This window comes from Protomyctophum bolini (genome assembly GCF_963924005.1).
Source record: "Protomyctophum bolini genome assembly, chromosome: 22".
Classification (NCBI taxonomy): domain Eukaryota; kingdom Metazoa; phylum Chordata; class Actinopteri; order Myctophiformes; family Myctophidae; genus Protomyctophum; species Protomyctophum bolini.
Window position 1 is genome coordinate 34,317,797 of NC_137883.1, and position 72,089 is coordinate 34,389,885.

A 72,089-nucleotide genomic window follows, 5' to 3' on the forward strand; every position below is an offset into this window, starting at 1 on the left:
AAGATATATTAAAAGAAAACCCAAAACAAAACAAAAACATTTTGAACCATTCTTTACAGCACAGATCTTGTATGGGGATTCATGGCACAGCATATTTTCAAATAAAAAAGTGGAAAAGTTTGAGTTTCTCAGTCACCTAGAAACACAGAGTCAGCTCAGTGCCATGGTAACGTGTCAACACAGAGTCAACCCAACTCCACACGGATCCTATTGGCTCTTGGGCACCAGGAAGTGAGGCAGCTGCTTCTCCAATAAGCCAATTCGATTGCCAGTTAACATGTTTGACCCACCCTCCCACAAAGCAAGATTGGTTGTGGCAAACTGCAGTGCACTGATTTCATTTCACCCAGCACAAACACACACACACACACACACACACACACACACACACACACACACACACACACACACACACACACACACACACACACACACACACACTGAATCTTACAAAAGTCAACATACCATAGCAACTTAGCAAAACACTCTTCTCAAGTTGAGTCCACACTACAGCGCTGAAGCTATGGTCCTCCATGGGAAGAAGCTAACCAAGGCCAAGGAGAGCCTGTTGCCTTCAGTGCAGGAGGATGAGGCTGAGACGCAGGGGGAGAAGGAGCTGCTGGGAGGGAGAGACATGAGCAGACCCCCAAGCACACCTGGGAGCAGGGTGGGCAACCAGGTAGGCAGTTCCATTGTGTGTGTGTGTGTGTGTGTGTGTGTGTGTGTGTGTGTGTGTGTGTGTGTGTGTGTGTGTGTGAGAGTGAGTGAGAGTGTGTGCGCGTGCATGTGTGTGCGTGTAATAGAGAGAGACAGTGGCTCAGGGGTAGAGCAGCCAGATGAATGGGAACCGCAAGGTCCACAGTTCGAACCACGGCTCCCCCAGAGTTAGTGTCGAAGTGTCCTTGAGCAAGACACTGAACCCCTAATTGCTCGCGATGTGCTGGTGGGTGCCTTGCATGGTTTCTTCTGCCATCGGTTATATGAATGAATGGGTGAATGGATGTATGCACAATCTGTAGCACTTTTGATAATGCGCTATATAAATGCACCATTTACACAATGCAGTGAAGTACCTAACCTTTAACAAATCTCTCTCCTTTCGTAAGACTGAGAACACTGTCTACACGGTAAAATCCTTAATCCATTCTGGATGGGAACCCCTTTTAGTGTTTTAACTAAGCATTATTTAGCTATTGAATTTTTTTTGAATATTTTGCCTTCTATATAGGTTGTTAATAGTATGGTCACATATTATGCCAATTATGAAAATTGCCCAACATATGCAAGTTAGCATCCGGCAGTTTCTCCATGCTGGGGGACCCATACTAAACATTTCTAACATAAAACGTTGGTGTACTCAACATGTCCGGGTTCACTTTTTGGCTACTAGGCTAATAGAGTCATGCAGGAGGAAGGCACGCTGCTCTCGTTGCAGGAAAGGGGCAGCGATTAGAAAGGTTTGGCCGTGACGGCACACGCATGGGGGGAAGTTGGCGATGACTGAAATTGGGAGCAAATTAACCCATTTCGAACCAAGACCGAGACAGTTTTCTGAAAAACCCATGTTTCTATGTCAGTCGTTCTCAAACATTTTCATGTCAAGCACCCCCAAAAATAAATGTAATTGGCCGCCGACCCCCCATCTGAAAATATGTTGTTCCGGGAACCCCCCAGAAGCAAAGATTTTAGTTCAAAACGTTCGCTCTGAAAGAATATATATTCAAAGATTTGTATCACATTTTCACGACTTTTTCACAAAAAAAATAGCAGACCTATACAAGCTCGTGAGCTTGTAGATCTGCTATTTTTCAATAGCTAAAGTAGAACGGAATGCTTAAAACACCAAAAGCCTTTTTCTTCTCTCCTCTCTCTTCCCCCAGCGGACGGTTTCCCGTGCAGGGGTCGACCCACGTGGGCCGGCAGCCCGGCGCCGGAGCCCTGCAGAGGAGGAGGAGGTGCTTGACAGGCGTGAGAGAGGGAAGGCAGAGAGGGAGGAGGAGGAGGAGGAGGAGGAAGGAGTGAGCGCTGAAGGAGAGGAGCTGGACGACCAGGACTATGACACCGACCTGGAGCTGGAAGGTGGGACGAGAGGCGATAATGAAAAGGAATGAATGGAGGACGGGAGTCGTGGATGGAATGGAAGGGCAGTCAGTGGTGGGGAGAAAAAAAAGTACCCGATCGTTTTACTTAACCCATTCTGACCTGAGATCAGATTCATACGAGGTTTCCACTTATGGACACACACTGGTCTGATTAACCCATTCTGACCTGAGATCAGATTCTGAAAAATGTCAGTCGTTCTTCGATTTTTCAAAAATAGCAGACCTACAAGCTCGTAGCGCGCCACTCGGTGGCGCGCTATGAGCTTGTAGATCTGCTATTTTTCAATAGCTAAAGCATAACATGATGCCATTCCCGGTCAGAATGGGTTAAGTAAAAGTGTCAACTGCAATGTGGAACAACTTAGTCTGTTACAAGTCCGGAATTCAAAATGTATACTTGCGTAAAAGTACAATACCGGCATATTTTCTTTTACTTTAAAGTACCTAAAGTAGAAAGTATAGCCTATACTCGCTATGCAGAATGTCTCATTTCAAGTTTTCGAAATGTATTATACAAATATTTAGAAAATGGCACATAATAGTAGATTGGCTATTTTCAAATGGCCCGAAATGTACATATATAGGGCTGAAGTGGTATGTTTAGTAATCAAAATCAAAATCTGCAAATTAACTATAGTAACTAAAGACTCAGATAAATGTAGTGGTACAATATTTGCCTCAGGAGGAGAGGACACTGCTAGCACTGACATTTAACCCATTCTGAACGGGAACCCGTTTTGGTGTCGGCATCATGTTATGCTTTAGCTATTGAAAAATAGCAGATCTACAAGCTCATAGCGCGCCACCGAGTGGCGCGCTACGAGCTTGTAGGTCTGCTATTTTTGAAAAATTCGAAGAACGACTGACATTTTTAGAATCTGATCTCAGGTCAGAATGGGTTAATCAGACCAGTGTGTGTCCAGTGGAAACCTCGTATGAATCTGATCTCAGGTCAGAATGGGTTAAGCCGTTTATTAGGTGCGAATATACAAAGAAACGGCAGTTTCTTTGTATATGGTTTCGACCTTGCATTCTTCATCAGAGGCAGTATTTGCCACTGAGATGTGAGAATGGAGTAGAAGTAAAAGTACTTGTGTGTATGTACTTAGCACAGTACTGGAGTAAATGTACACACACACACACACACACACACACACACACACACTCTGTGGGGTTTTCTTTTTTCTTTTCTTTTTTACAGCCAAGAGAGAAATGGCTCATACCGACGTGACATGAGTCATGCTTTTGACACTTTGGTCCACTTTGGTCCACGTTGGTCCACTTTGGTCCACTTTTGTCCACTTTGGTCCACTTTGGTCCACCCCGCACAGACCTCCCAGCTTTTCACAAACTCCTCCAGCATCACCTTTTGCACAAGAGCCCCCTGGTTAAGAGAGTGAATAGAACTCATTGGCTCTCTCATAGCTGTTGATCCGGTTCCAACTGGAGCACGCTTTTGCAAACGCACGTCTCTCAGTTTTAATCGTTACCCCCTCCTCCCCTCCCCTCCCCTCCCTCTCTCTGCCTCCAGGGCTGGATTAGCACCTCTGAGGGACCCTGCAGGGCACTGACTGAAGCTCCAAGGTTTAGTGCGATGTTTTGTTTGGTTTTATGCGGCTATTTTGGTCTTATTCCCGGGCCACCTATATATACCCCCCGCCCCCGGAGTACGTGACAGCCAGGCAGTAACAAACACATTATTTTTATTTGACCCACATAGTAAGCAAACGGGTGAGAGACTCCTGGAGTATTTCAGTGTTTTTATACCTTTTTTTTTTCGTCGAGCCACCTGACGCGCTATGTGTGCAGAATGAAAACAAAGCAATGCTGGATGGTCTTTTATTCCACTAGTGGGGGAATTCTTTTTTAGTTTTTAGTTTTTTAGGGCCCCCTGATGCCCAAGGGCCCCTGGGCACGTTCCCAAAGTGCCCATAGATCCGTCCCTCCTCTCTCTCTCTCTCTCTCTCTCTCTCTCTCTCTCTCTCTCTTCATCTCCCTCTGCTTTGTGTCGCCTTCTGTCTACGGGGTCTCCAAATGATGAAATGAAAAAGGATGGAACGGAAAATGTGATACAAAATAGAAACACCTACGCACTGTCGCCCCCACACATGTGGAGCCCTGCATCTTAACCCATTCTGCGCGGGAACCCCTTTTGGTGTTTTAAACATTATGTTATAATTTAGCTATTGAAAAATAGCAGATCTACAAGCTCGTAGCGCGCCACCGAGTGGCGCGCTACGAGCCTGTAGGTCTGATATTTTTGAAAAATCGTTAAAATGTGGCGCAAATCATTGAATATATATTCTTTCAGAGTGAACGTTTTTACTCAAATCTTTTAATTCTGGGGGTTCACTGGAACAACATATTTTCAGATAGGGGGTCGGCGGCCAATTACACATGAAATATTGAGCACCACTGACACAGAAACATAAGGTTTTTCAGAAAACTGTCATGATGTAGTCGAATCGTTTCCCAGGTCAAAATGGGTTAATGACTCCATCTCCGCCTTTTGTATCACGCTTTGAAAACCATCTCCATCTGGTTTGAATGAGGCTCCTCAGAAACCATGGAACTGTAAAACCTTAGGGGAATTTACAAATGGAACGTGAATAGAGAGTCTGAGGGAAAAAACGCCAGAAAACCTGTTTTTCTCTCTCTCTCTCTCTCTCTCTCTCTCTCTCTCTCTCTCTCTCTCTCTCTCTTGGGGAATTGATATTTGGCAGTGCAGAGGTTTTAGAGTGTGAAAAAAACACACATTATAAATGATAATGTCATGTTTCATTTACAGATATGCGTGAGGCGTACGACCCTACCGGACAGTCCCGCTACGCGGAGGCGTGCAGGGTTCTACGAGCGGTGCCCGCCTCGTACTTTCTGCGCTGCTCAAAGAACACAGAGCTGTCCATGACGCACCGTGGTCTCGGACCCCAGGTAAAGAACACAGAGCTGTCCATGACGCACCGTGGTCTCGGACCCCAGGTAAAGAACACAGAGCTGTCCATGACGCACCGTGGTCTCGGACCCCAGGTAAAGAACACAGAGCTGTCCATGACGCACCGTGGTCTCGGACCCCAGGTAAAGAACACAGAGCTGTCCATGACGCACCGTGGTCTCGGACCCCAGGTAAAGAACACAGAGCTGTCCATGACGCACCGTGGTCTCGGACCCCAGGTAAAGAACACAGAGCTGTCCATGACGCACCGTGGTCTCGGACCCCAGGTAAAGAACACAGAGCTGTCCATGACGCACCGTGGTCTCGGACCCCAGGTGAAGACAATTAAGACCTGAGGACCATTCTATACAAATGTCTTCTGAATCCTGACAGTTTTCTGAAAAACCCCGTGTTTCTATGTCAGTCAGTGGTTCTCAAACTAGTCCATGTCAAGGACCCCCAAGATTCGATGTAATTGGCCGCCGACCCCTATCTGAAGATATGTTGTTTCAGGGACCCCCCCCCCCCCCCCCCCCAGAAGCAAAGATTTGAGTTAAAGACTTTGGCTCTGACAGAATATATATTCAAAGATTTGCACTACATTTTCACAATCTTTCAAAAACAGCAGACCTACAAGCTCGTTAGCGTGGCACTCGGTGCCGCGCTATATGAGCTTGTAGATCTGCTATTTTTCAATAGCTAAAGCATAACATTACACTTAAAACACCAAAGATGTGCCCGTGAGTGAAACAAAGGCTTTCTATGACTTTGTTGTCATTGCTTTCACTGCTCCAGCTCAAATCAACGACCACTCGTGGTTATATATATATACAGTAGGAATTGCATATTAGAGCAATAAGCCCCAAGAGGCCATGGTTTACCGTGGATTTTAGAACGGCTAATACAAGACACGTAGTGAACTGTGCTTCGGCACGGATCGGCTTCCAAACAGCTTAGCAGTTCTGAAACAACAGTAAACAACAGCCTGGCTCGTGTGTCTTATTATTGTTTTTCTAAACCGGTTATAGTCCACTAGCCAGAGTTCTGAACCCTCCGACCCGGACATGTTGAGTACACCAATGTTTTATCTTAGAAATGTTGAGTATGTTTTATGTTAGAAATGTTGAGTATGGGTCCCCAGGATGTAGACGCTGCCGGATGCAAATTTGCATTATGTTGAGCAATTTTCTAAAATGGCATAATATGCATACCATTAACAAGTGTTAACATTACATAAGTTTAGCTTTGTTTGGATTTTAATACAAAAAGTTTGTTTCTTTCACATATAGTTAGTTTTAGTTTTAGCTATCATAACCATGGCGTGCTTGCGTGCGTGTGTGCGTGCGACCGTGCATATGCGTGCGTGCGTGCGTGTGTGTGTGTGATTGTGTGACCGTGCGTGTGTCTGTGTGCATGTGAGCGTGCGTGCGTGCCTGTCTGCAGGGCGCCACAGCGCTGGCAGTTCCCCTGGTAACCAACACTTCCATCCAGAGACTCAACCTGAGAGATAATTGGATGGAAGGAGCAGGAGGAGCGGCCATGGCTGAGATGTTAAAGGAGAACTGTTACATTACAGGTGATTTTATACTGGACTAGTGGACACTCCCTCTATCTGTCTTTCATCTTAAAGGAGAACTGTTACAGTATACTGGACTAGTGGACACTCCCTCTATCTGTCTTTCATCTTAAAGGAGAACTGTTACAGTACAGGTGATTTTATACTGGACTAGTGGACACTCCCTCTATCTGTCTTTCATCTTAAAGGAGAACTGTTACAGTACAGGTGATTTTATACTGGACTAGTGGACACTCCCTCTATCTGTCTTTCATCTTAAAGGAGAACTGTTACAGTACAGGTGTTTTTATACTGGACTAGTGGACACTCCCTCTATCTGTCTTTCATCTTCTCTCTTTCTCTCTCTCTCTCTCTCTCTGACGCCTGACGCGTCCCTGCTTTCCCTCGCGGAATTCTCCCCAGTGAGGGGTGACGTCGAAATTTAAAAAAGATTATTCTAAATAAATACCTCATGTTTCTGTATCAGTGGTTCTCAATATTTTATATCAAGGACCCCAAAAAATTATATGTAATTGGCCGCCGACCCCCCCGATCTGAAAATATGTTGTTCCAGTGAAAAATATAAAAAGAAACTCCTATGGAAAGGCTATATTATTTTACTTATATTGACCCTATAAACAATCCAAAACGCAAACAAGCAACTGCACTATATAAACAAGCCCAAAAACAGCAACTACTAGCGAGTACGCTACCATGATTTACAAGTATGCAACAAGCCCATATAAGCAGACCTGGCAACACTGCAGCATGCGCACTCATATTATCATCGGTGTTGATTTTGACAGCAACATTTTATTTAGTTTTAGTCATAGTCTTTTGAATGAAAGTCAATTTAGTTTGAGTCATATTTTAGTCATCTGAAATGTTCTAGTTTGAGTCAGCTAAATATCACTCACGAGATGTTAGTCCACTGAATCTACTGTTAATTTTGTCCACAAAAATGTATTTTAGCAGGTATTCATGCATGGCGTCATAATAATGGCACTTGCTTGCATGCTGAAAATAGCCGTGACGCATTGTGAGCTTGTAGATCTGCTATTTTCAGAGCACAACACCCACTAGCGCGGTGGCTCAGGGGTAGAGTGGCTGGCCAGTTCGAACCCGGGCTCCCCTAGAGTTAGTGTCGAAGTGTCCTTGAGCAAGACACTGCACAATCTATGTAAAGCGCCTTGGATAAAGGCGCTATATAAATGCACCATTTACCACTGACTAAAATATTTAATGTGAAAGTGGTTATATCTGTCTGGGGTTTAATAACTACAGAAAGATATTAGCAAGCTCATAATTAAAAAATAACTACATTGGCTCCATCGGGACATTATATATATAGGCAATCTTTTTCCCATTTACTGAAAGGTAATGATTTTTGGACAACCTTTGTTGTGTTCCCATTAAAAAAATGTAAAAGAAGAAGAACATTTGAGTCTGCAGTGCAATGCGTCTCGCGGCTCAGAAATGTGATAATTAGCTAGTACTTGTAGCCTAATTAGTGAGCAATCCTGAATATGCAAAAAGATGTCAGCCAAGAGTGCCAAGAGTGCACGTCTCTGTGTGTGTGTGTGTGTGTGTGTGTGTGTGTGTGTGTGTGTGTGTGTGTGTGTGTGTGTGTGTGTGTGTGTGTGTGTGTGTGTGTGTGTGTGTGTGTGTGTGTGTGTGCAGTATGTGTCGTTGCCTTCAGGCAGCAACCTTGTATGTACAAAACCAAGTATCCTGATGGAACCAAAAATAAATAAATCACGGAAAAGTGCTTAATCAATGACCTCTTTAATGCCCATCAATAGGCAAAGGAAAGGTACTATGTTTACCCAGGGTAACTGGACTAAGGAAAGGAAAGGTACTATGTTTACCCAGGGTAACTGGACTAAGGAAAGGAAAGGTACTATGTTTACCCAGGGTAACTGGACTAAGCTCAAGAACTTGTTTACAGCCAGGCCCTGCTCATAGAACATTTCATGGTAGGGGTTCAATGCCTTGCTCAAGGGCACTTCAGCGGTGGTAATTTTAACGTGCCGGTCCGGGGATACGAACTATAGCGACCTTCCGATATCAAGACCGCTCCGCAAACCGTTTGGCAAGCGCTGCCTCTCAAAGTCATAATTCCCCCTCCCCCTTTCCACGCCCCCTTTCCAGACCTATAGTGATGTTGACGTGACATTTTAACATTTGGAAACGGCCTTACAGTAAATGGTGCAGAGAAAGCAGGTAGGGATGTGTAGCTCTGGTCCATATATATAGCCTTATACTCACGGACCAGACCTTTCTCTGCACCATTTAAGGCCGTTTACAAATGTAAACATTTTTTAAAAGACCAGCAATGTTATTATGAAGAAAACAAGATGTTAAGACCGCTAAAAACAAATAGAATAAAGTTTACCTTCAGAAAAGGCGTTTTTTTTATGGCTTCTGAATGTAGGTCTTTTGACATGTAATGTCTATTGAGTAGTGACGTCACGTCAACAGGAGCAGCGGTGGCCGAACGGTTTGCGGAGCGGTCTTGATATCGGAAGGTCGCTAGTTCGTATCCCCGGCCCGGCACGTTAAAATGACCACCGCTGAAGTGCCCTTGAGCAAGGCATTGAACCCCTACCATGAAATGTTCTATGAGCAGGGCCTGGCTGTAAACAAGTTCTTGAGCTTAGTCCAGTTACCCTGGGTAAACATAGTACCTTTCCTTTCCTTAGGCCAGTTACCCTGGGTAAACATAGTACCTTTCCTTTCCTTAGTCCAGTTACCCTGGGTAAACATAGTACCTTTCCTTTCCTTAGTCCAGTTACCCTGGGTAAACATAGTACCTTTCCTTTCCTTAGTCCAGTTACCCTGGGTAAACATAGTACCTTTCCTTAGTCCAGTTACCCTGGGTAAACATGGTACCTTTCCTTAGTCCAGTTACCCTGGGTAAACATAGTACCTTTAGTCCAGTTACTCTGGGTAAACATAGTACCTTTCCTTTCCTTAGTCCAGTTACCCTGGGTAAACATAGTACCTTTCCTTTCCTTAGTCCAGTTACCCTGCAGGGTAAACATAGTACCTTTCCTTTCCTTAGTCCAGTTACCCTGCAGGGTAAACATGGTACCTTTCCTTTCCTTAGTCCAGTTACCCTGCAGGGTAAACATAGTACCTTTCCTTAGTCCAGTTACCCTGCAGGGTAAACATAGTACCTTTCCTTTCCTTAGTCCAGTTACCCTGCAGGGTAAACATGGTACCTTTCCTTTCCTTAGTCCAGTTACCCTGCAGGGTAAACATAGTACCTTTCCTTAGTCCAGTTACCCTGCAGGGTAAACATAGTATACCTTTCCTTAGTCCAGTTACCCTGCAGGGTAAACATAGTACCTTTCCTTAGTCCAGTTACCCTGCAGGGTAAACATAGTACCTTTCCTTAGTCCAGTTACCCTGCAGGGTAAACATAGTACCTTTCCTTTCAACACCACTAGGTCTGGAAAGGGGTCGTGGTAATTAAGGGCTGTGAGAGAGGCCTATGAACCAGCTCTTCCATACAGGAAAGGATTCCAAATAAGCCAGCTGGCTTCTTCCTTTCCTTTCCTTGCATTGTATTTTTGTTCTTTGATATGTACTGTCTATTTTTCATACTATGTGCTAAATAAATAAACCATAAACCACAAATATGACGCAGAATCCATTTCTAAATGGTAAAAAAAAAAGAAAAAAAAGACAAAGGGCATGCAAGTTCTCAAAGTGGGGCAGAGAGGTACAGAGAGACCCCCGGCCTAAATGTTCATGGGTCAGTTATGGGGGTCGATCTGCCGGAAACCTGAAATTAAAAAGGGTAGAGAATCAATGTCGTATCGTAAGCAAAGGCTCCATTTGATCCCATTTGTATTCTCTTTGGATTTAACACTTAATTTGCATTACTGATGTATAAGGCCAGGTACCACACAAGATGACTTTTAAGCTTTGACACCTTCTTTTAAATTGAACAATGGGCTGTCTGGAGGTGTGAAGTTGTGTGGCTGTGGGGGAGGGAAGGGTGGCAGGCAGCTAGGGGTCATTTTAGACCGAAAATGAATAGGCAGAGATGGTATGAGTGTGCCTAAATTCATATTTTAGACGCTCGATCGCACGCTGTGGGCTCCGATGCTGTGAAAAGTGCCTTCATCGCACCATAAGATGACTGTGACTGTGTTTTGAGAACAATGCTCTTCCATTGTGCTCGTACTGTATATGTGCATGTCTGCGTATAAAATTCATATTTAGAAAATGTTTCAGATAAATAAATAAAAAAACAGATGTTTTGAATCAAATACTTAGATAAAGTCATGGATTCAGGCTTAAGGGAGAACCTTCTGAGAGCTTCACGGCCAAAGTTAATCAACTTCAAACGTCTCAAAATGGGTCAGAAAGAAAGACCTCCCTCCCACTCACAGACTAAAGAATTTGACCGTGCATTTTGTGTTTGTTTGGTTCCTCCTCCTCCTCGTCATCATCATCCCAGATGTGGACCTGTCAGACAACAGCCTGGGGGAGAACGGGGCCCGGGCCGTGGCCGTCATGCTCCAGGAAAACACCAGCCTGGTGTCTCTCCGGCTGTCTGGGAACCGCCTGGACAGCCGCTGTGCGACGCACCTGGCCCGGGCCCTCAGCACCAACACCACGCTGCAGAACCTGGACCTCAGCCACAACGCCATGGGAGATGCCGCAGGTATGTGGACGACACATCCACCACCACCATGATGCAGCGGTTATGTCACAATGGTGGGCGCATTCATTCATTCACTGTGCCACGCACGCACGGCGCACGCACGGCGCACGCACGCATGTACTGCTTCGTCTATTTCTCGCTCAAATGTTTTCAATTTGAGCCATTTTTTTTAAACATTTTAAAATAAATATAGTTGAACTATTTTTAAATGTTTTAAAATAGTAAAAAAAGTGAGTGACCTCACTGGTTTGGAAAACCAGGAGCTCAAGTGGGATTGGAGGTGTTGAGGCAAAACTCAGGAGTGGAACTTTTATAGGCATGTCTTCCATATATGGCCAACACTACACTTCCCAGAGTGCAGCAGCAAAATGGCCACTGCTAATTAGGAGCACCTGAAGGGTTTTAAAGGCTGCACACAAACAAACCAGAGAAAACCAGAGAGAAGAAGCGCCAAGGTCTGTTAAAATGTTTATTTACTTGCATGTTTTAAATGCTGTTTTATGTTTTAACTACAGTGCTTACCATTTCAATTCAACACATTGCAGCATTACCTGTGTTCAAACACACTTGGCAGTGTCTGGGAATTTATTTCATTTTGTATTTGAAAGTGTAACTTTACAAAAGAATAAGACAAGTTATTTAAAATTATTTAAGATTTTAAAACGCTACAAAAAGTGGGGACAATTCACAATATTAAAGGTTTAAAATGCCTAGCTGTCTTTGTTCCATTTAAAGTGCTTAGATATTTACTTGAGTTGAAACATCTATCTAATTTAAAGTGTTTAATTTAAAATTATTATATATGTTATATTAAATTATTGACGAATAAATTGGAGTTTAAAAGACATTTAAATTAGACATTGATTGAATTGCTTAAAATGAACCTGATCGGAGCCTCCCTAGAGAGGAGATACAGTATGTTGGATTTAGGGGAAAATACATTCGACTAGATTCTATGATATTTGCATCTTATATCACTGACAAGACAGAAGAACGTACTACTGTTAATAAGTTCAGTATGAGAATGATAAAAGTGTGTTAAAAATATAAGAAATGCAAAGAGCTGTTTCTGAAGGTCAAAAAGGTATTAATCAGATTTGTGATGTTGTTCGCCTTTTAGGCAATTATCACATATCTAATTCTACAGACCTTGTCTACCTGCTACAACATCATGGCCGACTGCCAGGAGGAGGGAGGAGGAGGAGGAGGGCACCACCACCACCACGCGGGAGGAGGGGTGGAGGGGGGCAGCGTGAAGAGCGAGCCCAAGTGTCGTCCACATACCTGCGGCATCTCCCATGGCGTTGTGGCTGAGGTCCAGGTTCTGCAGCGTGGTGTTGGTGCTGAGGGCCCGGGCCAGGTGCGTCGCACAGCGGCTGTCAAGGGGGTTCCCAGACAGCCGGAGAGACACCATAATGAATTGCATTTTTATAGCGCTTTTCCAAGTGCTCAAAGCGCTTTACAATGGTTCATTCATTCATACATTGGGAGGTGAAGCGGCGAACAGTCGACGCCAGCGTCCTCACTTCCCACCCCCAATCCAACCCTTGATGCTGAGTGTCAAGCAGGGAGGCACTGGGTCCCATTATTTAGAGTCTTTGGTATGACCCGGCCGGGGATCGAACCCCGACCTCCCAGTCTCAGGGCGGACACTCTAACCACAAGGCCACTGAGCTGGTGTTTTCTGTTGTCTTGGGCGTCAGCTCGTCCATCGGTACCGAGCCGGACTCCGTGCTGGAGCAGCAGCAGCAGCAGCAGCACCACTACTCCACCAACTCCCAGGTGATGGGCACCGCTGGGGGCAACGCCGCCTACAACCCGGCGCTGCAGGCTAGAGGTTACACACCGGCTGCGACCGCCGCGCGGCGCCGCGGCGCCATCTCTGCTCGCACAAGGAGCCGTGACACGGGAGAGATGCCGTACTTCAGATGCAATACGTGTGATAAATTCTTCCGGCAACGCAGCGCACTGGAGATTCACCACAGGATTCACACCGGGGAAAGGCCATACTCCTGCACCACCTGCAACAAACACTTCAGAACCAGAGGGAGTTTAAGTCAACACAAGGAATCTCTGTATCATATAAAAAATTCAATAGGCCTATAACTGTATCGAATTGGTGTAATATCTACAATAAAAATGTACAGTAACTTATTGTTGGGTCATTTTACAATGTTTAACTGTATTTTGCAATGCATTATGGGAAAATAATCATTACAGAAACTTGATCATTACAGAAACTTACCTACAGTAAAAGTAAAAGACAGACAAACCAAGGCCTACAGACTGCTGCTCACAGCCAGGGTTGCCAACATTGGACTGTCAGAAACCATTATTATTCTTCCATTTTCTTGCATTCCAAGATGATGTACTTGAACACATGTGTCTGATAAGTCTTGAGCGGTATGATCAGTATCAGGCAGGCTCTAGACCAGTTTCAGCTGAAACTGTCTGGGAACTCCCTGATTTCACCACACAGGTGTACAGGTAGGCCTGAATACCTGTGCTACTGTACTTCAGGATCAAAGGTGTACAGGTAGGCCTGAATACCTGTGCTACTGTACTTCAGGATCAAAGGTGTACAGGTAGGCCTGAATACCTGTGCTACTGTACTTCAGGATCACAATGAGAACTAGCATAATATCAGTACAGTTGTTATAGTATATTGATTATGTTTTTACATCGTGAAACGCCCTATAGTACACCCAGGCTTGTAGATTGAGTATTTCTAATTGCAGATTGATGAGCACTGATGTACTGTACAGTACTGTATCAGTAGTAGTTTGGTCTGTGTTGGTTATCTGCAGCCTAGCAAACTGTAGTAGATTCTATGTTGGTGTGTTGGTTATCTGTAGTCTACCATTCCAGTCCTGGACTGGTAGGGGCCTGCAAATATTGCTGTGAAAGTGTTGTACGGGAATAATTGCTTTTACACATTTAATACTATATACTATACTTAAGTATTTAAAAGTCAAAATGAACAAAGTACATTTCCTTTGTAAGTGCATTGCTGTATTGCATTTCAAATGTTGTAATCACCCCCCCCCACCCACATCTCCGTATAAAAATAGCAAAACTAGATATATTTTCTTTTATTATTTGAAATAGTGGTTAATTCATATTATTATATATGATCCTCGAAAAGTCAACAGTACAATAATATTTGTCTTCATACTATAATGGAGAGTATTCAAAAATGCAAATACTTTAGTAAAGTAATCACAGATACAAAACATACTAATTTAAAGTACATTACTCAAGTAAAAGTACTTTGTTACTGTCTACTAATGACCATTGACCACAGTGAGTTTTGTTTTAGTTTTTTTTATCTTGTTTCTTGTGGATATAGGAGCAAAATGGCCGCTCTCTTTGATCTATGGTGCCTGCTGTATTGTTTCCTAAATGGTCAACTCATTTACCGTTTTGAAAACAATAATTTAACGTGACTTTTCCTTTGAGTCACGCCCCGAGGAAGGCCCGCGCAGGTCGACGCCGCTCGGCGACGTCCTTTGACTGGCTTTTTGATTAGCTTTTATTTTTTGCCACATGCCCTGAGACACTAAAGGCCTTTTTTAATCGTGTCCTTGCTCATCCGGAGTGTGCTGGGAGTCGGCCTGAGGGCTTCCTTTTCATCAATAATGGAACATTATGCTTGAGAAAACACAGCAAATACAGCAAGTTCAACTTTATTGTTCTCATATTACGAAAGGAAATGACAGACAGACAGACAGACAGACAGACAGACAAGTAGTTATTAAGTAGGTAGATCAATCTGTATTGATTCCTCCTGTGGGATCAATCAGAAAAACATGCAGGTAGAGGTATGACTTATATATGTTGCTCACATTATGCACATACTGTAAATTTACAAACAGCAGATGCATGATGCTTGTTTACATGGTATCCTATATTTGTTACTTTGTAGCATTCAAATGTTGATAGCTTTATTTTTCCCCCCTAGTAAATACCGGTCCATATATATCTATCGGTCAGATTAGAATCAGATCAGATCAGAATTAATTACATCGGATAAACGGTGGAATGTTTTATTTTTTATTATTATTATTAATAATCTTTGGATTTATTCCAGAGAAGAGATCATAGAGTTGTATAAATGCTCGGAGAGAGAGAGGGTTTCGGTATATATTCTTCTGAAGTTCAAACAGTGTTTTTTTATACAGAGTCTGTTGGTTCAGGCCTTGTCATCACGTCAGCTGTCATCTGTGGCCCCTTCTTCTTCTTACTTTGTTTCCTTGGCAACCATCGTGTTCATGGCAACCTCAACACTGTAAACAATTCAGAGGATAACCTGCTAATGTTGTTGACGTAGCAGAAGGAGCCTATCAGACCAAAACAACATGATGCATGATTGATGACCACAGACATATTGACACATTACACATGGAAAATGGAACACTTGAGATCCATCAGATAATGGCACAACGAAATGAGACACGCCGATTGTTTTCTTAGAACTGGTCATTTTCGACCACTTAACTGGCCGTCTGTTGACCAATAGGGTCCATGGAATTGTCCGATATCGCTACTTGTATACTGTGCCTTTCATGTCATCATCATCATTTTTCGACCGCGGTCGAGATCATGGATTCCACTACGCCAGACTTCTCGGTCCTTCATTGCCACCCCCAGTTCCTCCCTATTGAAGCATTTGTGCCTATAGCGATGACATCAGGGAATGACAGTTTTCTACCTCTGGTCCGCCATGAGGCAGGACTCCAGAGAAGAAGGGAAGATATAACCTCAGTGTCAGCTCTGTATAGCAGTGGCCGGCAAACTGTGTTCTTCTGGATCGGACCAGTGAAGAAACACGGGGAAGGTTGCCGTATATTAGATCAGTCGATGGGTGGCTCTTCCAAGACAGATTTTGCGCTCTCATTAGAAGGCGGGTGTATTAGTGCCATCCAACCGATTCTCTTGTTTCTTTGAGAGTATAGTTGCTTTCATATAGTCAACCTCAACCCCGTGCAGGCAGAAAAAACATTGAGGGTCGGAACGTTCAGCCTTGTGTAAGTCTGCTATGCCCCACTGGGCTCCCGCGTAAATGAATTACCCATAATCGGAAGGTCCGGGGAACGACATTACATTACACACCCCTCGGGGACCAAGGAGTCAATTTGTCTAAAACAACAAGGCTCACTGTAGAATATATACCGTGTAACTGTACATCATGTTACTATTGAATAAAATGACTGTAAACAGGACTTTGTATCAGCCATCTTCAAATGGTACACTTTGCAGCGGTAGGTATACCCCCAGGAGAGTGGAGACATCCGTGGTGGCACGATGCCGCGGAGGGAGTTTAACTCCAGTAATAAGACTGTGATCATGCGTGCACATCGTGTAATCCCCACGACACCTGGTTCCCCACCCACTCCACCTCCCACACACACACTCTCTCCCCAAACCGCATCCTCTTGCCATGGATTGCATTAACAACTTATCTAGGCCCTTTTCTCGAAAGGCAGTCGGGAGGACTTGTGAGTGAAGGAGATGCCGTGCGTGGCATTCAAAGGTCGAGGATATGCGTGTGTTGCCTTAATTAGAACGTCTGTCAATTATCGTGTGGATGAGCTTATGTGACGTTTACCTTATGTTAGAGTGATTATAAACATAAGGAGGCAGTGGAATTACCTTATGTTAGAGTGATATTAGCCCTGAAACATGACTGCCATGATGATTATCATGACAGTCATGACGTAACTGCACCCTGTTTTTGGCGCTCGCTGCATTTACAAGATTTCCGTATATAAACATTCAGATTTCAAATATAAGTACTCACAATTTGTCCCACGGGTGTTAGTTAGTTGCAGCACCAGGGATTAGAATTGCTGCATCCCGCGTTGTTTAAAAACTTTTTTTTTTTTCAAACGGGGTTCGTTTGGGAAATCCACAGTTGCACACCGGGAGCGCACTCGCCTATTAGTCTGTATTGGCAGGGCGGTCAGAGTACCTATTGTAACATACTGCATGTATTTACCACCACACGATGGCACTGTAGCATAGACTACCTGTTACCTGTTGCACACTGGTATAGTCCCGCGAGACGTCGTTCATGCTAGGATGAGATCCAAGATGGCGGAATAAACAAACCTATACTGTTACACACGTCTTGTGTTTATCATTCTAAAAGGTTTACAACCCAACCAAAGGGTAAACTAATACACCTATATCGAACACACCGAGTGCCACCCTCCTCCCGACCGATAGGGGCGCGTAGTTGAAAGCCAATGGGAAAATAACAGCTCGGATAAAAATGCTTTTTATTAAACAACGCAGGATGCAGAAATTCTAATCGCTGGTGCTGCTACTAACTAACACCCGTGGGACAAATTGTGAGTACTTTATATTTGAAATGCGAATGTTTATATATTTTAATTCTTTGTAAATGTAGCGTTCGCCAAAAACAGGGTGCAGTTACTTCATGACTCTCGTATGAATCATGGCTAGATGAGTGATATAAACATAAGGAGGCAGCGCCAAGTCAAATCCTCAGTGTAATTGAACTCGGAGCGTTTATAATATACACATGGGACCAATGTGCAGTTTGGTCGTATGTACATGCTCAGAGTTATAAATTCTTATATTAAGACTGAGGATTGTATTGTGTTTGTGTACTGTGTAGGCTATATATGTATGCCGGTTTGATTTGTTTTGATTTATTTATTATAGATCCCCATTAGCTTACTGTGAGTCACAGCAGCATACTCTTCCTGAGGTCTTAAACATATCATCATCAAAAACATTTCTTCCATATTATTAGGCTACTTACATGCATTGGATTCACATACAACATTCAACCAACACAACAACACAACACAAACAACCCATGATCCGTCTACTACATTAGCTAGCTTCACAGTAGGTACAATCCAACATTGATAGTAAAGTAAATATACATTGTAATGGGTTATATAGCTCATAATGTGACTCCTTCACATCTCTTGAGTGAACAAAAACAACTTCTTATTAAAACTCATATAGTTATCCTCATAAACAAAACAATTTTTCCCGATCCGATATTTATATTTTTTTATAGAACACGTTTATGCCATAATATCACAACAGTACAATATCCCAAATCACAGACAATATCCAGTCTAATATCATGACATGGATATAATATTGATACTAGGGATGTCCTGATCATGTTTTTGGCTCTGATTCTGATCATTTGAAAATGACCGATCACCCGATCCGATCGGCACAACCCTAGTAATGAGTTCCATATAGAGCGTTGCAGTCTCACCCCCTTTCATGACGACGCCAGGCCCAGGAAATGATTCCCAATGCATTTTTCCCCTTAGACATTTCAAAAAGTATTTATTTAAAAGACCTTTTTAAGCGTCGTACGAAGCCAACTCGAGTCGTGGCAAATCATGACAACAAAACACAATGTTTTTGGACCAAACAAATAATTACAAAGAAGAAAAACAACAAAAAAAGTGTTGTAACCTGCCGTTTTTTTTCCTACTTTCTAATTCTTTGTTTGGCCCGAAACATTGTGTTTATCGTCATGATTTGTCACGACAAGAGTTGGCTTTGTCCGCATGAGGAAAATGAACGGGGGATTTATTTCCCGGGTCTCTCGAGGGGGGGGGGGGACTGCGACGCTCTATAGATGCAGGTAATTGGAAATAATGTTCTGGTGAAGAACGGCCATGTCCTTTCATCTCTGCCTGCGTGGCTGTGATTCATACGAGCATTTAATTAATTTCAGCCGCTCTCCCACTGCAGAGATATCAAAGGAATATCCACATGCACACTTACAGGCCTCTTGTGAGTTAACCCATTTAGGCCTGAAATTTAAATTAAAAAAAATCTTCTAAATCCTGACAGTTTTCTGAAATAGCCTACCTCATGTTTCTGTATCAGTGCATGGTGCTCCATATTTCATGTCAAGGACCCCCAAAAAATGATATGTAATTGGCCGTCGACCCCCCCCCCCCCCCCCCCCCCCCCCCAGAAGCAAAGATTTGAGTTTAAAAACCTTCGCTCTGAAAGATATTCAGATATATTCAAAGATTTGCGCCGCATTTTCACGACTTTTCAAAAATAGCAGACCTACAAGCTCGTAGCGCACCACTCGGTGGCGCGCTACGAGCTTGTAGATCTGCTATTTTTCAATAGCTTAAAGCATAACATAATATGCTTACAGTAAAACACCAAAAGGGGGTTCCCGCCCAGAATGGATTAAAGTACATCGATCTGACACACTGGCATTTCATGAGATTCCAGCGTTTGGCATTATTATTATTATTATTATTATTATTATTGCTTTACGTTCGTTCGTTCTCACGAAGCCAAATCTCTGTGGATGTCTTTGTTTCTCCTCAGTCATAATGAAATATTATGCATCGCTGCAGGGATGGATCTCAGGGGACTACTGTATATATGGCTATACCATAGACTGTAAAAAATATAGACAAAGCGTTCTCCGGGTCTAACATGAACGTAAAATGAAGCCTGTCAGTCCTTGTATTGTAAGTCGCCATCTTTCTAGATCCGTATGGGCCCAGCTGGCCATTGGCTGTCCCAGACAATGAGGCGGGACTTCCCCCCTTCTTCTCCGTTGGTTTTTATTTTGACTCGAGTGGGAGGGGAATCCCGATCATAGACTGTAACGGTAGCCACGCCCCTCAGAACATACGCGACTTTATGGTAATTTTTTTAATAAATGGGACCATAATTTTCCAAAAAGAATATTATGACATTAGAAATGAGACTTTAAACTAGTGACTGGAAGCAGAAAGTATTCATGACCATGTTTATTAAGGTAATACAGTCTAGGTGAAGTTGGGCCCAAATACATGGACCTCTATGGGGCTATGGGTTTTTTTGGGTCCAATGACAGCGCCACAACAGGCCATTATATGAACTTTCAGGAAATCCCGATTTCCTCAGTGGCTTCACAAAATATCTGTCTGACTGCCGCCCTGGGCTATACGCGTGTGACATCATCGTATACCCGGAAGTTATGCGGGGACGCGGCCTACTGAGTGGCAAAAAGAAGGAAAAAAAAGAAAACAATACGCTTTACAATTTACAATTACAATTTAGGCATTTAGCAGACGCTCTTAATCCAGAGCGACTTACATTAAGCAATACATCACAAACATAAAAAGTAGTTATCATGAAACATGCGTAAGCTAAGAACGTAGCAGTGGAGTATCTATATAATGAAACTGTATATAAACTATACTATAATATACTATACTATACTATACTATTCTATACTATAGGCTACTATACATAATGTACTATAAAGTGCTACGACTACATAAAAGTGACAGCTCTTCTGGCCTTGACAGCCCATACATCCAAACAGAAAAGTGATGGCATTAAACAATGTTCAATCTGGGAACCCATCGGCAAAAAAAAAGGAAGAACAGCGCCCTCTGCTGTTTGTAAAGCTTATCTCTTAGAATATGTTCTTGAGAGATTGATGTTAAACTCACCAACACTGCAGGTGTATACGGAAAGCTTGAATTATCATCTTTCTATAGCTGCAAAGTTTTTGTTTCATAAAAATCCACCATAGACGTGTTATTATGACTACTTTCTGTCAAGGAATTCCATGCGGGTGATTATTTTTCCAAGTGTCAGAGTTTGGAAGCGCTCGTTTTCAATAATGCAGCGTCCTGCTGCCTCCTGCATTACCTGTATGTGCGATGAGGAAACAGGCGGTGCGCAGCAGGGCCATTGAGTGATTTGCAATGAGCGCTTCCAAACTGTAATGCTTCGTGCAAAGCTCAATGTTTATTTGTTTATTTGTCTATTTTAGTCAACTAAAATCAACTGTAGATTTAGTTGACTAAAATCTTATGATATTTAGTCGACTAACACTAAAACATTTCGGATTACTAAAATATGGCTAAAACTATGGGCTATAGCAGATCTACAAAACATTGTAGAAAAAGTTGTAATTCAATGATTAAAACTTTTGCTGTCAAAATCAACATTTTTTAAAAATTCAAATCGATATTTCGATACATCGTACTATATCGTTATACACACCCCTACTGTTTTCATTTGCTTGGTAAAGAAAATGGAGGAATGTCTATAATCGCAACGTATTTCAGCCTACAGTATAAGACCTTCTTGGGTCCTTGACCGAAGCAAGCCCATCAGAATCACCTTTATTGCTACATCACACATTTACAGCAGGTGTGAAAGAGTGGATGAAATTCTTCTCTTTTTTTTTTTATTGAGCGACAGTGAAGACGGTGTGCAGGTGTTTATATTTTATCCTTTGTTCATATACTCCACCAACGCACCTGTCAGGCTGTCACACTGTACACTCTATTACAGAGACTTTTGATTAACCCATTCTGACCTGAGATCAGATTCTAAAAATGTCTGTTTGAAAATGACAGTTTTCTGAAAAAGCCATGTTTCTATGTGTCAGTCGTTCTTTTCAAAAATAGCAGACCTACAAGCTCGTAGCGCGCCACTCGGTGGCGCGCTACGAGCTTGTAGGTCTGCTATTTTTCAATAGCTAAATTATAACATAATGTTTAAAACACCAAAAGGGGTTCCCACCCAAAATGGATTAAGATTGTAGCTCCTCGCCACCACTGAGGCCATCTGGCGTCTGACATTTTGCATACTGAATGAAGGGTCCTGTCACCACAACAACAATAACCAGCGTTGGGTCATCTCATGTATAGCTTAACTTGCCCAACACTGCGGGGGAGATGAGTTGTTTCTGACGCACATTAATTGAATTAAGATGAACGTCAGAATGTTTGGCGTGTGTATAATAATGCGGGCAGATTGAGGTTGGAGGACAGGGCCGCTAGGTTCCGTGAGGAGGTCCGTGCGTCGTGGCGTTGTGAGGAGGCGCAGAAAGCGAGCAGCTGTCTGCAATATGTTTGCATTCTAATGTGCTATTATGATTGACGTAACTTAAGGTATGTCACTTTAATGGGCACTGCACAGGTAGTGGGCGTGTCACCAGGGCTGGGGCGCTGCCACTCTACTTTCATGGCGTTTACCTGTCACTTGGGTGAGGGAAGTTGGACAGAGTAGAGAGGAGGTGAGCGTGGGAGAAGACATTTCTGTTGACCGTATCAAACGCACCTTTTTATCACCTTAACAACCACGTTCAGTTATAGCTAAAGCCTAGGAACTGTTGTGACTTACGTGTGGTGACAGAATAAACGGTAAAACTTACAGCTGGAATGGACCTGAATTCATTGCGTGCGCGTCATACAAGCGTCTCTTTACTCTCATGTTTAGCTCCTCGCGGCGGCCTTTAAACCGCCGCAACACTAAGGAAGTATTCTGACTGAAAGACAGCGACCGAGCGAAATAAACAGCGAGTGAGTGATCTCTAAATTATTAGATAGATATACCTATTGCTTACGCAAAACATCAAATAAATAATTAAATAACTAAAAGGAATAATTAAAACCAGTGTTGGGCAAGTTAAGCTACAGTACATTGACACTGACAATAACCCATAACGTTTTATTTTATTTTACGTTCACATATTCCTTGTTCACAAAAACTTACAAAGCTGGATATAAATGTTGACAGTGTTGAGTTGTTTTTTTCTTCTTCTTGTTTGTATGTTTGTTTGTTTGTTTTTGAGTGGTGCAACCACTCCTATAGACAGCTATGTGTGTGGCTGTGTCCCTGGGTCTGTCCCTGTGTCTGTCTGTCCCTGGGTCTGTCCCTGTGTCTGTCTGTCCCTGGGTCTGTCCCTGGGTCTGTCCCTGTGTCCGAGCACGAAAATAGCGTTATGGCTTGTACAGTACAGTACAGTACAGTACAGTACAGTACAGTACAGTACAGTACAGTACAGTACAGTACAGTTAACCCATTCTGACCGGGAACCCATTTTGGTGTTATCATCATGTTATGCTTTAGCTATTGAAAAACAGCAGATCTACAAGCTCATAGCGCGCCACCGAGTGGCGCGCTATGAGCTTGTAGGTCTGCTATTTTTGAAAAAATCGAAGAACGACTGACATTTTTAGAATCTGATCTCAGGTCAGAATGGGTTAATCAGACCCAGTGTGTGTCCGGTGGAAACCTGGTATGAATCTGATCTCAGGTCAGAATGGGTTAAGTACAGTACAGTACAGTACCACTCACTTCAGACGGGTCTGTGTTTTGTCATTCTCAGGGGAGACACTAGGCGACTGTCTGTGTGAAAACACGGGGCTGAGATCACTGAGTCTGGCCTGGAACCCCCTGAGAGGACACGGAGCAGTGCTGCTGGCCAAGGGCATCGGGGTAATCATTTAGCACACTGGGTTTTCCACCTTTTTCATATCTTTCTACTTTCCTTTAGTTTAGACCACACTTATATCAGGCAGAAAGGAGTTATGTTTTATCTTCAGTGATCCACCGGGACCCGGGAGAATCTAGACACAGCTGCGCGACATGAGACTATAAGAGCGACAGAGAGCGACAGAGAGAGAGAGAGAGAGAGAGAGAGAGAGAGAGAGAGAGAGAGAGTGTGTGTGTGTGTGTGTGTGTGTGTGTGTGTGTGTGTGTGTGTGTGTGTGCGCGTGCGTGTGTCAATTTAACAAAGTTGCAGACGATCAGAAATCAGCAGAGAGTGATCAACGTTTGCGCTATACTCTACGCCGAATTGAAGTGGACTGACTCTGCCCCAGACCTTTTTTTTAAGGCTATACCTGTAGGACTGACTAAACCTAAAAGAAATACGAAAAATATAAATAAATGAAAGTTAATATCGTGAAACCTTTAAGTGATACATTGGGCTACAAGTGATATCACATACACACACACACACACACGGCACCACGTCTTCTACACATGAAATACTGCACGTGGATATACAGTTATAGCATCATAGGCCTACACAGTGACACAGATGCTTTATTTTGCCACACAAGGATCATTAAAAAAGAACAGAAGCCATGTTTAAATCTCTGTAAAAAGGCCACATCTGGCATTTATCAAGCATCTAAGAGCGGCGGTGCTGAAGTACAATCAGTTTTGCCTTTACCATCTTAACGACTGACATGGTCCAGGAGACAGAACGCATGCTCTGATAGGCTGGATAGATATGGGACCCAGATCCTTATTAACCCATTTCCACCTGATTCTACAAAATATGTGTCTTCTAAGTCATGATAGTTTTCAGAAAAAAAACGTATGTTTCTATAATCAGTTGTTCTCAAACTATTTCATGTCAAGGAGCCCCAGAATGATCTGTATTTGGCCTACCGACCCCCCATCTGAACATATGTTGTTCCAGGGACAGAAGCAAAGATATGAGTTAAAAACGTTTTATTCAAAGACTTTTCAAAAATAGCAGACCTATACAAGCTCCTATGAGCTTGTATAGATCTGCTATTTTTCAATAGCAAAAGTAAAACATAATTGCTTTAAAACACCCAATTCAATTCAAAGGGCTTTATTGGCATGAGAAAACATACGTTTACATTGCCAAAGCAGAAAGAACAATACAACGATACAGCAATACAATCAAAACAAAAATGATGTACTTTGAAGGTCAGAATCTTCAATAGATCAACTTCTGTGTACCAAGATAACTCGATGCAGGTATAGTGCAGGAATATACACAACACCCACAGGGGTTCCCGCACAGAATGGGTTAATGTCAGATCCATACCTCTGGCTTTCTGTAATTGGATCTGTTTCCTTACTGCTCTCTTAATCGCCTTAGAGAATATCCCAAGTCTTTTTATTTGTTACTGCACCAGAGAGAGAGACGTCTGTTTTCTTAACCCATTCTGACCTGAGATCAGATTCTAAAAATGTCTGTTTGAAAATGACAGTTTTTCTGAAAAAGCTATGTTTCTATGTCAGTGGTTCTTCGATTTTTCAAAAATAGCAGACCTACAAGCTCTTAGCGCGCCACTCGGTGGCGCGCTAAGAGCTTGTAGATCTGCTATTTTTCAATAGCTAAAGCATAACATAATGCTATAACACCAAAAGGGGTTCCGCCCCAAAATGGGTTAATGCTATAGCTTTGCTTTCGCGAATGACACTTTGTGCATTCCTGTGTTCCTTCCAGGCAAACGTCTTCCTCAGGTCACTGGATCTGTCCTATAACGGCATGGGGAGAGAAGGGGCCGCCGCGTTGGGAGAGGCACTCAAAGAGAACAACGTCCTTGAAGAGCTGAATATCAAGTACATACCGCTGTTATCCTATCCTCCGTGATCTGGTAATCATGTTACACAATCTGTAGGAGTTCAGAGAGAGGGGCAGATGTTGCCTCTCCTGGCCTGTGAGTACAGTATATGGCTATATGCCATCTTTTTTTACCTTGTTTGGTCATATACACATGCATGAGGCGAAAAGGTACGACAAAAACAATCTTAGTTGAAACTCTAAACCTGCATCATGACTCATAATGGAGGAGGGGGATGATTCGTTCATATAAACCTCATCATGGAGGAGGGGGATGATTCGTTCATATAAACCTCATCATGGAGGAGGGGGATGATTCGTTCATATAAACCTCAAAGTACAAACCCAGAGTCTCGGCTTGCATCGAAACTCCCAAAGCCAAATTGCTTTGAATAATAATATATCATTAAAAAAAAGGAAACACCTTTTAGATTGCTTGCTCCACATCAGGTCCGTCATTGTGTTTCTGTTTGTTTGTCACGTATCACAGCAACAATCGCATCCCCCCTGAAGGAGCCATCCACCTTGCCATGGGCCTCGGAGTAAACAAGACCATCAAATCCCTCAACGTAAGCTGTCTGTCTGACTCATGTTTTTAGAAGTCAACAGGGGGGGGGGCGTCCATTGATAAAACATAAATAAGATGAATCATCTGAAAAGCACTGCTTTTTTTAATGTCAACCTATAAGCCACGGTTCACAGAGACGCTTTGCATAAAAGGACTGCACACATGTAGGCACGCGCTAATCGCCCATGTATAGTACAGCGACATCTAACCACACTAGATCCCATGGGCCCCTCCTTCTCCTGGCGCCAACATGAAGACATTCTGTGTAGAGGGAAAACATGGTGGGGAACTAGTAGACCCCCGGGGGAACTCGAGACAATGCCGTATGACTGGTTAATAGTTTACCAGGGTTGAATGAATATTGGCAAAGTACTGTAGAATATGACAGCTTATCTGTAACTAAACTATATAGCCTATATACAGTATATTATGAACAGGTTCATTTGTGGAAACTTAAATTGGAATTAACCCATTTTGGGTGCGGGAACCCCTTTTGGTGTTTTAAAGCATTATGTTATAATTTAGCTGTTGAAAAATAGCAGATCTACAAGTTCATAGCGCGGCACTCGTTGTAGGTCTGCTATTTTTGAACAACATATTTCAGATGGGGGGGCGGAGGCATATTACATATACTTTTTGGGGTCCTTGACATGAAATATTGAGCACCACTGATATAGAAACATGAGGGTTTTTCAGGATTTTGAAGACATTGTCATGTTCAATCAGTTTGCAGTTGTCTACATGATCGCATTTCTATTTCTGACATGCCCCATGCAGGCAGCAATGCATTTGTAATTGGGTTCTATATATATATATATATACAACATATTTCTCTTTTGTCAGATGGGTCGGAATCCCATCCTCAGTGCCGGCTGTTACGGGATCCTCAAGTCTCTCCAGGGAAACCCAGAGTCGGCCATGGAGACGCTGCTCTTCTCCGTACGTCCATGTCACGTGACCCGTCTACTGTACAGTGTTGTTTTTGCCAGCACATTTTTATTTTAGTTTTAGTAATTAGTCTCTTCAATAGTTCTCATTTAGTTTCAGTCACATTTCAGTCACCGGGAATGTTTTAGTGTTTTGTCCAGTTTTAGTCGACTAAAACTGCGGTTGATTTAGTCGACTAAAATGTATTTTGGCGGGCCTTGATGCCGTTGTAATGACTGTTTTTTTTTTTTTTTTACACTTGCTGAAAATAGCAGATCTACAAGCCCACAACGCGTCGCGCTGCGACACGTTGTGAGCTTGTAGATCTGCTATTTTCAGCATGCAACCAAGTGTAAAATGACTCATAGGATCTGTTGTCCACTATAGTCCCTTCCTAACATTTTAGTCTAGTTTATTAAATTTGTCAACGAAATTGTCAGTATATTTAGTCTTAGTTTTAGTCATCATAGCTTAGTTTTCACTTTTCGTTTAGTTTTTATTCAGTTTTCCCTCAGTGAAAAAAACATTTTTCGTCTTAGTTTTAGTCGACGAAAACAACACTGCTACTGTATCACTATTACTTTCTGCATGCCGTACCGTACGTCACTGTCGGGTGCAAAGCGTTCTTGTCCAAAGCTGTTGCTTTTCTATGACTTGAAAAAGGCTTATCATTTAGTCACAACAGTGACTTGAAAAATGCTTATCATTTAGTCACAACAGTGACTTGAAAAATGCTTATCATTTAGTCACAACAGTGACTTGAAAAATGCTTATCATTTAGTCACAACAGTGACTTGAAAAATGCTTATCATTTAGTCACAACAGTGACTTGAAAAATGCTTATCATTTAGTCACAACAGTGACTTGAAAAATGCTTATCATTTAGTCACAACAGTGACTTGAAAAATGCTTATCATTTAGTCACAACAGTGACTTGAAAAATGCTTATCATTTAGTCACAACAGTGACTTGAAAAATGCTTATCATTTAGTCACAACAGTGACTTGAAAAATGCTTATCATTTAGTCACAACAGTGGCTTATTAAAATGCTTATCATTTAGTCACAACAGTGACTTGAAAAATGCTTATCATTTAGTCACAACAGTGACTTGAAAAATGCTTATCATTTAGTCACAACAGTGACTTGAAAAATGCTTATCATTTAGTCACAACAGTGGCGTGCACAGACATTTTAGAGGGGCAGGTGCTCAAGTGTAAAAAAAAAAAAAAAAAGGGCACCTTGTGCAGCGTGTGGAACCGACCGGTTGCCTTAATAGTGTGAGATTTATAGATTTTGGGGCATAAATAATTTATCCCATTCTGGGCGGGAACCCCTTTTTGGTGTTTTACCCCCTCAGGCCGGGAACCCATTTTGGGGTTCTGTACAGTATGTACACAGTATTTAAAAAATGTAAAAAGTTTGATGCTGCTATATAAATAAGTTTTTCCAGAAAACTTCAGGTCAGGATTTAGAGGCGTTTTTAGAATCGGCCTTAGGCCTAAATGGGATAATATATTAGAAGCTTTTATTTTTTATCAATAATTGATCAATGTCACCATGGTCCACAATCCACATAGGCTAATGTACACTGTAATTTTTCTTTTTTTCCCCCAAAAGGGCACATTGCTGTACAGAGGGCAAGGGCAGGTGGTGCTATAGCACCCCTAGTGTCTATCTGTGCACGCCACTGAGTCACAAAGTCACCACTTTCACAAAAAATAAATCAAAAATTGTTCAAAAACGAAACAATAGTAGATCTATACAAGCTGCAGCGCATCGCGTCAAATAGTGAGCTTGTGCTGAATGTATATCAGCTATTTTTGCTACTTCTCTGTGACACTTGACAAAGTAGGGCATTCATTTACGGAAAACTTTTGAAAAAGTTGAGATACGGTGCAATTAAGGTTTCTGCCTGACGGCTGAATATTTACGCTCTTGCTTTTGCAATTTTACCCCCTTGTCTCTTCCAGGACATCACCGTGAATCGGGATTTTGAAGACCTGTACAGCGCCGTGAGAGAGATAAACCCAAACCTCAAAGTGAAACACGGAGGCGTAATTGGCACATTCAGAAAGCCAGTAGCTTCTACGGTGTCTCTGTGATTGCAGCCAGAAACGTGCAGAGAGGGCCTTCCTTTGAAACTTTACATTTCCATGGACTAGCATCGCTCAGCCAATGCCAAATTGCCAAAGGGTGGTTATACTTGAAAGAATATATCACAGAAACATTTTTACAGCATATCCTGTTGAATGAAATGTAATTAGTGTAAATTAAATTCGCTAGATGCCTAAACTATTCAGGTAAATAATGCCAGATATCTTATTGAACAAGATTTTCAACAACCACAGTTGTGCTGCAGTATATGGTATAGAACCGTGTGCACTTTGCACATCAGCAATGAAATATCTGACCAAGTATAGTCATAATTACACTACATAACTTTGCAGATTGTTATATTTCCAAGGGGAAAAACGAATTGCGTGCGTGCGTGCGTGCATGTGTCTGTAATTTGATAATCATGACAATTCCCTATGTGTACTATATGTTCGATGAGACTAGATACTCTGCAGACTGTACAGACGACCACATCCCTGGGTTCAGTGCAGACTGTAGACGACCACATCCCTGGGTTCAGTGCAGACTGTAGATGACCACATCCCTGGGTTCAGTGCAGACTGTACAGACGACCACATCCCTGGGTTCAGTGCAGACTGTACAGACGACCACATCCCTGGGTTCAGTGCAGACTGTACAGACGACCACATCCCTGGGTTCAGTGCAGACTGTACAGACGACCACATCCCTGGGTTCAGTGCAGACTGTACAGACGACCACATCCCTGGGTTCAGTGCAGACTGTACAGACGACCACATCCCTGGGTTCAGTGCAGACTGTACAGACGACCACATCCCTGGGTTCAGTGCAGACTGTAGATGACCACATCCCTGGGTTCAGTGCAGACTGTACAGACGACCACATCCCTGGGTTCAGTGCAGACTGTAGAGACGACCACATCCCTGGGTTCAGTGCAGACTGTACAGACGACCACATCCCTGGGTTCAGTGCAGACTGTACAGACGACCACATCCCTGGGTTCAGTGCAGACTGTACAGACGACCACATCCCTGGGTTCAGTGCAGACTGTACAGACGACCACATCCCTGGGTTCAGTGCAGACTGTACAGACGACCACATCCCTGGGTTCAGTGCAGACTGTACAGACGACCACATCCCTGGGTTCAGTGCAGACTGTACAGACGACCACATCCCTGGGTTCAGTGCAGACTGTAGATGACCACATCCCTGGGTTCAGTGCAGACTGTACAGACGACCACATCCCTGGGTTCAGTGCAGACTGTAGATGACCACATCCCTGGGTTCAGTGCAGACTGTACAGACGACCACATCCCTGGGTTCAGTGCAGACTGTAGATGACCACATCCCTGGGTTCAGTGCAGACTGTACAGACGACCACATCCCTGGGTTCAGTGCAGACTGTACAGACGACCACATCCCTGGGTTCAGTGCAGACTGTACAGACGACCACATCCCTGGGTTCAGTGCAGACTGTACAGACGACCACATCCCTGGGTTCAGTGCAGACTGTACAGACGACCACATCCCTGGGTTCAGGTCAGTCACAGTGGCGTTTGCAAACAGGTGAAACAACATGTTTTTTATTATTACATATATACTATAAAGTGCTATGACTACATAAAAAGCAATTCTAGTGCCGTCTATATGAAACATGCTATAAGTCTATGGCGCTCTTATCATTATACACCATCATACATCATCTCATGAACAAACTGAATTCATGTGATTGGTTAGCCGTCTACATGTGACGTAAAGTTTCCCTTTCATCGTCAATGGCAAAATATGAGACGTGGGGGGACATATAAGCTGTATATAGGAGGGCCGGGCCCCTCAGGGGACATATAAGCTGTATATAGGAGGGCCGGGCCCCTCAAAAACAACAACAAGGCTAAATCTATAGTAGCACCAGTGTGCTCAAACTATAACCACCGAAAGCTATATGCACTGGCCCACATATTGTATTGCATGAAATTATCATTACTACAGGACTAATGTACTATAGCCCTATACCATGGACTAATGTAATCCACACATAAATGAACTGTGTGTGGCACGTTGTTTGCAACATAGGCCGCCATGCGCGGACGCTTGCTTCTCTGCGTGACTGTGTCTGTGTGCATGCTTACTGTATCTGTGTGCATGCTTGCATGTGTCTTGAATAAGAATATTAGACTTGACAGTTGGACTGCAGCAGGAAGCTGCTGTTACGATGTTATCATAGCAGCACAACGCATCCTGCTTATCAGCTTATATGGAGCTTGGAACATTCCACCATTCATATTTACGTGAAATTAAATTGAAAATTACAGTAAAACTTTAAAAGTACGCGCGCGCGCGCACGCACACACACACACACACACACACACACACACACACACACACACACACACACACTATATAGACAGTTTGAAGTCATTACACTTTAAGACTTTAGAACATTTTAATCATGGACTTGTTTGACTTCACGTGATCAGCATTTACTCTAATTTTGTACTGCTCCATCATCCTACTGTATTTTATGTTGTGATCTACATTTTATTGATTAATGAACTAATGGAAGAAATAACGGATGAATTGATTTTTGAAAGTAATTAGTCCAAGTCTTTTGTAAAGCCTATATGCAACTTTCTACACAAACATCCTTTAGTGTTCACTATAGGCAGTAATCTGGTCAACGACCGCAGATGTCTGCACAGAATACTCCTCCATCCTCTGTGTCAATTTGTGAAAGTGGGATTGAACCAAATTGACACGAAAGGGGCTTCGGGTCAATGTGGTTTCATTTGTAGACTGTCGGAACTAAACTAGAGAAAAGCAGTTGCTTAATTGGGAAACTGTGTGCAGGGTTCGCTGAAAGAAATACAAATGTTCAAAGAGTACGGTCGCCGGTAGATATAGTCTCAGCAATTTGTGTAAAACTTAAAATTTGAAAGCAAAATATACTGTAACTAAACAGCATTTCAATTGTAACTTTCAAAGTATTAAATGAATGTTTGAATGGAATCACTTCATTAGCCTATACATGAATACATTTAAGAGATAAAGCTTTTTAAATTAATTCAACTGTTAAAACTAAAAGTATATTTAGCAGCTAATTAGATTGGGTGTTGTTAGCGGTTGCTAATCTCTCAATCCGCCCCAAAAAATCTATTCTTTTTTTTACCGAATGTGTTCCCAGATTGGGCAGTTGTTATCATCAGGTGGTTGCTAGGACGTTGACCGTTGATAGGGCAAACAGGTAGTTCTAGGACGTTGACCGTTGATAGGGCAAACAGGTGGTTGCTAGGACGTTGACCGTTGATAGGGCAAACAGGTAGTTCTAGGACGTTGACCGTTGATAGGGCAAACAGGTAGTTGCTAGGACGTTGACCGTTGATAGGGCAAACAGGTAGTTGCTAGGACGTTGACCGTTGATAGGGCAAACAGGTAGTTGCTAGGCAGTAGTATGTGGTTGCGGGGGCAAACAGGTAGTTGCTAGGCAGTATGTGGTTGCGGGGGCAAACAGGTAGTTGCTAGGCAGTAGTATGTGGTTGCGGGGGCAAACAGGTAGTTGCTAGGCAGTAGTATGTGGTTGCGGGGGCAAACAGGTAGTTGCTAGGCAGTAGTATGTGGTTGCGGGGGCAAACGGGTAGTTGCTAGGCAGTAGTATGTGGTTGCGGGGGCAAACAGGTAGTTGCTAGGCAGTAGTATGTGGTTGCGGGGGCAAACAGGTAGTTGCTAGGCAGTAGTATGTGGTTGCGGGGGAAAACAGGTAGTTGCTAGGCAGTAGTATGTGGTTGCGGGGGCAAACAGGTAGTTGCTAGGCAGTAGTATGTGGTTGCGGGGGCAAACAGGTGGTTGCTAGGCAGTATGTGGTTGACCGTTGATAGGGCAAACAGGTGGTTGCTAGGCAGTAGTATGTGGTTGACCGTTGATAGGGCAAACAGGTGGTTGCTAGGCAGTAGTATGTGGTTGACCGTTGATAGGGCAAACAGGTGGTTGCTAGGCAGTAGTATGTGGTTGACCGTTGATAGGGCAAACAGGTGGTTGCTAGGCAGTAGTATGTGGTTGCGGGGGCAAACAGGTGGTTGCTAGGCAGTAGTATGTGGTTGCGGGGGCAAACAGGTAGTTGCTAGGCAGTAGTATGTGGTTGCGGGGGAAAACAGGTAGTTGCTAGGCAGTAGTATGTGGTTGCTAGGACGTTGACCGTTGATAGGGCAAACAGGTAGTTGCTAGGCAGTAGTATGTGGTTGCTAGGCAGTAGTATGTGGTTGCTAGGCAGTAGTATGTGGTTGCTAGGCAGTAGTATGTGGTTGCTAGGCAGTAGTATGTGGTTGCTAGGCAGTAGTATGTGGTTGCTAGGCAGTAGTATGTGGTTGCTAGGCAGTAGTATGTGGTTGCGGGGCAACATCAGTGAGGGACAGGGACTGTACTGTATATACTGTACGTTGTGTTGTTTTCGTCGACTAAAACTAAGACGAAAAATGTCCGTCGACTACCTTTTTCCACTGATGAAACCTAAACGGAAACTACATGAAAACTAAGCTATGATGACTAAAACTAAGACTAAATGTAAATATACTGACAATTTCGTCAACAAATAAAAACTAGACAAAAATGTTAGGAAGGGACTAGTGGACAAGAGATCCAGATAAGTCATTTTACACTTGGTTGCATGCTGAAAATAGCAGATCTACAAGCTCACAACGCGTCGTGCTGCGACGCCTTGTGAGCTTGTAGATCGGCTATTTTCAGCAATTGTAAAATCAGTCATTACGACAGCATCAAGGCCCACCAAAACACATTATAGTCGACTAAATCACCTGTAGATTTAGTCGACTAAAGTCTCATGACATTTAGTCGACTAAAACTAGACTAACACTAACAAGTTCCAGGTGACTAAAATGTGACTAAAACTAAATGAAAACTTTTTCAAAAGACTATGACTAAAACAACACTGATACATTGATTGAAGTATGTATGTAGGACTGCAAAAAAAGGTGAAAAGGGTGGAATTCTCAACTTTTCATAGACTTCTACTTTAAAAGAATAAATTGATAAAAGGGTAAACGTTTCAAAAAGTATGAAGAAATAAATAAAGATATTAACCTTGGACAGCCAGCCCCAATTTTTTTGTTTGGGTAACAAATTGGCTTATTTTTAATTCATCATTTTAACATTAATAGAAAGATCTGATGGTTTGAATAGATCGTTTAGATGAGGCTAATGCCATATTTTTCATTACTAAGTCATATTAACCCCAAATCAACCCCAAAACATCGCAAAATATCACATTTTTCACAGCGACGCACATAGAGACGGCGCGCTGTGCGCGATGGCGCACGATCACGCGGATTTCGGTCGTTTTTTTGTAGATTACATCTAACATTAGCGATATTAGCGAAAAAATGCTCATTTTTTCTGTTGAAGCCCCAATAACTGACAGTCAATACATTCCGTTTATTCCGTATGTGGCATGTTTATATTTTTCGATTAATTCCGTTTATTCCGGGTTTAGTAGTCCAAGGGTTAATACATTCAATCAAAATCCAAAGGTAAGAGTTGCAATGTATAGTGTCTAGGTGAAAAGTACGAAAGAACAGCAAGAGTGCAAAATAGGTGCGACAATATTAAAGACTCTATTCCCAACTCCCAATATTGCAAAAAAAAAAAGTATAACACTTTTTCCAAAAGTTGTAATAAATAACAAAAACAAAGTTGAAACGTCCACATGACATGACACCATAAATTATGACGTGAACATTTTAAAGATTGAACACAATTTTCCAGCTCAAGAGCACGGTGGAACGTTGAAGTGTAGTGCAGAATGAAGTGTATGCATATACCCAGCTCATTATCACTATCAAAGCAGAGCTTGTGCTCCTTGCATCCACCAGACTAATTGGCTGTTAGACACTAATTACTGTACATTAGTCTCTGGGTGAACGCTGGTGACAAAGTGTCTAATGTCTATGAGCCTTCACAAACTTTGTTTCTACCAACTTCTTCAACAGTTGACTAAAAGTCTTATGCCATCAATCATTTTCATGTCAGGGACCCTCGGATTAATATGTAATATGTGGGGCCGTGATGATATTGTAGGTGATATTTTAATGATAATCTTTATTAAAATAGGATGTATTTTTTTCTCATTAAAACCTCAAAGAATGTGTTTGATCCAAGCCAGTACACCCTATATACACAATTGATTGATCATTAAAATATATATATGTTCTGAAAGCCTGGCACCCCCTGATCCAAAATTACAAATTAAATATGCTGTAAGAGAAGATCTCTTGGTACTGTATAAGGTCAATAACGGGTCTAAAGGATTTAGAACAGCAGTTGTAATAGACGTAGCAATACTTGCACGCTCTGCTTGGTGCAAGTTGGCACCTCGACAGAGTGCAGTTCTAGTTATAATTCTGACATTCCATATGTTGATCCTTCCTTCCCCATCCATCCTTCCTCTTCAATGTCTCCCTTTTGGCTGATACCTGTCAATTTAAACTTAAAAAAAGCGATTTTTTTTTGCATAAAAGTGCATTATTTGTCTATGCAGGGACCCAGCGACTACCGCCGATAGCAGGTGAGCGGTCGATAGTCGAAAAGTGGGCTGAACATTGCCCGAAAAGATAAACTATTCATCTTTTTGGCCGATACCGGGCGATTATAGGCAGGCGATGTGTCGGCCAATGCTCAGGCATCTTACTGGTTATTATTATTACTATTTATTTTATTTATTTTTAAATCGCAGATCAACTACTGTACAATTATCAGTGTGAGCTTGCAGATCAGCTATTTTTTTTATGCGTTAACCCATTTTGGGGGCGGGAACCCCTTTTGGTGTTAGCATTACATTATGCTTTAGCTATTTAAAAATAGCAGATCTACAAGCTCATAGCGCGCCACCGAGTGGCGCGCTACGAGCTTGTAGATCTGCTATTTTTGAAAAATCGAAGAACGACTGACATAGAAACATAGCTTTTTCAGAAAACTGTCATTTTCAAACAGACATTTTTTTAATCTGATCTCAGGTCAGACTAATTCAGCCGGGGACCCCTGGAAGCCCTCAAGGCCCCCCCCCCCCCCCCCCCCCGCCTTTGAGAACCACTGCCTCACAATAGTAGCCTATTATAGCCTATATTGATCAATGTATCGAGTCTAATCGATCACCTGCATATGGTCCCTAGCTGCTAATCAGCTTTTATGTATTTACCTATTTACCCACGTGTTCTAGAGATCTGTGGGGGTTGGTTAGGTTAGGGTTAAACATTAACCCTGGGCTCACCTCGACTCAGCAGTCAGAGAGAGAAGTTTGCCTGCATCATAAATATACTGTAGCCTACAGGAGAACGATGGCGGCCAGTTCTGCGTGGGTCAAAAACACTGCGGTTCTAAGAGGCTCCCTGGATCTGATGAAGGCCTCAACAACAAGGTAAGGTTCTACACCAACCGTCATTCATGCGTGCTACTTAACATTATATTATATAATATAACATTCCTATGCATGTCTATTTACAGCTGGCCGACTGATTTCTATAGTGCATGCACACACTAGTGGCCTCACAATGCACACTAATATGGTGCACAACACACGTGCCTGTTTTCAACAGCTGTTGAACCAGGCCTATACCGTAGAACTGACAGTGTGACTATAATATCTTAACAAGCAGTACTGTAATATGATCCTACAAATAGGTTGGCCTCCAAAACCTTGAGTGCTGATTTAACTGTTTGGTTATATATTTGTACACACTCAGAGGAGTTAATAGTATAGGCCTATATACTGAGTTTTTTATTATTATTGTGTAGCGTAGTACACTATAATCATTTGCCGGACAGCTGAACTTTGTCCTAAAGCTGCAATGACTGCTCCTATAGTCCTATTCAACAACCGTCCTGGACTGTGAGGATACTATAAGTGGGCCAAAACGTGTTAAGTTTCCTTTCCTCCGCTTAGTAAATTATGCTTACATTCGGTGGGTCCTCTCATCTGATCTGAGGTCGTAGTATTCGGATTGGATTGGGCAAAACACAAAGATTTTAATGATAATTTAACGTTAATATGGTGCCTGACACCCACAATATTAGACTGCAGTGTGGAAAGATGTGCAGTGCCAAAAATGCCCCAAAGGAGTGAGAACAAAAGGGTAAATGTAATCATTGTTACAGTATGTGCACATCTTGATTACACTAACATCATTTTGCAGGACGTTTATGTCTGCATGTGTGATCAATAACAAGATGATAAAATAATCAATTGATCACACGGCACAGTAATCTTATGGTTGTGAGAAAGATGCTGAGAAATATCTCTGCTTATCATTCCACATATCTTTGCAGACGATCAGTTAAGAATACTACTCTGTAGACCGTAATACAACAGTGTTGCATTTCGGGAGGAGACTGACTCATGTTTTGGAAGCCAGCAGGAGGCATCCATATAAAACATGAATAGATGGAGCAGTGTAATTTGCACCTTATTCATTCATATACTTTAGTTTACATACAGGGGTTCTCAACGTTATTAGCTGGGGGATCCCAAACTGACTGCAAGAATAACCTTAATAATAGAGAAAATATATCATAAATGAATATCTGAAACCAGATTTAATCATTATAAGGAAAGTTTATGTACTATGTAAAACTCTTAATTTCCATTTCCCAGCCATTCAGTTGCAAAAAAAAAAGAAAAACGACCCACGGGTTGAGAACCCCTGGTTTACAGCAACATCTAACCACATGAACCAATTATTTTGGAGCGTACACATTCAGTGAAAATCGACGACCTAGAAGCTCTGTTATGAACTTTTTCTATTTTAAATATTCCCCAAATATGGCAGGCACGCCAGGTTGCAACCCATGAATTGTCTATGCATGGTTGCCTTAAGCCTGCTGGAGTGCAACTTGTTTGTGTCATGTTTGTGACTGTAGGAGGCTTTCAGAGGGCAGTGACAGGGGCTGGTTCCGCTCGCTGTTTGTTCACAAAGTGGATGCCAGGACAGATGCCCACTCCAACCTGCTGTCCAAGAGGGAGACCAGCAACCTGTACAAAATACAATGTAGGCAGACACACACACACACACACACACACACACACACACACACACACGTCCTTCTCCTCCATTAGCAAGTAATAATAATAATAATAATACATTTTATTTATAAGACGCCTTTCAGGGCACTCAAGGTCGCCGTACAGGTTAAAAACAGTTGATACAAAAAACACAGTTAAAAGCAAAACAAAAACAGGGCACAGCTTGCAGAAGTCACAGAGGTCAGGTCAGCCATATGCCTGCCTAAACAGGTGGGTTTTGAGGTGACTTTTTCACTTCAAGGACCCGCGATTTGATTTGCATTATATTAGGCCACTGACCCCCATTTGTTTTTCCTTTTAATTTAATCTCTGGGACCCGTACGTTACACTGAAATATCCTCAGTGTTTATTTGACTCTATTTAACGAATTGATTTGATTATTTAAGATGAAAGGGTCAGTCACGCGAGAGAGACTGTGGAGTCGAAGAGTCGCTGCTTCTTCGCTTGGAAAGGATCGAGCCAGCTTAGGTGGTTCGGGCATCTGGTTAGGATGCCTCTCGGGTGTCTCCCTAGGGACGACACGACCCAACTACGGATAAGCGGTTAAAGATGGATGGATGGATGGAGGAATTTGATTATTTAATCGACAAATCTATAGAATATTGTTTGTTTTCAGATTGGTAAAGTTGAGAACTAAGCAGGCATTCTAATTTGTTGTTGGTTGTCCTAATACACTGGTAAAATTAAAGTGTTTACAAATAATTTATTCAGCATGAAAATTTTGGCAAAAACATCACCATATAGGTTTTGGACTGATTAATTATTTGACTATGAGGGGACAGCCTTGAACAGAGCAATTCACCCCTCTTGTTTTGCGACACACAGTAAAATCCTGTGTAAATATATCAATTTGTAACTGTACTTTAAATGTAACCAAATGGACAGGATTTTACTGTATGTTCGACAGAGGATTCAACTGAAAAACTTGATCCCAGCCTAACTGTGTGACAATCACTGTAAACGGTGAAGTCATTAATCATAATGTAATGTATTCTATATCATAATGAAATGTGTTATTATCATAATGCAATGTGCTATTATGATAACATAATATACAGCCCGCAGGGACATCAGAGAAAACTTTTTAACCCATTCTGAACGGTTAGCATCATGTTATGCTTTAGCTATTGAAAAAATAGCAGATCTACAAGCTCATAGCGCGCCACCAAGTCAAGTGGCGCGCTACGAGCTTGTAGGTCTGCTATTTTTTTTAAATCGAAGAACGACTGACATTTTTAGAATGTGATCTCGGGTCAGAATGGGTTAATCAGACCAGTGTGTGTCCAGTGGAAACCTCGTATGAATCTGATCTCAGGTCAGAATGGGTTAAGAGCTCAGCCCTGGGATATACTATTGGACTATACCAGGGGTCCTCAACTAGAAATGCTGAAGGTCCACTAATATTTTTGAGTGGTGCAACCATAGAGTATTAAAAGGATTAGAGACTGATCTGGTGCGAAGCTGTATTGAAAACAGTATACAGTATATATACTGTATATTCTTTGCATATAGAGGCAAAAGGTATACCTGCGTGAAATTGCTTTGGAGAATTGTGTATTTATTTGTATTTGTTTGTACTTTTTTCCTCATTGTCTTCCAGTTCACAATGTCAAACCAGAGTGTTTGGAAGCATATAACAGTCTAGAGTAAGTATACTGTGTTCTCTGTGTTTTACAGTGTCAATGTTTTCTAGAGAGACTTGTCCTTCTCCATCCTTTGCTGTAGCTTTCAGCCAAAGTGGATATCGATTGATTTTAAGTATTTACTAACAGTTACATTGTGCAGAATTACAGTACATTTCAAGCACAATGCAACTCAATTATTACTGTTAACTAGTCGGTGAGTGGACGACACCATACCATAAAGCGTTACACTTTGTTTACAAGAGGGTACACCATTTTCAATTCATCATAACAATTTAGAGACACGTATGCAATACAGTTTAACCCATTCTGACCGGGCACCCATTTTGGTGTTAGCATCATGTTATGCTTTACCTATTGAAAAATAGCAGATCTACAAGCTCATATCGCGCCACCGAGTGGCGCGATACGAGCTTGTAGGTCTGCTATTTTTGAAAAATTCGAAGAACGACTGACATTTTTAGAATCTGATCTCAGGTCAGAATGGGTTCATCAGACCAGTGTGTGTCCAGTGGAAACCTCGTATGAATCTGATCTCAGGTCAGAATGGGTTAAAGAAGTCTGCATAGAGTAGTCGAGCTTCATGCTAAATCCTTAGGGTTTAAGTCAACTTTCAGAGTTAAATGAACACAGGATAATTATTATTATTATTATTATTATTATTATTATAAAGCCACCCATAGTATATGACACCATTGTTTCAGAGTTAAATGAACACAGGATAAAGCCACCCATATTATATGACACCATTGTTTCAGAGTTAAATGAACACAGGATAAAGCCACCCATAGTATATGAGTTAAATGAACACAGGATAAAGCCACCCATAGTATATGAGTTAAATGAACACAGGATAAAGCCACCCATAGTATATGACACCATTGTTTAACACATTGTTTAACACATTGTTTAACACAGGATAAAGCCACCCATAGTATATGACACCATTGTTTGCCTAAAAAAATACATGGTTTTCAAGCCTGCAAATCTGTCCTTTGGCCTATAGCTGTCAATCATGCATCCCTTTTGGGAATGTCATTTTAGATGTATTTTCTACGTGAAACCAGGTATACCATACCATACCATCTTTATTTCTATAACACATTTAAATAACAAGTTGTACCAAAGTGCTTTACAATAAAAAAATAATAAAAATCACAACTTAATTTAAAAAACAATACAGTACACAGTTTCAACATCAAAAGCTCATACTATGCTTGGAAAAGCCAAAGAATAAAAATACGTCTTGAGGCGTGATTTAAACACCTGAAGAGTGGGGGCTTGTCTTATGTGCAGATATGAAGGTAGGCCTACTGTATGAAGTACGCTTTCTACAGTGTGTCTCCGCTGTTGTTTTGTTGTTCACCCACTCTTCTGTTAACTCAGGGCAGAGGTGCAAAACAAGCTTCATATTGACCAGGACTACCCATGTGAGGTCGTAGGAAGCTGGAATACCTGGTATGGAGAGCAAGACCAAGCTGGTAAGGACATGCAAGGCAGCCTGGTTGCCACAACTTGCCATATTATAAAACATCACTGTATATGTTTCTGCAGGTAGCAAAAACATTGAAACAGGATCCCAAATGTGTTGCCTGAATCAACATTCCTAGATGTGGACCAAATGTTGGACTGAATCCTAAATAGCAAATGTTCTTGTATGCCTTTCAAACCCTAAACACATCATATCATTTTGTATATCAATTCAATTTCAATTCAAGTGAGCTTTATTGGCATGAGAAAACATACGTTTTGATGAATTGAACACGGTGGACCCTCTTGTAAACAAGTGTAATGCTTAATTGGGTCGTCCACTCACAGTTAACACTTCTTTATATTGAGTTTGTGCTTGAAATGTACTGTAATTCTGCAAACTGCATTTCAATCAATCAAACAAACGTTTACATTGTAAGACACACACACACACACACACACACACACACACACACACACACACACACAACACACACACACACACACACACACACACACACACACACACACACACACACACACACACACACACACACACACACACACACACACACACACACACACACACACACACACACACACACACCTTTAAAAATAACCATTACATTTACTGGAAACTCCCAAGAGCAACACTGGTCATTGTTTTTGGCTGTGTGTGGGTGGCTATCATGTCATTTCAAAGTGCATCAGTGACATCTGCTGTTTGCTTTTTGCAAGTGCACCTGTGGCGCTACAGAGGAGGCTACCCAGCCTTGACTGAGTGCCTGAACAAACTGAACAATAACAAGGTATAAACTATAAAGTGTGTCTATTCCAAAATCAACACAAATTAAAAGCATAATTATGCAATATAAACAATGAACTATAATGGCCATCTTTAGGGGTCATTATGTATTGTTTTTATACTGAATTATGCACTACTTTTTGACATTTTCTCTATTCCTCCCTGAAGGAGTATTTGGAGTTTCGTAAGGAGAGGGCTAAGATGTTGATTTCCAGACAGAACCAGCTGCTTCTAGAGTTCAGCTTCTGGAATGAACCCCTGCCCAGACCGGGGCCCAACATCTATGAAATGCGCTCATACAAACTCAAGGTATTTACAACCTCTGGACAAAAGACATGCACTGTACCTTAACGTGGTTGGTTGGTTTATTGATTGATTGATTGATTGGTTGATTTATTGATTGAAAATTTGATTCCACAGTATATGCAGAACATGGATACATGTCAAACAAAGTTTAAAAAGCAGGTGGCTGGCGCACATCCAGTTATTTGCTCCAACATTTCAAACAAAAGCACAACTCAATATAAAACTGTTGTGGATGACACCATGATAAAGCACTACACTTGTCCACCATTTTCAATCCATTAGAACATTTAGATATAAAATAAACATATAAAGGAAGTAAAAAGGGAAAAACATTTACAGAAAGGGGGGTGGAGGGGGGGGGGGGGGGGTTCAGACTTTACGTGGCCACTGGGCCAGTTTCAAATAGAGTCATTTGAAGGAGTCAAGGGATTCACATGTCTTAATGGCTGTTGGTAGGGCGTTCCACATTTTGGTGGCATAGGAGCGAAATTAATTTAGTCCCTTGTTTGTGCCGAATCTGGGTTGCACATGGTTTGTTTGAACTCCCTCTGGTGTTGTGGGTGTGGACTTTGTTGACATTAAGGAAGTATTTAGACAGGTACATGGGCATCTTGGTGGTGGTGTAGCGAATCTTGTGGACCAAACCCATTGCAAGATGCTGTACTCTGTCGTCGACCCTAAGCCATTCCTGCCTGTCAAAATGGGCAGGGGTGATGTTGGTTCGGGGAGTGGAAACATAATCGCACTGTTTGGAGACTATAGACAATAGGCATATGGGGTGTACAAACTGTACATAGTAAAATTGTGAGAGCTCAGCTAGCATACTGTACTTGGAGAGTGTACAAATGGAACTAAGTATGGAGCCTTTCTCAGAGTATGTGTCTCCACAGAGTCCACACTTTCAGTTATAGTCCCAGACTCACTCTAGGTCGTCCTCAGACGAGCCCTCCATCGTCGTTTCCAGTCATCCCGGTTCTCCATACATCTGACCAGTTCGTTGGTACTTTGCGCTCCTGCGTCGTTCTTGAGTACATCCACGTATGTTAGCGTTGGACGTCCTCGTGACCGGTGCCCGTGTGTTGGTTCCCACAGCACTAGTTTACTGGCTGGCAGCTCTTGGTGTCTTTGGCAGTGTCCTGCTAGTCTCATTCTCCTGGCTGCTATTTTCTGGGTCACCCTTGGCATTCCATCATACAGAGTTGTGTTTGTAACATGTGTGCTCTTATTGATGTTGAGTACTGCCCGCAACATTCTGGTGTAGCACCCATCGAGAGACTTCTGCAGGGTTGGCTTCAAGACTCCCAACATTATAAAGAAATTGAATGGGAACAGTTTAGCTTTGTGTGGATCATCTCCGACTACATGTGGCCTGCTTGCGACAACTATGATGTCACAAGTCATCTCCGTATCTATGACCTAATGACGTAAATATATGACTCCAAATGTAGGCGAGGCTTCAGCCAAATCCCAGTGCGCCGTTGACTTATCTTCAACTCTCCTCTTTAACCCATTCTGACCTGAGATCAGATTCATACGAGGTTTCCACTGGACACACACTGGGTCTGATTAACCCATTCTGACCTGAGATCAGATTCTAAAAATGTCAGTCGTTCTTCGAATTTTTCAAAAATAGCAGACCTACAAGCTCGTATCGCGCCACTCGGTGGCGCGCTATGAGCTTGTAGATCTGCTATTTTTCAATAGCTAAAGCATAACATGATGCCAACACCAAAATGGGTGCCCGGTCAGAATGGGTTAAATAAATATAAATAAAAGTGTTTTGGCCAAACGAGGGGAAAACAAGTACAATATGTATGTCCTATACCCCGTCTCCCACAAGAGTGCAGAAATATCTAGAGCTATACTGTAATACTGAAAGGTCGTCTGCATTGAGCTTATATAAATGCCTCCGCATACCACTTGTCAACCTGCATGGTGTCCTATAGCCTAGCTCTGGTCCATAGCTCTAATGCGTTTCATTGGGCAGAATCGTAGAAGCAGTAGAAGGCTATGGACCAGCCTACTACCCGACCACAGGATCTACAGTATATTTCTCAATGGAAGAACAGGGAGAAACAACTGCGGATGTGCAAGTTTTATCAACACAGGCCTCTTTTATGCATACAGAAGAAAAATAAAGAAAAAAGAAACACCAAAAATTAGGGGTGCACGATTATGAAATTATGACCAATATCCGATCTGCGATTATTTGCAGGGTCATATCTGCCGATACCGATTCTGATATTATACAGAGGACCACAATGGCAACAAGCCTAGGGGCTTATTGGCCCAAAGCCTGTTCATTAAGTATTCAATCAATCAATACATACCATAATACTTTCCCAAGTGTCTGTTTTCACAACTGAATGACTATAATGAATGAGATGAGTACACACATTAAATGTAATTTAAAATGTATTTATTTTTTGCTGTTGAAAACCGATTAAATAATCTGTAATTTTCCGATAATTATTCCCGATACCGATATGGCATTTTTATGGCCAATATGGCCAATTCCGATTATGCTACCGATTAATCGTGAATCCCCACCAAAGATGTTTTGGATTGCACAGCTTTTTAACTGTTTCACGGTCAACTATGGTAAAATCCTCTGTCTGATGATGTTTCCCATAACATAGTTTTCAGTTTTCTTGTATGGTAAACATGGAATGTATATTTAGTACTCCTGTAAACTGGTTTTACTGCCACGGTTCAAATCATAGTGGTTCTATTGTATGTGTGCTGTGTGGTATAGCCTACAGTACACACTTCGTGCTTTGCAGATTCATCCATGCCATCCAAACCTGTGTCTGCTTATACCTGAAGTGATGCAATTCACATTCTTTTGTGTTCAATGTTTTTTCAACCTTCCCCTTTTCTCTGTTGCAGCCAGGAACCATGATTGAATGGGGCAATCACTGGTATGCATCAGAGACACTTTGTTGGACTGCACTAGGGGACATGCTTCCACATACATGTAACGTGGTGTTGGACTACACTAAGGAACATGCTTCCACATACATGTAATGTGGTGTTGGACTACACTAGGGGACATGCTTCCACATACATGTAATGTGGTGTTGGACTACACTAGGGGACATGCTTCCACATACATGTAATGTGGTGTTGGACTACACTAGGGAACATGCTTCGACATACATGTAACGTGGTGTTGGACTACACTAGGGGACATGCTTCCACATACATGTAACGTGGTGTTGGACTACACTAGGGTCATGCTTCCACATACATGTAATGTGTTGTTGGACTACACTAGGGAACATGCTTCCACATACATGTAACGTGTTATGAACCAAAAAGCCTGTCTTAATGAAAACTTTGTCATAATGATAGTGTGTGGCAGTGTTGTTCGTCGACTACCTTTTTTCACTGATGAAAACTAAATGGAAACTAAATGAAAACTAAGCTATGGTGACTAAAACTATGACTAAATATAGATGTGTCGATTTAGTCAACAAATAAAAACTAGACTAAAATGTTATAAAGGGATTAGTGGACAACAGATCCAGTACAAGTCATTTTACACTTGGTCCATGCTGAAAATAGCAGATGGCATCAAGGCCCGCCAAAATACATTTTAGTCGAATAAATCAACTGTAGATTTAGTCGACTAAAATTGTATATTTAGTGAAAACTATTCAAAAGACAAACTAAAATCTTTTTTTTTCACTCCCAATTTACAAAATGAATAATAAAATATATTTGTATAAGTTTGTATTTAATCGCTGCAGCTGCATTACTTACTAGCCTGTTTTACCATTCTACAGTTTTATACCTGTACGGTAAAACAAACTCAAAATCATAGTTTTTCAAAGCCCTTTATATTAAACACATATAAGTTACAAAACGCTATACAGTTGAGACCAACAGAACTCACATTGCTACATGCAAGGTGTTACAGACATTCAATAGCCAGCAGGGGGAGCTGCTGGCATATTTTATTCTTCTAAAGCTCCATTTATATGCAAACGTCCACCTTACTTCATCATAATACTTCAACACAACCAATCTATGTTTTGCTTATAATAGGTATAACATTTTGAATGTGGTTAAGGTGGCATATACTGTAGGTACATTAGTGCAAATGTACCTACAGTATATGCCACTAATAGCAATAATGTTCATAATATAATGCCTAAAAATCACCTTTTGTTGTTGTTTTTTCTAATAACAGGGCGAGAGCCATCGAACACAGACAAGAGAATCACGAAGCAGTGGGCGGGTTCTTTTCTCAGATAGGTGACCTGTATGTTGTGCATCACCTGTGGGGTGAGTGTACCTGTGTGTGTGTGTGTGTGTGTGTGTGTGTGTGTGTGTGTGTGTGTGTGTGTGTGAGAGAGAAAGAGAGAGAGAAACACAGAGAGGTTTTGCATAAAATTCGTGTTGTTTTTCTATAAAGCTTACGAAAGCCTCCAGTCCAGAGAGGACACCAGGAAGTTGGCGTGGCTAAAGGAAGGATGGGCTTCCAACGTGTATAATACAGGTACTGTTAATCTCACTACCACACACCCACACAGAGCCTCCCAAGTGGAAGTTATAAAGTGAGTCAGCCCACAGGTGCACGATCAAGCTTCTAGTACTGTACATTAACCGTGGTTACACTCAATTGAATTGGTTTCATTGCAACCTTTATCATCCAGTATACGCACCACTGTCAGGTTTGGACAGTTTCAAATCCTCTGGGCATGTCATAATTGCCAATATGGTGAAAATACGCGAAGATTCATGCAGTCAAAACATTGTGCCACGTTGTGATGTTGTAGATCTTCTATTTTGATGCAGGCCTACAATAAACTAGATCCTCAAAACAAGGCCCTCCGGCTTTTGCAATCCGGGGCCCTTTAAGCTTAAGCTCCCTCAATATTATATTATGGTAACTCTTCTATTAGATGGCTCTGGTGATTGTAACTAAAAGTATATAATGTGTCAAAATGCTCCCAAATAAATTCTCTCATGCCTGTGTTGATTCTGAATGCTAAACACAGCATGTTTCTATCTGTCTGTCTCTCTCTCTCCTCAGTGCCTTTGATTACAAGCATGGAGTCCAGGATAATGATTCCCACCAAGAGCTCACCGTTGCATTGACCCACCAAGAGCTCACCGTTGCATTGACCCACCAAGAGCTCACCGTTGCATTGAAGAGATATGGGGCTGTATTTTGCGTGTCTTAAGTACCAGGTCTTATTACCTAACTTGAGTAAACTAAAGACCTGGAGGCGTGATCAATGCCATTTGGCCACTCAGAATAGCCAAATGGCATTGATCACGCCTCCAGGTCTTTAGTTTACTCAAGTTAGGGAATAAGACCTGGTACTTAAGACACGCAAAATACAGCCCATGGAGTCCAGCGCTATACTGTTATGGGCCTATACTGCTGTGGGCTACCTGGTCCGCTCCTTTTTCCCTCTCCAGACTCCACCAAACATCTTCACTGAACATAGACGATCACAACGTGACCTTGTAAAATCAGCTACGGTATTTTCACATGTTCACTTGAGAATAATTAAGGGACACTGCAGTGGTTAAGGACCGAAGCATTTATGTTTGTTGCTGACCCTGACCTAACATTTGAAACTGTGATAATGTGATATATGATACACTGGCTGATCAAAACAGTTCTGAGACATATACATTTATTTATCATTTATAATGTATCATTATGTGGTTATTTACTTATTTTTAAGTAATCTCCCTCAAATTATATGTATTTATGCGATGTTCCTGCCACTGTCGGAGGCAATTCTGTCTTCAACTGTAACACGTGCGTGCCATAACACATCTAAATGGTCACACATATGGTTGGTTGGAATTCCATCGATCAAATCTCTTTCCGTTCAGCTTAATTATTTTTCTAATTATTTGATCGGCCCAAAACGACGTGTTTATTGTCATGATTTGTCACAACAAGAGTAGGCTTTGTCCGAGGCTTAAAAGGTCTTGAAATAAATACTTTTTGAAACTGTCTATGGGAAAAATGAATGGAGATCGTTATTCTCTTCCGGGCCTGTCGTCAAGGGTGCCTGGCCCCCCTCCGCCATAGCGAGAAAAGATAAGTTGTTTTTGTTTTCGTTGGGTACTTTTTTTTTTTTCTTTTTTTTTACAGTTTGCTAATAAACACAGTGGTACGATTTCAGTTCACAACAAACGAAAAGCAAAGCTTTTGCACACCTACAAACGACAGGTGCGTAGGAGAGGGAACGGTGCCCCAAAATTGAACAAGGACAAAACAACCGCACACTGTCTTCAAATGCAGTGACCACCATTTATTAGGGAAATAGCAACGTTTGGGCCTATGCAGCCTTCATCAGGCTATCTTTATCTTTATAAAGATAGCCTGATGAAGGCCGCATAGGCCCAAACGTTGCTATTTCCCTAATAAATGGTGGTCACTGCATTTGAAGACAGTGTGCGGTTGTTTTGTCCTAGTCACAACAAACAGTCATGACTTGTTTCACTTGTCTTCTAAAGTAGCTCTGGCCCCCTTGACACATTTTAAGAACTTAACCAGGCAGGTTAAAACAAAAGCCACCTGATTTTGAATGCCTGAACTGCAAACGTAAAAGGGGACAGGCACGCGGCCCACCCCCCCACCACCACCCCCCCCTCCGGACAGTCAGGACACCAAAGTTTGACCAAATGGGGGAGGGGAGCTCAGAGGGGCTATTTTGTGGTTACAAATTCTTCAAGGGTGCCCGAGGCCGAGACCAGCGGGACCCCCACATACATGACGTTGCTGTGTGTGTGTGTGTGTGTGTGTGTGTGTGTGTGTGTGTGTGTGTGTGCGTGCGTACATGCGTGCATCTCAGGAACCATAGGTCAAGTTGGTGTTCTGATTGTTTCAGCGAATACCAAACGACCCTTTACCAACTCGCCCCTGCGAGATGTTTTAATGTAGTTAAAGGACAACTTTAGTTTTTTTCAACCACGGTTCATGTTTTAGGTTGTTATTAGAGAGTAAGTAAAAGAATGAGTTTTAATTTCTTTTCATTTGCTGCTTTCTTTCGTTTTAGGATTTAGCTGTTTTTTGACAGGGGCATTCGAGCATGGGGCTAAATATGTATTTAAAAAGAAAATGTCATAGCGATTTATTATTTTATTATTTAATATAGTCCTACAAGACCCCAAGAAATTACATCTGGCCACAACAGATCACAGGATCTACTGAATGTGAAGGTAGCCTACTGGGGAAAGCCACTGTGTGTCATATAGGCTCAATATGTCAGTTTGACACATTCAGTAGATCCTGTGATCTTTTGTGGCCAGATGTAATTTATTTACTATAGTAGGGCTATAGTAAAGAATAAAAAAAGAAATCGCTATAAAAATGTGTGAAGAAATACATATTTAGCCCCATGCTCCAATGCCCCCCCCCCCCCCCCCCCCCTTGTCAAAACCAGCTAAAATCCCTAAAACGAAATGAAATGAAAAAGAAGTACACTCACCTTTTACTTTCTAATAACAACCTATAATATCGTATCTATAAATGCACCGAGTCTCTGTTTGTACGTCCGTAATCCACGTAACTCGAGAACGGTTCGCCGCACCGACTTCTAATTCGGCGTTCCACACCACCACAGGTGCAGTGCTCGCCACAAAAGGCCTCTGCCCAGGCTCTGGACAGGGCCAAAATCAGCCAATTGATCACACCTGATCACCCCTATAGATCGCCATATATGGAGCTGGCCTGTTCTGACATCTGCATATAGACATATTTGGGCGTGCCTGACAAAGAACTCCACATACACTCCATATTTGGGCATAAAAGGGGGACAAACATGGCATAACCTTTCAAATGGGGGGTGAAATTAGTTTAGAAATGGCTGGTCCTTGACATGAAAACGTTTGGGAGCCACTTAAAGGGCCACTTCACCCCTTTTGCAACCAGATCTTATTTTAATGATGTTTGGGAGACAAGATACACTTTCCTGGGGGTTTTTTTGCGTGGGTAATAATGTGTTTTTAGATATTTCAGCATTTCAAAGTGTCCATACACGTAGGTTCCATGATGTCATGGACACTGGGCTCACTTCCTTCCTGGACTACAATTCCCATAATGCTTTGGTCCACTGCTCCTCCTTGTGGATAGGGAGAGGGCTGTCCAGGCAGGCAGTGTGTAGTGTCCAACCATGACATCATGGAGCCCAATGAATGAGCCCATGGACACTTTGAAATACTGAAATATCTAAAAACACATATGTATCTGGTTGCTAAAGGGGTGAAGTGGCCCTTTAACGGATCTACACTACAAACATGCTGTCTACAGATACTCATCTGGTAACCTGTAGCCCCAATATGTTCCCTCAGTCCCTACCTTAGAGTTAGCTCTGCTCCATAGCTCTAATGCGTTGCTTATAATTGTCTAAATGGAAGAGATATGGACCAGAGCTAGCTACAAACATGCTGTCTACTAGTCTACAGACAGTCATCTGGTTAGCTGTAGCTTTAAGAAAAGGGGGTGTGCTGTAGTCCCATCTGAGGCTGTCTTTAATTTGAATATACAGTAGTTGAGGGGAGCTGGAGTCGGATTACGTCGGATGTTTTTCTCCCCCGACCGGCCGCAGCGACACTACACTACTGAACTGATGCAAGACGCGCATAGCATTAGGTGATTCAAATGGTGCTGCTCGCTTGTTGTCATCGTTATTAATGCACGAATACAACCGATAGGCTAATATTTTAGAGAAGGCTACAGGCAGCCCGTGTTCCTGTTCCCTACACCCCGGCACGGACTGGAGGGTTTGGTTTGCACTGGAAGAAAGACAGAAAAGAACCGGAGAGAGACCAGACCACCACCACCACCATGGACCTGCACATTCTGGACCACAGGCTGCGGGTCACCAGCATATCCAAGAGCGGGCTGGTGAATTACACACACCCGCTGATAAAACTGATATTCCTCCGAAACAGAACGCGGTGAGTAAAGATGAATGAATGTATATTTGGACGTAAAAAACAAGGGCGATGCCTGCTTTATAATGCTGCGCCTGCATGCCTGCCTGCATGCACGGGGGGGGTATTCATTCAATTCATTCAAGCCATTGTTTAATTGTTCTATAGTGTGTAATTCCTTTCTGAATGTCATTTTAATGATTTTTATCTTGTAAAAGTTATATTAGTAGTAGCTGGATATCACGTGCATTTAACCTTATCTTCAGTCTTCGTTATGGCAAGTGACAGACAACCACACAACTTGTGGAAATAAAGTGCAGAACGGACAGCCAGGCTGCACAAGAAGAGAACAGGGACCGAAAAGGGGGCATCATATCCACATTCAGACCCCATTATGTTGTCACTGCATGGCTGGCTGCTGTTGTTTGAAATGGACGTTTTTGATTCATTTAGAACCCTTGCAGGGTAATTATTATTCAAGATCAATATCCAAACTGAATCCATGCAGTATATGACCAACTTAAATGGACAAATATTGTTGTGATTGTATTTTTTTTAGTCAGCCCACACGTGTTTTAACTTTGAATGAATCCCCTTTGCTCTCCTAGAATCTTCTAGAATCTATAGATCGTAGCGAAGCACAGCCATGCAGGTTGCAGACAGTTCCCCCTGGAAGTGGAGCTGATGCTGGCAGGCAGTCAGTGGTAGCAATGTTTTAGTTAATCCCTGGATATCCTCCCATTGTTATGCAATTGTTTATTATTATTACCCTGTTGGGTGACTTACATAATGTGGACGACTGGGAGAAAAATGTCCAACATCTGGCTTTGAGCTGCTCTGCTCTCCCACCATGTGAGGGCATTCATGTCATGGTGTGGTGGTTGTGTTACTTATTTGTTGTGCCAGTTTGAGCAGACGAAGAATTGCATTAAACGCCTAAACCAAGTTGAAGCACACTTTATCTGGCACATTACGAACACTGTGACGTGTTAGCAAGACGTGTTCTCAATGCTGTTCTCAAGAGCCCATGTGCAACTATGAGAAACATCATGGCACCAATTAATGCACCATATGCGTACTGCCCTTATGCCACAGTTGATTAGAATTCTAAATCTAAAACAGCCTTGTTATCATCCCATACATTCATTGCGTCAACAAGTAAGAGTTGTGCGTCTCACACAACAAGCTATAAATTATAGTTGGGCCATAAGCCTGCATTCCTGTCACCCTGCGTTGGGCAATATGTTTCAACATGTCCGACGTGCCAGGCACAATGATTGACTTGTGTTACCTTATAAAAATGATGAGTCAACCTGAAACGCTGACTTCAAGTGAGAGCAGTTTTCAAAGTGTCTCTCTCAACAACATTTGACATTTTGGTGTGACCCCTAGTAGCTATAGGCCCTTTTTATACAGTTTTAAAAAAAACACAAAAAGAACTGGCCTATAGTCCAGAATGCACCAGCAGAACCCATGCGTGAACCACACACAGCGACCAGGCCTTTTGGAACTGCAACCCGGGCTGTGTGTTGTTGTGCTTTGTTTGTGCACTGTGACATTTTCATTCAAACCTTGTGGTCTTGTCAAACTCTTAGAATCGCCTTTCTTTCTTTCTTTCTTTCTTTCTTTCTTTCTTTCTTTCTTTCTTTCTTTCATCCTTCCTTCCTTCCTTCCTTCCTTATGTCCTTCCTTATGTCCTTCCTTATTTCCTTCCTTATGTCCGTCCTTCCTTCCTCCCTTCCTTCCATTAGTGGTGCATCAGAGCGTGTGAGATGGTGGGTGAGGGCCGGGCGGGTGGGGTGCGGGTGCGGGTGGGGCAAGTTGCATTCATGGCATGCTAGTTTGAGAAAACAGCAGAGCACAACAACTCTAATAGCCTTGTTTGATTGGAGCCATTCCCCTCTGCCAGGCCCCATGCTATTCATTAGCGTGGTTCCACAGCAAAATGTGGCTGACTGGAATTATAAGAAGGAGATGACGGCGAGTGTGTGTGGTACTAAAGAAGTAAGCTTAACCCATTCTGACCTGAGATCAGATTCATACAAGGTTTCCACCGGACACACACTGGTCTGATTAACCCATTCTGACCTGAGATCAGATTCTAAAAGTGTCAGTCGTTCTACGATTTTTCAAAAATAGCAGACCTACAAGCTCGTAGCGCGCCACTTGGTGGCGCGCTATGAGCTTGTAGATCTGCTATTTTTAAATAGCTAAAGCATAACATGATGCTAACACCAAAATGGGTTCCCGTTCAGAATGGGTAAGTGTGGGACTGTGTGTGTGTGTGTGTGTGTGTGTGTGTCTACATCTCATAGCTTTCAGAGACTTGTTGTTGCTTCTCCTGAGATACACATTCATGCACATAATATGATAAATAGGTCAACAACAACAACGAACAACGACAGCAAAAAACAAAACAAACTGCAACAAAACAACATTTCACATAACATGTTGTTTTGTTGCAGTTTTTTTTTTTTTTTTTTTTTTGCTGTTGTTGTTCGTTTCTTGTTTATCTAGGAATTGTATTGTTTTGTCTTGTTTTGTTTTGTCTGGTTGAATTGTTTGTAAAAAAAGTACTCCTCTGGGTATTTCTGTCCCAGAGACTGCAGCAGCATTCAGCCTCTGTCTCCTCTGGGTATATCTGTCCCAGAGACTGCAGCAGCATTCAGCTCTGTCTCCTCTGGGTATATCTGTCCCAGAGACTGCAGCAGCATCCAGCCTCTGTCTCCTCTGGGTATTTCTGTCCCAGAGACTGCAGCAGCATTCAGCCTCTGTCTCCTCTGGGTATATCTGTCCCAGAGACTGCAGCAGCATTCAGCCTCTGTCTCCTCTGGGTATTTCTGTCCCAGAGACTGCAGCAGCATTCAGCCTCTGTCTCCTCTCCGGGTATATCTGTCCCAGAGACTGCAGCAGCATTCAGCCTCTGTCTCCTCTGGGTATTTCTGTCCCAGAGACTGCAGCAGCATTCAGCCTCTGTCTCCTCTGGGTATTTCTGTCCCAGAGACTGCAGCAGCATTCAGCCTCTGTCTCCTCTCCGGGTATTTCTGTCCCAGAGACTGCAGCAGCATTCAGCCTCTGTCTCCTCTCCGGGTATTTCTGTCCCAGAGACTGCAGCAGCATTCAGCCTCTGTCTCCTCTCCGGTTATTTCTGTCCCAGAGACTGCAGCAGCATTCAGCCTCTGTCTCCTCTGGGTATATCTGTCCCAGAGACTGCAGCAGCATTCAGCCTCTGTCTCCTCTGGGTATATCTGTCCCAGAGACTGCAGCAGCATTCAGCTCTGTCTCCTCTGGGTATTTCTGTCCCAGAGACTGCAGCAGCATTCAGCCTCTGTCTCCTCTCCGGGTATTTCTGTCCCAGAGACTGCAGCAGCATTCAGCCTCTGTCTCCTCTCCGGTTATTTCTGTCCCAGAGACTGCAGCAGCATTCAGCCTCTGTCTCCTCTGGGTATATCTGTCCCAGAGACTGCAGCAGCATTCAGCTCTGTCTCCTCTGGGTATTTCTGTCCCAGAGACTTGAGTTGAGTCCATCACAGTATAGTTGAGACAGGAGAGTGAAGCAGAGCTGTCTTACTGCTCTGGTCCATAGCCTTCTACTGCTTCAGTATAAGGCTATGGGACTTTCGTTTTTTTTAAAATCTCAAATAAAAATCAGACCAGCCTCTCCTCTTTAGCGTAAATAAAAAGAACGTTTTTGCTACTCACCAAAACAAAGGCGGGTTGTGTCATTATTTTCCTTAGTGGATGCACTCTGAGCCCCCACCACACGTATAAACGGTACTTTTTGGCCAGAAAGGGATTTTTTTTCACCAAAATATTCTCTATGAGTTCATTGGAGTAACTAAAAGTATTTTTTTCCCGGTGGAAACAAAATCCCCTTTTGGCCAAAAAGTACCGTTTATACGTGTGGTGGGGGGCCTCAGAGTGCGTCCACTAAGGAAAGTAGGCTTTCTAACCACACAACCGGCCTTTGTTTTGGTGAGTAGCAAAAAACGTTATTTTTATTTACGCTAAAGAGGAGAGGCTGGTCTGATTTCGATTTGAGATTCAAAACCGAAAGTCCCATAGCCTTATACTGAAGCAGTGGAAGGCTATGGACCAGAGCTACTGCTTTGATGCACTTTTGCCAGTTCGCAGCCATTCTCCTTCTCATTGGGGAAAAGCCTCTATACTTTACAACAAGAATCAGCCTTCCTCTTCCAGACTGATGGAAGACCTCACAACCTCAACAGGTTCAAAAGGCCAAGACAAAAAGTGATGAATCACATAGTGACTCAAATGTTGACACGTTGCCTTTGAGATGGACAAGATCACTGATTGAAAGACGTTAGCCTTTGGCAGAGGAGGATGGATACTTTGGATAGTATTAACCCATTCTGACCTGAGATCAGATTCGTACGAGGTTTCCACTGGACACACACTGGTCTTGATTAACCCATTCTGACCTGAGATCAGATTCTAAAAAATGTCAGTCGTTCTTCGATTTTTCAAAAATAGCAGACCTACAAGCTCGTATCGCGCCACTCGGTGGCGCGATATGAGCTTGTAGATCTGCTATTTTTCAATAGGTAAAGCATAACATGATGCTAACACCAAAATGGGTGCCCGGTCAGAATGGGTTAAAATATATATATACACTAATCCACTTCTCACCCTGCTTTGTAGACCCTGGAACCAGCATCTTAACCCATTCTGGGCGGGAACCCATTTTGGTGTATTTTTAACTAAGCATTGTGTTATACTTTAGCTATTGAAAAATAGCAGATCTACAAGCTCATAGCGCGCCACCGAGTGGCGCGCTACGAGCTTGTAGGTCTGCTATTTTTGAAAAATCGTGAAAATGCTTTTGTGGAAATCTTTGAATATATATATATATATATATATATATATATATATTCTTTCAGAATACATTTATTTTATTTATTTTAAAACGCTGAAGCATTAACACGCTCCCTGTAGAAGATCATTCAGAGAGGCTCCTAACCGCCAGGTGAGCTTGTAGGGTATACAACAACAGCAGTGTTCTGTGGGGAGGGTGATTTGGCACGATGGCTAAAATTGGGAGGAGAAATGGGTTAAAAATAATTGGCTACACTAAATTTAGGAGGAACAACAAAAAGGTTGGGGCGCTCAGCTCACTCCCGCTGTTTACACAATGCCGACTCCTTGCAGGGAGTTCCAACACAGTAAAACCTTCCATTGTTCCAAAGAGAGAGAAAGAAGCCTGTGAGAGATTATTGGGCAGAACGGAGATCACCTCAAAGGCTGCGCTGTTGAAGGCAGCCAGTGTTGATTTCGTCGACTAAAACTAAGACGAAAAATGTCAGTCGACTACCTTTTTCCACTGACTAAAACTAAATGAAAACCAAGCTATGATGACTAAAACTAAGACTAAATATACTGACAATTTCGTCAACGAATCAAAACTAGGCTAAAATGTTAGGAAGGGACTATAGTGGACAAGAGAACCAGTCATTTTACACTTGGTTGCATGCTGAAAATAGCAGTGAGCTTGTAGATCAGCTATTAAGTGTAAAAACTAATTACGATGCCATCAAGGACCACCAAAATACATTTGAGTCGACTAAATCAACTGTAGATTTAGTCGACTAAAATCTTATGATATTTAGTCTAGTCGAAACTAGACTAAACACTAAAACATTCCGGGTGACTAAAATGTGACTAAAACTAAATAAACTATTCAAGAGACTACGACTAAAACTAAAATAGATGGTTGCTGCCAAAAACAACACTGAAGGCAGTAAGGACTCCTTTGGTGTCCCTGGGCTGAAGACGGTGCTATGATGTCGTCGTGCAACGTGTAACAACGTCACTTTGCACTCGGCTTATCACATTTCCTCAGCGGCAGCAGTTTAAAAAAAAAAGAGAATGGAACCACCCTCTCTTACTTATTACTTACTTTGTCCGCTTGGTTTTCAACAATCTCCTCACTGTTGTTTCCTAATAGTTGTGTATTGTACACAGAAATTAGTATGCTACGAAGCAGGCAGGGTGGAGAGATAGCTCTTACAAAGAGGTAAAACTAAAACTAGGTAAGCAACATTAACCCCTTTTGGTGTTGGCATCATGTTATGCTTTAGCTATTGAAAAATAGCAGATCTACAAGCTCGTAGCGCGCCACCGAGTGGCGCGCTACGAGCTTGTATAGGTCTGCTATTTTTGAAAAATCGAAGAACGACTGACACAGAAACATAGCTTTTTCAGAAAACTGTCAGGATTCGGAAGACATTTTTAGAATCTGATCTCAGGTCAGAATAACGGCATAGAGTGAGTCAAACTCACCAAAAAACTAGACGAATAAAAAAGGAAAACGGGAGGCCTAACAATAATAATGAAAATGATGGATATTTTCGATACAGTGAAGGAAATGCACCGGTGGGGGGGGGGGGGGGGTGTGGGGGGGACTCTTCCAACTCTCCTTGGAAAAGTGGCGACCTCCATAAGATACATGATGTCACTCCGATGAACTGCAGCGGCGAATGTGGCATCTATGATGAGAATATGAGGCAGAAAGTAGGGCTGAATGTGGCATCTATGATGAGAATATGAGGCAGAAAGTAGGGCTGTGAATCTTTGAATCTATGATGAGAATATGAGGCAGAAAGTAGGGCTGTGAATCTTTGAATCTATGATGAGAATATGAGGCAGAAAGTAGGGCTGTGAATCTTTGGGTGTCCCACAATTCCCATTCTTGGGGTCACGATTCTCAATCCAAAAACGATTAAAAAAAAACAACGATTGTCTTATTCGAAATGATTCTCGATTCAATACTACAATACAATACAGCTGTGTTGATCTGAAGTGACTATCACTGACTACAGTAACTTGAAATAATGACTGAAGACATGATGTTTACTGTGATTAGGGTATAGGCTTACATTTCATATCACAAACTGTAGTGAAAACTGTAACCGTATAAGCAAAAAAAGAATAATCGTTCATAGCGGGAATCGCGATTCTAATTCTAATCGAAGTAATTTTCACACCCCAAGCAGAAAGGCAAATATGGCTATCAGAATAGGGCCAAAATCACAAACGAATCCACAGGAAATACTGCTATAGAGACACAGATATTACTCATCCTTGGAGAAATAATTACCCTAGAGGAAAATATACGTTTATTTTGTGTGTGCTACTCAAAGGTTCTTGAACTGTGGCATACATACTACAAATATAAGTGATCACGCCATATTACACAAACTGTATTTACTATAGTTCTTGTATTGGCATATTCGTGCCACAATGATGTGAGAGGCGATGCTCATGTTTTGTATTTATGACAATTATTACCCGTTTTCAGACGGAAATGCTTGTGACAAACTGAATCAGTTGGTGTCTGTGCAATAAATAAATGAATGCACAAAACAGGAAACCACAACAGAAAAAAAATACAGAAGAGTCTGTTGCCTAGTGTTTGACTTTGCAATAGCTGTGTGTGCTTCCGTGTTTGCCCTCATTTCTCAGAATGAATCTTTAGTTTTTACTTGAGGACAATGCTGAGTCGTCCTGATCGGACGCAGACCTTCACCTGATCGTTGTCATTGGCCAGGCAGACGCTTGGCACGAGCTACCTGCAGGAAGTATGACAAGCAGGGGAAGGGCAAGGGTCAACAGGAAGAGGAGGGAGGCTATCGGTGGGGTTATTCATTGTGTTTTCTCTCTCTCTCTGCCTCTCTGCACAGTCTCTCTTGTCTGTTTTGGATTGATTGTCCCAACTCTCTCATGGCAGGGATTAGTTAGTTTCTGCTGAGTCAGCCGTTGGAGGCGTTATTATCACCCCACCCGACAGGATTCTGCTGCAATAGCTTCAGCTGACTGATAAAGTACAGAGGATGTATGGCCGGCCAGTCAGTGCCCACTCACTGCCAGGCGTTGTAGGGCAAGAAGGGGGGCATGGGCAGTGGAGGAGTAGCGCCATCTTGTTGAGGTTTCAGGGGAACCAAAAGGATGTTATACCCTGTTGAATTAGTGGCCTCACTTGTGGCAAATCATTAAAAAAAAAACGTAAAACACTACACTACACTGCCACTGCCAAGGATCTTGAGAGTTGAGTTGTGTCTAAAGGCCAGGGAGCGTATACAGCATGAAGAGTTTATCCTCTTTCTTTTTTTATATATTTTTTTTTTATCCCACAATTTTGTAACCAATTTTTCACCCCTGTGTCAATCATCTAATGTGATCCTGGGCTCTACACACCCTCCTCCAACCTAGTCCCCATATATGGGGGACAAGGGGAGAGCAACAGACTTGAACTCATGCTTCCTTCATGCCTGAGTGTCCCAAGTTGCTCCTTTGCACCTGACAGGGGGGAGTTTCCCTGGTTGGACGTAGCGCGTGGAAGGAACACGTTATTCCAACCAGTTCCTTTCCCCTCCATCAGGCGCCCCGGCTGGACAGGGGGAGGCAGTTTGAGTTTATCCTCTTTAAACCATTTGAAATCTAGCATCCCTAGGCTATATTCTGTGGTGAGCATTTCTGGGAAAATGGCATATCCGTAGATCTGCTACTTTCTGCTAAGGGATTATAGGGCTGTTTGGCGCCGGTCATGTTAGATTCAGTGTTTAGATATTTGACATTCATTTTATTTTATCGGGCACGCATAATCCCGCTACAGCTGCCCGCGAGCGTGAACACACGCATGATGCCACACGGTAAAATCCTCTGTGGTCATTTAACTCTTGAGTTAAATTAACCCTTTGATTTCATACTGATATGAATGGATATGATATATATATATGACTGATATGAACTGATATGAATGAATGGTTTCATACTTACTACTTTAATATAAGTTTATTTATAAACAGAGTACTGGACAGATTAACACAGAGAGTTTTATGGTCATTTATTTATCAATGGATTGAGCAGTCCCGTAACCCATTTAGGCCTGACCTCGAAAAAAAAAAAACACTTCTAAATCCTCCAGTTTTTTCTAAAATAAATATTTTCACGATTTTTCAAAAATAGCAGACCTGGGTCCTTTTTTTAAATGTGTAATCGTGACGGCCCTAAATGGGTCGTCTTCACATGCACACACACACACACACACACACACACACACACACACACACACACACACAGCTAAAGTTGTGGGTGTGCTGGCTGAAGCAGTGCTCCACTCTCATGGGTTCCCCCCCACCTCTGTGAGGTAGTTTGGGGGGGGGGGGGGGCTTGGCTCGCTAACCAGAACATCTTGACAGTCCTAAAAACTGCTGTATTTAAGGCTCTGAAACTGTTTCTGTTTGGTTCTGCTTAAATAATAACGGTGTTCACACTATTTTCTCTCTCTCTCTCTCTCTCTCTCTCTCTCTCTCTCTCTCTCTCTCTCTCTCTCTCTCTCTCTCTCTCTCTGTGTCTCAGGTGCAAATTCTTCAGTCTGACGGAGACGCCAGAGAACTACACCGTAGTCCTTGATGAAGAGGGATTCAAAGGTAAAAACACCCACACTGTAATTTAACTCCTAAAGAGTGTAGAGATGGACTGGTAATTTAACTCCTAAAGAGTGTAGAGATGGACTGGTAATTTAACTCCTAAAGAGTGTAGAGATGGACTGGTAATTTAACTCCTAAAGAGTGTAGAGATGGACTGGTCATTTAACTCCTAAAGAGTGTAGAGATGGACTGGTAATTTAACTCCTAAAGAGTGTAGAGATGGACTGGTAATTTAACTCCTAAAGAGTGTAGAGATGCGCTGGTAATTTAACTCCTAAAGAGTGTAGAGATGCGCTGGTCCTCACACAGTTCCATTTAATTTAACTCCTAAAGAGTGTAGAGATGCGCTGGTCCTCACACAGTTCCATTTAATTTAACTCCTAAAGAGTGTAGAGATGCGCTGGTCCTCACACAGTTCAACTGGTCATTTAACTCCTAAAGAGTGTAGAGATGCGCTGGTCCTCACACAGTTCCATTTGACTGGTCATTTAACTCCTAAAGAGTGTAGAGATGCGCTGGTCCTCACACAGTTCAACTGGTCATTTAACTCCTAAAGAGTGTAGAGATGCGCTGGTCCTCACACGGTTCCATTTGACTGGTCATTTAACTCCTAAAGAGTGTAGAGATGCGCTGGTCCTCACACAGTTCCATTTAATTTAACTCCTAAAGAGTGTAGAGATGCGCTGGTCCTCACACAGTTCCATTTAATTTAACTCCTAAAGAGTGTAGAGATGCGCTGGTCCTCACACAGTTCAACTGGTAATTTAACTCCTAAAGAGTGTAGAGATGCGCTGGTCCTCACACAGTTCAACTGGTAATTTAACTCCTAAAGAGTGTAGAGATGCGCTGGTCCTCACACAGTTCAACTGGTAATTTAACTCCTAAAGAGTGTAGAGATGCGCTGGTCCTCACACAGTTCAACTGGTAATTTAACTCCTAAAGAGTGTAGAGATGGACTGGTAATTTAACTCCTAAAGAGTGTAGAGATGCGCTGGTCCTCACACAGTTCAACTGGTAATTTAACTCCTAAAGAGTGTAGAGATGCGCTGGTCCTCACACAGTTCAACTGGTAATTTAACTCCTAAAGAGTGTAGAGATGCGCTGGTCCTCACACAGTTCAACTGGTAATTTAACTCCTAAAGAGTGTAGAGATGCGCTGGTCCTCACACAGTTAATGGTAATTTAACTCCTAAAGAGTGTAGAGATGCGCTGGTCCTCACACAGTTCAACTGGTAATTTAACTCCTAAAGAGTGTAGAGATGCGCTGGTCCTCACACAGTTCAACTGGTAATTTAACTCCTAAAGAGTGTAGAGATGCGCTGGTCCTCACACAGTTCAACTGGTAATTTAACTCCTAAAGAGTGTAGAGATGCGCTGGTCCTCACACAGTTCAACTGGTAATTTAACTCCTAAAGAGTGTAGAGATGCGCTGGTCCTCACACAGTTCAACTGGTAATTTAACTCCTAAAGAGTGTAGAGATGCGCTGGTCCTCACACAGTTCAACTGGTAATTTAACTCCTAAAGAGTGCAGAGATGCGCTGGTCCTCACACAGTTCAACTGGTAATTTAACTCCTAAAGAGTGTAGAGATGCGCTGGTCCTCACACAGTTCAACTGGTAATTTAACTCCTAAAGAGTGTAGAGATGCGCTGGTCCTCACACAGTTCAACTGGTAATTTAACTCCTAAAGAGTGTAGAGATGCGCTGGTCCTCACACAGTTAATGGTAATTTAACTCCTAAAGAGTGTAGAGATGCGCTGGTCCTCACACAGTTCAACTGGTAATTTAACTCCTAAAGAGTGTAGAGATGCGCTGGTCCTCACACAGTTCAACTGGTAATTTAACTCCTAAAGAGTGTAGAGACGCGCTGGTCCTCACACAGTTCAACTGGTAATTTAACTCCTAAAGAGTGTAGAGATGCGCTGGTCCTCACACAGTTCAACTGGTAATTTAACTCCTAAAGAGTGTAGAGACGCGCTGGTCCTCACACAGTTCAACTGGTAATTTAACTCCTAAAGAGTGTAGAGATGCGCTGGTCCTCACACAGTTCAACTGGTAATTTAACTCCTAAAGAGTGTAGAGATGCGCTGGTCCTCACACAGTTAATGGTAATTTAACTCCTAAAGAGTGTAGAGACGCGCTGGTCCTCACACAGTTCAACTGGTAATTTAACTCCTAAAGAGTGTAGAGATGCGCTGGTCCTCACACAGTTCAACTGGTAATTTAACTCCTAAAGAGTGTAGAGATGGACTGGTAATTTAACTCCTAAAGAGTGTAGAGATGCGCTGGTCCTCACACAGTTCAACTGGTAATTTAACTCCTAAAGAGTGTAGAGATGCGCTGGTCCTCACACAGTTCAACTGGTAATTTAACTCCTAAAGAGTGTAGAGATGCGCTGGTCCTCACACAGTTCAACTGGTAATTTAACTCCTAAAGAGTGTAGAGATGCGCTGGTCCTCACACAGTTCAACTGGTAATTTAACTCCTAAAGAGTGTAGAGATGCGCTGGTCCTCACACAGTTCAACTGGTAATTTAACTCCTAAAGAGTGTAGAGATGCGCTGGTCCTCACACAGTTCAACTGGTAATTTAACTCCTAAAGAGTGTAGAGATGCGCTGGTCCTCACACAGTTCAACTGGTAATTTAACTCCTAAAGAGTGTAGAGATGCGCTGGTCCTCACACAGTTCAACTGGTAATTTAACTCCTAAAGAGTGTAGAGATGCGCTGGTCCTCACACAGTTCAACTGGTAATTTAACTCCTAAAGAGTGTAGAGATGCGCTGGTCCTCACACAGTTCAACTGGTAATTTAACTCCTAAAGAGTGTAGAGATGCGCTGGTCCTCACACAGTTCAACTGGTAATTTAACTCCTAAAGAGTGTAGAGATGCGCTGGTCCTCACACAGTTCAACTGGTAATTTAACTCCTAAAGAGTGTAGAGACGCGCTGGTCCTCACACAGTTCAACTGGTAATTTAACTCCTAAAGAGTGTAGAGACGCGCTGGTCCTCACACAGTTCAACTGGTAATTTAACTCCTAAAGAGTGTAGAGATGCGCTGGTCCTCACACAGTTCAACTGGTAATTTAACTCCTAAAGAGTGTAGAGATGCGCTGGTCCTCACACAGTTCAACTGGTAATTTAACTCCTAAAGAGTGTAGAGATGCGCTGGTCCTCACACAGTTCAACTGGTAATTTAACTCCTAAAGAGTGTAGAGATGCGCTGGTCCTCACACAGTTCAACTGGTAATTTAACTCCTAAAGAGTGTAGAGATGCGCTGGTCCTCACACAGTTCAACTGGTAATTTAACTCCTAAAGAGTGTAGAGACGCGCTGGTCCTCACACAGTTCAACTGGTAATTTAACTCCTAAAGAGTGTAGAGATGCGCTGGTCCTCACACAGTTCAACTGGTAATTTAACTCCTAAAGAGTGTAGAGATGCGCTGGTCCTCACACAGTTCAACTGGTAATTTAACTCCTAAAGAGTGTAGAGATGCGCTGGTCCTCACACAGTTCAACTGGTAATTTAACTCCTAAAGAGTGTAGAGACGCGCTGGTCCTCACACAGTTCAACTGGTAATTTAACTCCTAAAGAGTGTAGAGATGCGCTGGTCCTCACACAGTTCAACTGGTAATTTAACTCCTAAAGAGTGTAGAGACGCGCTGGTCCTCACACAGTTCAACTGGTAATTTAACTCCTAAAGAGTGTAGAGATGCGCTGGTCCTCACACAGTTCAACTGGTAATTTAACTCCTAAAGAGTGTAGAGATGCGCTGGTCCTCACACAGTTCAACTGGTAATTTAACTCCTAAAGAGTGTAGAGATGCGCTGGTCCTCACACAGTTCAACTGGTAATTTAACTCCTAAAGAGTGTAGAGATGCGCTGGTCCTCACACAGTTCAACTGGTAATTTAACTCCTAAAGAGTGTAGAGACGCGCTGGTCCTCACACAGTTCAACTGGTAATTTAACTCCTAAAGAGTGTAGAGATGCGCTGGTCCTCACACAGTTCAACTGGTAATTTAACTCCTAAAGAGTGTAGAGACGCGCTGGTCCTCACACAGTTCAACTGGTAATTTAACTCCTAAAGAGTGTAGAGATGCGCTGGTCCTCACACAGTTCAACTGGTAATTTAACTCCTAAAGAGTGTAGAGATGCGCTGGTCCTCACACAGTTCAACTGGTAATTTAACTCCTAAAGAGTGTAGAGATGCGCTGGTCCTCACACAGTTCAACTGGTAATTTAACTCCTAAAGAGTGTAGAGACGCGCTGGTCCTCACACAGTTCAACTGGTAATTTAACTCCTAAAGAGTGTAGAGATGCGCTGGTCCTCACACAGTTCAACTGGTAATTTAACTCCTAAAGAGTGTAGAGACGCGCTGGTCCTCACACAGTTCAACTGGTAATTTAACTCCTAAAGAGTGTAGAGATGCGCTGGTCCTCACACAGTTCAACTGGTAATTTAACTCCTAAAGAGTGTAGAGACGCGCTGGTCCTCACACAGTTCAACTGGTAATTTAACTCCTAAAGAGTGTAGAGATGCGCTGGTCCTCACACAGTTCAACTGGTAATTTAACTCCTAAAGAGTGTAGAGACGCGCTGGTCCTCACACAGTTCAACTGGTAATTTAACTCCTAAAGAGTGTAGAGATGCGCTGGTCCTCACACAGTTCAACTGGTAATTTAACTCCTAAAGAGTGTAGAGATGCGCTGGTCCTCACACAGTTCCATTTTTTACACAATGGAGGTTAAAAAGGTCCACGGCATGTATGTTGCGCCCATTGACTATGAGTCGTACTCGTGGTATACTAATTATTTTTATTTTTATTGCACCCACCCTAGTCTAGCCTCAGATCCTGTGCAGCAGGGGGCGTGGCCCAGTGCGTTGCGTTTCAAATGAAATGCGAATCGAAAGACAGGGGGCGGGTTCCACATGGAGTGGGCGCTACATCTAAATAAGACGGAAGGGAAACAATTGCTCCTTGAGCGGTGGTGGCCTACTACAATTCAATTTGGAATTGGATTCCCTTCGGACTATTTTCATGGAATGCACAGTGCTTCAGACCGGAAAGGGGAGTGTCCGCTCAGATTCTGAGCGCAACGTACTTCCCTCACAGGGATACGTTCCTTTTTTCCCAGAAGTTCCTTTTTTCTCGCCCGCCTAGTGGCGAAAAATATAACTTCTGGGAACTCAGATTACACCCACCCCAACACCGGTATAAGTAAGTAAGTAAGTAAGTAGCCTTGCCGAGGCATGAGGCCCATAGGGGCAGGAGCCTATCTCCTGTTTCTGTAGCGTGAGGCAGCTTGATGTACAAGTACACCCCCTGGACATGACGCTAGTACAGTATGTCGCAGGGACTTACCCCCCCCAATCCAACCCTTGATGCTGAGTGTCAAGCAGGGAGGCACTGGGTCCCATTTTTACAGTCTTTGGTATGACCCGGCCGGGGATCGAACCCCCAACCTCCCAGTCTCAGGGCGGACACTCTAACCACAAGGCCACTGAGCTGGTCTGGTCCTTCGAGCCGGTATACTGATTATTAATATTTGTATTGCGCCCACCCCAACACCACTCTACAGCATTTATCATCCAACCATTGGCTTATTTCACAGGTGTGTGAAAGACATGCACGGCCCCAGGGCTTACTGAGTCTATTCTCTCTCTGTGTCTATTTTAACCCATTTCGATCTGACGTTGAAAAAAAAAAAGAAAAGTCTTCTAAATCATGACAATTTTCTGAAATACCTATGTTTCTATATCAGTGGTGCTCAAGCATTTTCATGTCAAGTACCCTAAAAAATATATGTAATTGGCCGACCCCGACCCCCATCTGAAAATATGTTGTTCCAGGAACCCCCCCAGAAGCAAAGATTTGAGTTAAAAACGTTCGCTCTGAAAGAATATATATATTCAAAGATTTGCGCCACATTTTTCACGATTTTTCAAAAATAGCAGATCTACAAGCTCGTAGCGCGGCACTCGGTGCCGCTCTATGAGCTTGTAGATCTGCTATTTTTCAACGGCTAAAGCATAACATAATACTTAGGAACACCAAAAAGGGGTTCCCGTTCAGAATGGATTAAGAGGGGAGAGAGCTGATGCTGGAAAGCCACAAAGGAGTTGTCTCTGACAAACCATGTCAACCAGAACAGTTTTCATTTGAAGTGTAATAGAGCAGCTCTCCTTTTCTCTCATTCTTTTCATCAATTAATTGATTGATTGATTGATTAATTATACTTTATTAGACACAGATGCAAACCCGAACAGAATACAGTCAGACACTTTTTGGTCTGAAAGGACGGCACCCATTTGGGTCCTATGTATTCAATTCATGATCATGACGACATGGGAAAATAGTAACCAAAATAGTAATCCAATATTATCCCAACAAAATATAAAACTATGTACAGAGTGGAAGAGGCGTGTAAACTAAAGCAATATAAGCCACAAGAGGTCTCAGGTTAGAGGGTATTTTATAAAGGCCGCGTCATCAGTGCCCATACCTGGCGACAACATGATGCAACCTCAGAGAGAACTTTCACTGATCCTCCTGGTGTGCCACACGATGAAGACATGACTCGGATAACCCCAGTTGAACCGTGACACACACACACACACACACACACACACACACACACACACACACACACACACACACACACACACACACACACACACACACACGCAGCCCTCTTTGCATAGTGTGTACGGGACATTGGTAATGTATTTGTGTGCGTTCCAGTGTGCGCATAGCCATGTGTATCGGTTTACCCCATAACGTAGCCCTGGTCTGTAAACGTCTGTAAACAGTAGTGGTATAAATAGCAGGGTCATGTTGTGCCTCTCCAGGTTGCAGTGACAGGAGAGGGCTAATGCCAAAAATAGCAGATCTACAAGCTAAGGCCAATTACATATAGTTTTTGGGGGGGTCCTTGACGTGAAAATGTTTAAGAACGACTGACATAGAAACGTAAGGGTTTTTCTGAAAACTGTCATTTCATTTGTAGAATCGTTCCCAGGTCAAAAAAGAATATTATTTGACTGTTCATTGTGTTAATGGAACGCCTTTTGGTGTTTTAAACATTGTTATAATTTTGCTATTGAAAAATAGCAGATCTACAAGCTCATAGCGCGCCACCGAGTGGCGCGCTACGAGCTTGTAGGTCTGCTATTTTTGAAAAATTGTAAAAATGTGCCTCAAATCTTTCAGAAAATTGTCATGATTCTTTTTTAATTTCGACGTCGGGCCTGAATGGGTTAACCCATTCTGACCGGGAACCCATTTTGGTGTTGGCATCATGTTATGCTTTAGCTATTGAAAAATAGCAGATCTACAAGCTCATATCGCGCCACCGAGTGGCGCGCTACGAGCTTGTAGGTCTGCTATTTTTGAAAAATCTAAGAACGACTGACATTTTTTAAATCTGATCTCAGGTCAGAATGGGTTAATCAGACCAGTGTGCAGAGGCGGAAAGTTCTTATAACGGCAGGGGGTTCAAGCAGCCACTGGGGAGGGGAAATTTCAGTGGACAGTCAGTGGGTGCATAATTTACTGCAGTGCATATAGATATATTTTGCCAAAATGCAGTGGGTTCAGTCGCGCCTTTGCCAAAATGCCAGGGGGTTCAATCGCGCCTCTGAACCCACGGAGTTTCCGCCACTGCCAGTGTGTGTCCAGTGGAAACCTCGTATGAATCTGATCTCAGGTCAGAATGGGTTAATGTGTTGTCCCGTCGGCCCCCCATAGAGCTCCAGGCCTCGGACCACCTCCAGGTGGAGGCCTCCGTCTGGCTGCCCCTCAACGTGGTCTCATTGTGTTAACGTGTCCCCCCTCAGAGCTCCAGGCCTCGGACCACCTCCAGGTGGAGGGCTCCGTCTGGCTGCCCCTCAACATGGTCTCATTGTGTTAACGTGTCCCCCCTCAGAGCTCCAGGCCTCGGACCACCTCCAGGTGGAGGGCTCCGTCTGGCTGCCCCTCAACGTGGTCTCATTGTGTTAACGTGTCCCCCCTCAGAGCTCCAGGCCTCGGACCACCTCCAGGTGGAGGGCTCCGTCTGGCTGCCCCTCAACGTGGTCTCATTGTGTTAACGTGTCCCCCCTCAGAGCTCCAGGCCTCGGACCACCTCCAGGTGGAGGGCTCCGTCTGGCTGCCCCTCAACGTGGTCTCCAACGGCAGCGCGTCCAGCAGCTCGCAGGCCGTGGGCGTGACCAAGATCGCCCGGTCGGTGATCGCCCCGTTGGCCCAGCAGCACGTGTCCGTCTTCATGCTCTCCACCTATCAGACGGACTTTATCCTGGTAAGGCCCCGGAACCTTTTTGATTTTCTTTGGTCGTTTCTTTGGTAAAACATTCCAACGCTTATACTTCATGCTCCCGACATACTGTACGTCAGTGCCGCGCGCCGGAAATATAATATCTGCCCTGGCCTGCCAACGCCTCACGTAATGCGTAAACATTGTGAGCTTATATTGTACTGTAGCTTTAGTATTGAACACTCAACACTGTCGTACGACAATGTACAGTGTATATATATATATCAATGTATATATCATGTTTAAATCATGCTTTCTACACGGTATGCGTTTGTCTCATCACAATCTTCTTCTCAATCTTTGGACTGAACTTGGTTTGCGATTTGCTGTTGAAGAGATTCAACGGTTCAGTGTTCACTCACAATTTTAGTGACGGTAGTGAAGTATTAAATGGAGAAGAGATGGGGGTGGGGGGGGGGGGGGGGGGGGGCTTAGTGGACAGCAATCTGGCAGGTGGCAACACATTAGGTAACACAGAAATACAGCACCAGTAATCTAGAGTCAATATTAACCCATTCTGTACGGGAACCCGTTTTGGTGTCGGCATCATGTTATGCTTTAGCTATTTAAAAATAGCAGATCTACAAGCTCATATCGCGCCACCGAGTGGCGCGATACGAGCTTGTAGGTCTGCTATTTTTGAAAAATTCGAAGAACGACTGACATTTTTAGAATCTGATCTCAGGTCAGAATGGGTTAATCAGACCAGTGTGTGTCCCGTGGAAACCTCGTATGAATCTGATCTCAGGTCAGAATGGGTTAATAATCCTGTCAGTATTTGACCATTGAAGGTAAAATTGTGAATTGAATTGAAGATTTGAAGGACATAAACGATGTCCCCTTTTTTACAGAAGACAGTTAGAGAATGTCCTAATCGTCCTATGTCACATTTCTGGGTCCAATCAATCAATCATGCATAATTGGCATATCCAGATTTTTGGAGAGTCTGACATAAACCACCTGGCTATTACTGATATTTTTTATATATATATTTTTTTGCTTTTTCAGATTATAAACCCCATAGTATACTATAAAATAAAATAGTAAGATGATGAAATGCTCATGGAAAACATCTGAAAAGAAAATGGCGTACAGTCAACCATATCAGTGGTATCCTATCCTGTCTATTAATTGTTGCTACTCAAGTAGGCAGCCAAACCTTATCAAACTGTCTCTCCCTGTTTCTCAGGAAATACCTTATTCTCTCAAGATGAAGTGTACTAGTCATTTCATTTAGCCAATGCTTAAATGCAGGAGACTCCTCCTTTTACAGTTTGCAGAATTACAGTACATTTCAAGCACAAACTCAATACAAAGACTGTTAACTGTGAGTGGACGACCCAATTAAGCATTACACTTGTTTACAAGAGGGTCCACCACGTTCAATTCATCAAAACATTTAGAGACGTACAAATAGACACTTCTATATAGTCAAAGAACAGAACAGGAATTCATCATAAAGGAGGTAAAAAGGGAAAAGAAACATATACAGTGAGGGGAAAAAGGGGGGTGGGGGCTGGGGGGGGATTCAGATTTTACAGGGGCCTGTTTAGAATAGCAGCCGTCCGTAGGTGCCCTTTGAGAGAGGTTTTGAAGGAGTCAAGGGATTCGCATACGTCTTAATGACTGTTGGTAGGGCGTTCCACATTTTGGTGGCATAGGAGCGAAAATAATCTAGTCCCTTGTTTGTGCCGAATCTCCCTGTATGTCTAGGTGAAGGAGAAGGACCTGTCTGTGGTCATCAGCACCCTGGAGGAGGAGTAACTCTTCTAGTTGTGGTTGTATGTCTAGGTGAAGGAGAAGGACCTGTCTGTGGTCATCAGCACCCTGGAGGAGGAGTAACTCTTCTAGTTGTGGTTGTATGTCTAGGTGAAGGAGAAGGACCTGTCTGTGGTCATCAGCACCCTGGAGGAGGAGTTCGACATCTTCAGGGAGGTGGGCGGAGAGTCTGTCCCCGTGCACGGTCCGGACGCACCCAATGACCTCCAGAAGAACGGCAAAGAAGGTAGGGATGAGATCACTTTGGAGACCACCCTGGACCTGGTAGAGTTCTCATCGGGCCTGAAAATCAAAGCCCGGCTCTACCCTACCCTACAATTACCATTAGGTTGGAATGTGGGTCCGACCGAGGTTTTTCAGAAAAAAATACATTTTAAAAATATATTTCTTTAAATGTCAATGTCGGGCCTAAGTGAGCCTGCACAACCAAGTTTTTCACCTACCTTACTTGTAATGTGATGTGACAATAAAGATTGATTCTGATTCTGAAACAGAATTATTTTAATTATAATAACATTCGTAAAAATAATAATAATAAAAGATCAGGGGAAACATCAGAAATATGCTATGGGTATATGAATGTGACTGGTCAAAAACGAGAGACTTGAAGTGCTAGACTGAAAAGTTCTAGACTCATTCAAATAGCTACATTTTGAAAACTAAAGATGAAAGTAGAGGTTTATAGCTTTCATTTGCTATATAGTATGCCTCTGTCACTATAAAAGAGAATATGCTATGGGCATAACAGAAGTGTGCTTCAAAAAAAAGAAATGACTCCAAACGCATTTTTAAAGATTCCTGTTAAGCTTGAAACTGAGCAGGTATAAAACTGCCTGTATCTACAGAATGCAACATGCTACAAACACAATTTCTTTTCTGGTTAAAGAGGAAATGCTCCTCTGTCAATTGGTATATTCCGTGACATGTTCACATAATTACAGAAATATGCTATGGGTATATGAATGTGACTGGTCAAAAACGAGAGACTTGAAGTGCTAGACTGAAAAGTTCTAGACTCATTCAAATAGCTACATTTTGAAAACTAAAGATGGCAGAGATTTACTCTCTCTTCCTGGTGAAAGTAGAGGTTTATAGCTTTCATTTGCTATATAGTATGCCTCTGTCACTATAAAAGAGAATATGCTATGGGCATAACAGAAGTGTGCTTAAAAAAAAAAAAATTACTCCAAACGCATTTTTAAAGATTCCTGTTAAGCTTGAAACTGAGCAGGTATAAAACTGCCTGTATCTACAGAATGCAACATGCTACAAACACAATTTCTTTTTCTGGTTAAAGAGGAAATGCTCCTCTGTCAATTGG

At 42.6% G+C, this 72,089-nt stretch overlaps 3 protein-coding genes across 3 annotated transcripts in view; all 3 read left to right on the forward strand.

Annotated features, from left to right (window-relative positions):
* Positions 1 to 523: 523 nt before the first annotated feature.
* On the forward strand, positions 524 to 29,021 carry lrrc74b (leucine rich repeat containing 74B; the record flags this gene model as incomplete). The annotated part of the gene is made up of 10 exons (XM_080755705.1): positions 524 to 679; positions 1,881 to 2,079; positions 4,891 to 5,033; positions 6,478 to 6,610; positions 11,061 to 11,267; positions 23,419 to 23,528; positions 25,306 to 25,421; positions 25,913 to 25,991; positions 26,834 to 26,929; positions 28,890 to 29,021. 10 exons carry the CDS (start codon positions 524 to 526, stop codon positions 29,019 to 29,021), a joined length of 1,371 nt encoding a protein of 456 aa, XP_080611831.1.
* A 7,332-nt stretch (positions 29,022 to 36,353) lies between these two features.
* nipsnap1 (nipsnap homolog 1 (C. elegans)) lies at positions 36,354 to 47,425 on the forward strand (the record flags this gene model as incomplete). Its single annotated transcript, XM_080755706.1, has 10 exons — positions 36,354 to 36,433; positions 37,933 to 38,060; positions 39,696 to 39,741; positions 41,125 to 41,219; positions 41,947 to 42,017; positions 42,182 to 42,322; positions 45,209 to 45,240; positions 46,515 to 46,609; positions 46,740 to 46,823; positions 47,361 to 47,425. 10 exons carry the CDS (start codon positions 36,354 to 36,356, stop codon positions 47,423 to 47,425), a joined length of 837 nt encoding a protein of 278 aa, XP_080611832.1.
* Positions 47,426 to 50,915: 3,490 nt separating this feature from the next.
* castor1 (cytosolic arginine sensor for mTORC1 subunit 1) overlaps positions 50,916 to 72,089 on the forward strand; it is a 28,953-nt gene continuing 7,779 nt past the window's right edge. The window contains exons 1-4 of the mRNA XM_080756130.1: positions 50,916 to 51,253; positions 60,608 to 60,678; positions 68,781 to 68,974; positions 70,859 to 70,994. Of these exons, the coding sequence (XP_080612256.1) occupies positions 51,141 to 51,253; positions 60,608 to 60,678; positions 68,781 to 68,974; positions 70,859 to 70,994 (514 nt within the window). The 5' untranslated portion in view covers positions 50,916 to 51,140. The remainder of the gene's footprint in view (positions 51,254 to 60,607; positions 60,679 to 68,780; positions 68,975 to 70,858; positions 70,995 to 72,089) is intronic.